The sequence below is a fragment of the Megalops cyprinoides genome, chromosome 1 (genome assembly GCF_013368585.1).
Source record: "Megalops cyprinoides isolate fMegCyp1 chromosome 1, fMegCyp1.pri, whole genome shotgun sequence".
Classification (NCBI taxonomy): domain Eukaryota; kingdom Metazoa; phylum Chordata; class Actinopteri; order Elopiformes; family Megalopidae; genus Megalops; species Megalops cyprinoides.
Genome location: NC_050583.1, coordinates 40,310,726 through 40,382,814, shown reverse-complemented (window position 1 = coordinate 40,382,814; position 72,089 = coordinate 40,310,726). Strand labels below are relative to the sequence as shown.

Here is a 72,089-nt window from a genome sequence, read left to right as displayed (position 1 = left end):
CAAGGATGCTTCCTGAAAGCGCTTGGATTCATTACCATTCTTCCCAGGCTAGCATGTGGAGCTATGATCCATCATTTGGAGCAAACTCTTTCATGACCTCAATTCCCAAAGTCATCTCTATTCCAGACAAACTAGGATGTGTGCCTTCAGACATATGTGAAGGGAAGCACAGGCCTTCAGATCTTGGCAGCTGGCACTGCTAAGAACAGCGTTGGTGCACATCAAATGGCACATTGGATAAATATTAAAACTGAGCTCTTTTTATAGTTTGCACAAATTAACCTAGTTCACCTAAGGATATGTGACACAGATACCTGATACAGGGTATATATGCTTGGAAAGCTCAATGATAAAAGCATCTGCTCCAATGAAAAAAATATGTAAAATTAAAGACATAAAGTGACTATTTCTGAAACCTAATTGTAGATTGACCATTTCAATGTCAAAACTATTATCATGAATGCTGTACTGTAGGAGTTTGCAGATGGATCGCTCCCATTGTACTCATCAAGAAGTAATATCTATTGATGCCTTTGAAAAGGCACTTGTCACTGGGATTGAGGGTCATGTTGTCTCTTTTACCTTCAAAAGTGAATACCAGCATAAATATGTTAAACTTCATTCAGTTCTTCCCACCAGCTAGGAAGCATCTTAGTCCCTGTATGCCACCCCCGTATGCCACTGAGGCACTGTTACATTAAGGTATTTCAGTAAAAACAAAAACAGATAAACATCATCATGACTGAACAAAATGACATTAGCTTGGTAGAATTGGGAAATGGTCCAATGGGCACAACACAGACTGGTGGCACTTGTTTAGTCAGTCAAACCCTCTGGTTTGGTTTTCATTTTCCCTTTCTTGTAGTAACTTGTCATTTACAAAGCTTGAAAGGAGCTGATTTAGGACTCCTCATCCACAGAGCAAGGGCTAAGTGAGAAGGGTAAACATACCACTCAGATGCTCTCCTGCTTATGTGAACCCATGCGTGAGCCTTTCGGTCTTGGTGGTGATGCAATGACTCAAATGATGCATAGAGGGATTGAGTGCCTGGTGACAAACCAGAAATCTGTTACAACAAACGTTTACAACGTAAAATGAGAACAGTTTCATACCCATAGTCATAGTTCCATAGTTTTATACCCATTCCACATTTTTCACTTGCTGGGATGAGAAGGGAACTGCTTGGTATGGATATAGAGGTCAGTTCTGCTGAAAGAAATGATGCAATCCAACAGGTGCAGCTCTGTTGGTCTCTGTGTTTGCAAACACTGTGTTCCCAGGCTGTGCACCTGGTGAAAACAAAATCCATTCTCACAAAACAAACACAGCCTTTATTATTATTCCAGTTCATATCAACAGACAAAATTAATGGCATGATGACACAAGACACAAATGGGATAATCAAAGCTATTGTGAAATTGTATATGAGAGTTACGAAACACCAACTGCTAGGCACATTGACAGCAGTCCCTGGTGAATGGCAGGTTGTGTTATTAGATGCATATGAACACATATGTTTTCTCCATCAGGTCAAGCTAGATTCAGAATAACAGGTCTTAGAAATGTGAACAATTTACACACATAAATTCTATATTTCAGTGTAATTTGTTTTATAATCTCTGAATGAATTCCATGACCTTTTTTTCCCCTCAGTGTAATCTTACCATCTTGAGCTAATTTTAGTCAATGAATCCCGCCCAGCTCTAAGTAGGCACAATATCACTATTAGAAGCTTACGGTAAACAAGCATCCATGAGTGGATGGAAGTAGAGAGGGGATATTAGGGAAAGAGGAACAATGAATGTGGACATGCTCAGAATGCTATACATCAGACCTTGTCTTAGGCTATAACCTCTGTTGGATTAAGACTGATTCCTCTAGGAAGACATACATTCATCTGGGACTGATAAACCCACCTAGGGCCATTGATCCACATTGGCCAAGATCAGTACTAATCACCAAGCCTTACTCTTCAGCAATGCTTGCATTTTGATTCCGACTTCAGCTTTACACTTGCAACACAGCCAAAAGGGACAGTGCACCCGTCACACACAGGCACAGAGAGGAGCACAGAGGGGCTTTTACAGGATAGCTGTTTGAAGCTTGTCTTCATCCACCACTACGTGATTTCTTATTACACAGCTTGTACTCAGCTGATAACACATAACACATGTACAGTAATTAACTTGGCCGCGCTGTAATTAAGGCAAGACCAAAGCTTGTCAAAATACCATTATGCTTAGTCTCCTGCTCCTATGTGGCTTGTTGTTGTGGTGACGAGCTTCAACGCATAGTGGACTCAAATTTGGTGAAAAAGCGAAGTAGTGTGAAGTGCAAGTAAGTGTTTGTTACATCTATGATTGAGATCTGAATGTTAAGCCAGCTGAAGCTTTGTTCAACCAGGGGAGCCTATGAGCTGCCCCAGTCAGACTCTAGCAGTACGCAGAGAGAAGACACGATGACATCAGGTCTGGCAGCAATGAATCCATCTCACCTACACAGAATGAAATAACATTCTGTGAACCAGATCCTCCAACACTGTGTTTGCATATCGCTGATCCATCTGTGGTGTTTTGTAATCATATGAAGAAATTGACAGAAATGACATCAGTATCACTACCACTAAACAAGGTGAGCCATGCAACATTATTATAAATGTCCGTGTTCTGTCATTGCGTTGAAAAGTAACAAAACTGGCCAGTGGGGTTTTTCTCAAGTGTCTGCAGGGAGGTCTGCTGTATGATAATTTGGAATCAAGAGACACGACTATAAGTGAGATATCCTGAAATTATTTTTTTGGGATATCAGTTTTACAGCATTAAACAAGCTTGAGATGAAAACCTCAGAAACTATTTTCTTGTGGTTCTTTATGGCTGTACACAGTGTTAAAGGGAGCTAATATCCTGGTCCAATGCAAGTATGTACATAGATTTTCAGATCTTGTTATTATCGTGCCTGTACAGGGTGAATTGTTGCTCTAAGATAACTAAATCTGACAAAGCACCCATGTAATCTGCTTGGAGAAAAACAGTGTTTTGGTGGTTTCCTTTAATTTCTGTAGTATATTATCTCCAACAGCCTGACAAAGGCCATTATGCTTTAAGTGAGGCAGGGAGAACATCATTTTGGTGTTGTCTCACCAGGAATGAGATTTTGCATAATGGGAATAAAAAGAGCTACAGAAAAAAAAACACCAGTCTTGATGCTCATGCTCCTCACTTCATGATGCCTGAATGGCTTTTATTCAATAGTGGGCCTTTAACAAAGAGATTTCCACAAATTGTCCATCACAGTTAATCAGCTGAAGGATGCTTCCTTGCTTTTTTATTCAATATAGTTTTGGGGAAACTGAGAATAACGCATAGGATTGGGTCATTGAGAAAAAAACACTTTAAAAGGGTGGCTTGAGGTTGTTTTGGATTTTATTAGTTTGAAACATTGTTTTATAAAATTGCGTTTTAAAATTCATTTATACCTGAATAAAATAAGAATAAAAGAAAGGTACTTTCATCTTTTGAATTCAATTAGGTCTATTAGGGTTTTTGATAAGTGTGTAAAGAACTAACATTTTCAGTAATATATTTGAACCACAACCAGAGCAAATAATATGAGTAAAAACATATTTTTCATCAAGCTAAAAATTAAGTGTCAAGCTTACCATGAATATATACTTATATAAACGCATACCAATTAGGCATGTATGAAGACATGATGTCTGCAGAACAGTGAACAATGATTAATAAGATTACTGTACAGCTGTATTTGTGTTCAAATTCATAAATATTCATGAAATATAGATTTTATATAGGTATAACATTTCACTTCCTTCCACTGGTCAGTTGATGTAACCTGTAAATTACATTAGTGTTTTTCTGTAGGTACTTTTCATTTTTTATTCAAACTGAATAAAAATTGAATAAAATGATTTTAAAATTCAAATTTTAAATTGAATTGAATTTTCTGTTGATTTTGAACTTCAGTTCTCAACTTGGAGTCAGTTTAATGAGCTCTGCATCACCGGAGACACAACAAAACAAATATTGCTTAACCAATGATTAGGAAAGTTTTCATGATCATTATTTGGCCTTTATTAAACATTAACCATGGCATTTAAACCAACCCTTTTTACTTTTGATAACACATATGTTAGTATACAATGTGAACCATCCTTAATGAGTGCCCCAATAATGATTAATTGAAGCTTTTTTTTATGGGTTCTTAAATGAATAGATATTAGTTAAATATGCTGCAAATCTGTTCTGAGTCCTGACTAGCTTCTCAGCAGAGACAAGTTGGAGTAAAAATGAAGCATAGCACAACTTATGTTTTCTCAGCACTAGGAAATCATATTGAATATAATGGCTTGCTTCAAATGTGAGTCATAATGTGGTGGTCCTTATTTTCTCATATCTTTTCTGATATCTTCCGGCCAGTTGCATGATAGAAAGATAGAAACGTCATCAACACGCCCACTCACTCGCCATGGATTCTCTGGAACATGACATGCTCTATTCACACATGGACTCAATCCAACATTAGACGGACTTGTACTAGGGAGCTGGCAGAATGAAGTCCATCTCATGCCCAGTCTGACTGATTCGGACATTTGCGTTCTCACATATAGCACCTCCGGGTAATGGCTAGATAAGTTCCGGCTTTCAGTGCATGTCTGAAAGGGGCTTAACTTGTAACAGTACCTGGTGACACTGTCACAGATTGCTAATTTGTGATGAGTGCCTGAGAGTAAAGCAAAATGTGTAGGTTCTTCCACTAACACTAGTGTAGGAATCATTGCATTGCAATATACAACACCTAGAGTATTGAGGTCTGATCATTAAAATCTAACAGCCCAAAGATTTTCAGTTGCAAGGATGTCAAACTACAATAACATAAAAGGATTCAGCAAAAGGATTTGCTGGAGTGTGAGATGCATGACATGGCATGTTCAGATGTAATGAAAAAACTGTGAGAAGAGCTATGAGAAAAGCCTTATAAAATGTATCCTAAGCTCCCTATCTGTAAGCAACTGTACACACACATACAGGAAAATTCTCATGTGCTTCTTTGCACCAGTGTAACCCTCATGTTCTGTGGTCTTTGCAAATATACTTGTTACTGTACCTAGGGCCAAGCTTCAAACCAAGGACTGACTCTCTTGAGCTGTCATCTTGGGACAAAGCGTAAGCCTCACTTAAATTGTGCCCTGGAGATTGCAGAGTAGAGAACATTAACTTGTGGTGATGCCAACCGGGGACTGTCCAGAGGCAGTTCACCCCAGGTTTGGCCAACGCACCATAAGAGTCACATTTAGATTTCTTTAGTGTCCTTTGCTGGCAGATACCACAGAGCTGCAAAGAGGGATGACCCTCTAAAATTTATCAAAGGAGTGACTCACATGGGAAACATGTTTTTTCCATTAGGCAATGAGCACTGTGAGCCGGGTATGTCAGAGTAGATCTTTATTTAGAAGGTTTTAAATGCGGTGGAACATGCTCACAGTTCTAGCCTTTGAGCCTGGTCTTATTCTGGATATTTTCATTATAAGAAGAAATGTGGGTTTAACTCTTTGTACCACCTTGCTGAATATTCCACAGAGCCTCGTCTCCAGCTGTATTTTGATTTATGCAAAAGGTACTGCAGTCGTAGCTAGTGCAAACAGACCTGCTTAAAGACTTCTCCTTTTCATTAATGAACAATCTATTGAATGTGTTAAAGATTAGATGAGAGATAAGGTGGCCAGAGAGACTGCCTAGCAAGGATGAGCAGAGCATTGTCTCATTATCAACTGTAGACAGTTTATGTGGTTGGCCCCAGGCTGACCCATTCAAGGGTAATAGGCTATCTATCTATCATTGTGTCTCTGATTCAAGTGATGGGCACCTAATTAATCAGAACACTGTGTTTTCTTACACTCCCAAAGTTTTGTTGTCCCCTCTTGTATTCCTAACACACACACATACATACATACACACACACACACACACACACACACGCACACAAGCACGCACGCGCACGCGCACACACACACCCACACCCATACCTCTCTGTTTCCATTGTAGCAGCTGAATTGCTTTGGAGTGTGTGTCTTTGTTCCCACAAGGATAATGATGTTTTGGTTATTGCAACACTCACAACCAAGTGTCATTTTCTTAAAACTCACTGAACCAAGAATCAATAGGCCGACATCTGTGATTAAGTGGAAGTGACAGGGCACATTGGAGAGTGAGATATAGAGAAAGAAAGATAGAAGAGAGAAAGAGGCAGAGAGAGCATCAGGTGTAGAGATTATGTCGTGAGGCCTATCTTGAGGCCTAGTATATCCACAAAGCTGTTTTATACTTTACCCCTAGGTCCAAAACAGAAAGACATCAAGCTATTCTTCTTTTTCTGCCAGAAGAATCCAGAACTTGGGTGATTCATTTCCTCAGAGCTGCCGTTTCAACACCCATAAGACAGAAATGAAAAAAAAAAAATCTTGTCTATTGTTTGCTGCCTAAGAAAAGCATTCTGTCTCCTCTTTGGTCAGAGCACTTTTTGTAAACACATAGACAAACAGAAATAAGCACATAATAGTCTGCTCTTAAATGAAAAGCCGTATTGTGCACCCTCCTTCACATCATCTCTTTTCATGAGTGAAAATGACTGTTAAAAATGCATGTGGAATTAATTCAACTGTCTGCACATGCACATAAAGCTCTGACCAGTCATAAAACAAACCTCAAAAGACGTACAGTAGTCTCAGTGTGAATGTGGAAGAATTAACATACAGATCCCACTTGTGAAACAAATTCATATTCTGAGGGAATGCTTTGTAGTACATAAGCAAGTATTCTGTGGGGGACAGTACTGTAAGCATGCATACAGTGCACAAGAAGCAGGGGAAGCAATATTGTGAGCCTCATGTCCGAATAAGGTCTGTATTGCAGTTTCAGAGTTATGAAACAGTTGGGTCAGTCTTGGACAGAGACAAAAATGTGGGGATTAATACTGTCAATTCAGAGTGCAAACTCTGAAACTGGCCTCTTTCCATGACATGCCTTACGGGTACACACTGTAGGTTTATTGCCACTTTTATCATGGGGATTTCTAGTGTTTCAGTTGAGATGTTAAGGTTTGTTGAAAAAAAGATGCATGGCAAAAACAATTTAAAGCATTCCAGCACTGATACTGTTTAATATTGCTGGGTCCTATTTAATGCTAATTCATTAATATAAGTTAATTAGGACTGAATATAAGCAAACCATGCAGCAGATATAAAGTTTGTGTTAGAGGCTTTCTCTTTAGTAGCTTGGAGTGAAACTGCTCTGAAAAATCTTTCCTCTCCCCCAATGTTTAAAATTTATTGCAATGATTAGATCAGTCCATTGGCACACTGATGCACCTGTTATACGCTGACAAGATGGATTATGTTTGAGCTTGAGGAGCACCTCCTGACATCGTCTTGTGTTCAATATCTCTGCAGTGGCTTTCGATATCCTCAGCTGGTGGCCCGTGCTCTTTTCTCAGACACCGCGGGCCATTCGCCTCTCACTCCTGAGGGGAGAAGATGAGGTAACTGCTGTTTGAGACCAGCTGAGGGTCAGCATGGGTCCAGGCCCTCTCCCTCCACAGATGTGGTTACCTGCTGCAGTTTCAACCCACTGTCAACCTCAGTCAATACACTGGGCTTGACCTCTGGTCCTCCCTCCTGCCAGGTTTCCAGGAATCAGTCAGGACAGATGAAACTGATGTCAAGAAAGAAACAAAACAAGCAGGGCTGTTTATTTGAGAATGTATATAGCACCTCACGGACATTTGGGCGAGATGATTTCTAGGCACCCAAAGCAGTCTCAGTATCCACCACAGGACACCTGCAGAAACACTGACAAGACAAATCATAACTGCACGTTTTTTTTCCATTCCTTTTTCCATTTTGTGAAACAGTCTATTAATAGAAATATTATAGGTGTACACATACGCTGATGATGATCATCATCATTATGTTCACGCTGGTGGAGAAACTCACAAACATACTGTACACTGCCTTCAACATATTTAGTCGCATTTATTCATATCCCTGATTAAATTGCAACAAAACTAGACATATTATTATTTTATACATTAAAAAGCATTCCTGAGAGCAATATTATTCATAGAATAAATCACATATTTTACAAACCATAAACATTATGCCAGAAATCATAAGTGTTATGTTTATTCCCATCTTTCAATAATCTTTAAAATAAAATCCAAAAAAATCTATGCCAACATTCTGCTTTTTGGACATTTTTGGAAAGCTCTGAAACTGTATAGCTGCATCTGAAGACTTCCTGTTTCCTAGGGGTATAAAATGAGGTAACACACAAAAGACTTTCATTTAATAGCACGCATTATCTTGGTTAAGGTCACAGAGCTCTCGGAAGACTGCAGGCAGATTGAACTCCACAAGTTAGGAGATGACTGTAAAAGAAATCATAAAAACTTAATCTACCATTTTCAGTTGAAAAAAGACAATAGTGTTATATCTCCAAAACAAAATGGCTTCTCCAGGATTCAAAAGGTCAAAAAGTACCACCCAAAGTTACCTCTGTGAGGCAATCATTGTTGGAAGAAGGAAGAAACCTCTTCAAAAAAAAAAAAAAAGAAAAAGCTAACTAAAGAAGCCTTGATTGCAATCAATTAAAATATACTTAAAATACAGTCATGTATTTTTCCATATTGATTTATATCAGTATTTATAAAAATATTTATTGCTCTAATCTATCATTGTTTTGCATTTATTTATATCAGTATCAGTATGTAAAATATTTATTGTTTGTGGTTTGTAAAAAATAAAGACAACAGTTTTATCTAACTTTCACATTTCTAAGGGTATTTTTTTTCACCTGGCACTCAACTGATAGTTTTTCATATTACAAAGCAATAGACTGTCCCTCTGATGTGGTTTTTACATGTACAATGTAGACAATCTATACAATCAGTTGCTGTAAGAACACCTGAGCTGACACAATTGTTTTTGTAGGGGTACTTGAGTAAACACATTTTTTTCAATGAGAGAATTATTCTACCTCATATAAAAGGGCATATCAAATTCTTCATATCAAGGTCAGGACTCCTCACAATTTCCATTAGACAAATTAGTTCTGCACAAAATGCTATATGACATGTGTGGATGGTTATTACAGATTATGACTAATCTGCCTAAAACTGAGGGTCAAAAATATCCTCAAATATTACATTATGTTACATTATTGTCATTTAGCACATGCTCTCATCCAGAGCAACTTACATATGTTACAATTTTACATTATCCATTTATACAGCTTATTTTACAGAAGCCATTTCTGGGTGAAGTGCCTTGCTAAAGTGAACAACAGCAGTGTCCCAGCAGAAAATTGAACCAACAACCTTACGGTTACACACTCTGCTCCTTACCACTATACTACACTACCACTCTACACGGTAGGGCGCCTGGGGTTTGGGGGAGGCAAATTAATGTTGAGGGGACTACATTGAACTATGTGGAAAAAACTATATAGCACGCTATTGACATAATGGCAAAAGTATGCAAATTTCATGTAAATTTGTATATAACACTAGAAGCTTTTTGGTTAACTACATTTCTTGACCCATGCCTGGTCTCTCTGTTCTTTCTCAACCTTGTTTAGGGAGGCATGACTGTATCCATAATATTTACAATGTAACATAATTGCTTTTGCGTCTTTTATTTTTTTTTTCCCCCCGTGTGTGTTTATCATAATTTACCATAACATCTTTGTAATGAGCTTCCACCCATTACTGCAGACACTAGCTATCTTCACTGGGAGTACAAAGCAAGAAATGACAAACATACTGTAACAATATGGAGAGGACTGATGGCATTCTAAATATTCAAGTTGAAGGATTTTTATCTTCAGTGATTCACACAATACATCTGCATTATTGAGCTTAAACACTGAAAAAATAAGCCTATGAGATCCTAGTACTGGTGATAATGCTGCCCACAGGTCTCTTACACAACAAACCCTTAAAATTATAATATTTGGATATAAACAGCTGTATGCTCTGGAAGTGTGTAAAACATTTGAAGTGTATGGTTGCTTCATTTTTCCCAAGCATGGATGAAATAATAATGGTTTTCACAATCTCTGCTTTCAGACTGGTATGCCAAAAGAAGGACCAGGTATCCAGTGCATCTGATTTTTGACAGTCCCATTCATTAATCTTTGTCCTTCACTGATGGCAACTGACATTACTGACACAGAGATCACAAGTGTCCCTCTTCATGCTACCTTTAATGACATATCAAGTTCCTTATATATGAATCTCTAAATGCTCCTCGATGCCAGCTGTACAGATACAGGCAGGGGTCATTCTGGAGTATGCAGAGTACAGCGTTGTCACAGTGAATGCTTGCACTCGCTGCCAGGCCTGAGACAAGAGTAAATACCCTCTTTGCTGGGATGTTGAATTAAACATGGTATCTATGCAGATGTCAGCCACTTCAGACACTATACCTATAATTAATCACAGTGCAAGCAGTTTAAGGTTTGCGCGGTGCTGGTGTGAAGCCAAGGTTTTCATATGTGGGCAAGACATGACGCTCATAGAAAGAGGGAAGCTAATAAAAGGGCCAGTAAGATTGCCACTCTTGGACCTCTTGTCAGTCATAACTCATAAGAAATCCATTAAGAGGATATTTAATCTGTTTATCTAGCTCACAGTTCAAGTTTTATTCTTTTTCCTTGATTCAATCAACATTTGCCCTGTGACTCACAAATAAATACAAGTATTCCCCATTTTCTACATTTTGGTGAGTTCAGTGATCACCCAAATAATAAAAAATGTGTTTGCAATAAAAAAAACACATACTTTTTTGTAACGGAAAGTATATTGAAGAATACGACTGCAGAGTCCCGATTGGGATTTGAACTTGAAACTCTGAAGTCCACTGCCTACTAGTTTAAACAATACTCTACATGCCTGCCAAAACAACAGTGAAAAAATGTACCACTTGGAGTCTTGGAGTCAGTGGTGTCAATAATCCAGGAGAAAGAGCCAGATGGTCCAAGGCAAGTATTTCAAGGTTGTTTGCAAGTGATTTTCCCCCTCCAGTTGTGTTCCTGTTATCAAGTTATAAATAGAGTGACAATGAGCCCCATCGTTGTGTCATGTCTCCTCTCCGCATGCAAACAAGTGTCACTGGTGTGAGACATCTGGTGTGAATTAAAGCACGCAGTCATCATCTGCAAAGTCCTCACTTCACTGCTTCTCAATGGGCTGGTAGCTATTTTCAATGCCTTGGTTTGTCAGTTCAGCTATTGATATGAAGTAAATTTACACCAGGACTGTGAGTGGCTGGTTAGTGGCTGGTACCACTGGTAATTATGTTTAATGATGGTTGTGGGACAAAGAATCAGATGGAAGGAGTAGTGAGGAATAGTGTCTTTGTTAAGATGGTGGGCAAGGTATGTGGTATGTAAGTAAAATACAGTGTTAACTTTTGCCAGCTGTTTCAGATCTTGATTTTATTACTTTGTTACAGAAAGCTAAAGACCCAGGAGGCCTTTCAATGTTACTAGCAGCTCACAGTACATAATCTGGAGACAGACACTTATTTATTCCACCACTTGGAACATCTTGCTGTTATAAGAACACAAACAAGATAAAAAGCACCTCCCACATGTTAGCCTTTGGCACAAAATAACACAGATGGACATGTCAAAGACGGTACACAAACAGAACAGTCCATTTTATGCAGTACCTCTCTATGGTGCTGTTTGACTCACATGAGAAGAAAATTCAGGGTGCCTGTGAATTTTAATTTGTCATATACACTTAATTTTGACCTTTCGAGGAAACCTTAAACAGATCTCAGACATATTAACAGATCCTTGCAGATGTTCAATAGAGCAGCATACTCAAGTTTCACTAATTAGAAACCTAAGCAGCCTTCAGTTTTTAAGCTTGCTTTCTTGTGGTCTATAAAGCTGTTCATAAGAGTGTGAAAAACAGCATGTTGGCACACATTCATTTCCTTAAATAACAGGTTGTCAATGGTAACCATTCTCCAAGGCTTGTGTGGTCTTAATCACTCATACTCAAAGATAAACTCATTGCACCAAATTTGCATCCTTACTGAAATTATGCCATTACCAGCACTAAGGCTGAGCAATTTGAATGTACTGTATAGTTTTACAAACAGACAGACAACTACGAACAGTAATTAATACACAGATGTCTGCAAAGAAGCTAGATGTTCCAGGAATCCAGTGCTGGCTTAGACTCCCCCTTCAAACCTGTTTGCAAGTGAATATTCTACATGGAATGGTTGTGTGTTTCTGTCCTTTAAAATTAACCTCACAAACTCTTACAAGGACAGAGTTACAGTTCTCAAAGGACCCTGATGATAGTGAGAAAAACTATATCATAAAAATATTATATATTCTGTACTTGTAAAGAACCATGGGACATGGTGGAGTCATTTGCCATTAAGTCTTACGTTCTCAAGCTCTGTGAGAGGGTCTTCTTATACTCTTCCACAACTGTAGGGTGTTCTCTTATCTCATTACTGTGATATGTTAGAATCCATTCTGAAGCGCTGACAATCTGCAATTAGTGGGATTATATCTGGCATTTTTCACTGTCTCATCTCATGGCATGTCATTTAGAGGACCTCTCCATCTGTGACTGACCTTTCAAACCTTGTATGTGAGGACATTCTCATGCACATGCACAGACGAATACACACACACATACACATATGCAAATGCATGCTCATGGAGAAGGGATGTATGTTCTAGGAATGGAATGGTGAAGGTGCAGCTGACTGCATGCTCTCTGTCTCTGTCTTTGTCTGTCTGTCTGCCTCTCTCTCTCGCTCTCTCTCTCTTTCTTTCCTCAGATCTCTCTACAGACCTTCACATCTCAGGGTCTCAGCTTGGTGTGCTCCTTGCTTTTGAGCTTTCTTGTCTCACACCTCCACTAGGGGGAGGGAAGTTATACATTCACACCTGTTCACTTTTCTGTCTGATAGCCAGACAAAAGGGGTAACAGAAACAGCATATGGAATGATTCTTTATTAGTGCTATTAGTGCTATGACTGTGTTTAAGGGTGATAGAGGTATGCACTGTATCAAATTCCACTCTGTTTCACTGGCTGCACTGCACTTGTTTTCTATGAAAAAAAGGGAAATCATGTTTTTTTTTTTCTTCCTGTCACATTGTAACATTCCAACGTATCATTTTTATATTGTGCTCAAATCTGCACCACCACCATATTCAACAAAAGCATTCTTTCCCTCTATGTTGCTCTGAGAATGCCAACACGCTATCCCCTGGATCTCACTGCCCATCCCCACAGCAAGAGAGGATAATCTGAACCGGGCCCCTGGATACTAGCTCTTAGGTGTCCTCACGGGAGGCCACTCTCAGCTTTTACCATCTGTGCAATCCCACATGCCTCTCTGACAGACAGTGGGGTCTCCTCCATGGACAGTAACTGTGTGAGCCACCAGATGACAGCCCCACGGGTGGAAGCTGCCTCTCCAGAGACAGGGACCCTGACAGATGTAGCTGTGTGATCGGCTGTGTGCCGTGTGCCACATGGTCCTCAGCTCCCCAGGATGAAGCCCCAGAACCCAGAGCACCGGCTGACACGGGCACTGAAGACAGGAGGCATGGGAAAATGCTGGTCAATGTAAACAAATGCAGTGGGCTATTGTCTTTTGGCTTTGCCACTTTGGGGGGAAAATTAACATGCTGATATCCAGTTTGAACCCTGACCTTTTTCAATGCTTTTTGCTTGAGTATAGTGACTTGAGCAGCACAAAGGGTGCGTGAAAAAAAAAGCTAAATTCATACTGCACTATGTGCTCCATTATATGTGGCGATAAGGAGTTTGTTACACATTGGAGCAGTTCTTCTAAATATTCCCCCTCCATTTAAAATCAGATGGCACTGCATTTTGGAAATAAGCACATGGTTCTGAATCCATCATTTCCATCATTTAATTTTGTCATTTAGTTTATTCAGTTCCAAAATATTTTTTACCACCAGACAGATATTTGGCCCATATCACAAGCAGTTTCCACTGCCAGTGACTGCTGTGTGATAGCAACTGGCTTTAAATTTGATTGCTGGAGTTAAAAGCGTGTTGACCAGAATTAGGTGGTCAAACAGTGAAAGCAGGAAGGAACCCTTCCTTGTTAATATTCCCCTGGATACTTTGGTGCACCAGTCAAAAATGTTTCTTGATCAGTAATGATCTATGACTGCCTTAAATATTTCTACATGGTAGAACAAGTTTCACAAATAATAATTGAAACAAATGTCAGTAGGAATACATAGTGTTTAAGAAAAGCAGAATGTCTATCTTGGTTAATGTGGTTTGCCTCCAGCTCCCTATTTTATTATTTCATTACGTAAAGTATATTAAATAGGGCAGTCAACACTGTCCTATTACAGTTTGTAATTAATTTCAAATGGATATTATGCTTTTTTATTATTATTATTTACATGATTAATACAAATCATTTATTCTGGCCCTTCCGCAAACCTGTGAAAAAAAACAATTGGCAAGGATTTCTGGCTATAATTATAGTTACACAGATCAAAACTGGATTTCTGAATATCTCTTTTTTGTTATAAAACACTTCCAGCTGGCTTGGTTGATAAAAGAAAAGTAATTTGTAGTTTCTGTAACATCAGTATTACAGAAGTACTTCGAATTTGAGTTTCCACTTATGAGTGAAACACTTTCATGTTAACAGTTAAATTGCTGGCAGCAGACCTTTTGTCAGTCTCTCCACATATGTGGAAATTACCATGTGCCTATGAATCAATCTATGTCTAACACATCGTCTACAGCCATTACTAAGTGGGTTGCAATTGACTACAGGCCACTGGCGAAGATGTTCCAGGGATGTTTGTAGACTGGTTTGCAACTGGGTCAGTGAAAAGAGATAGGAGAAAAGGCGACCTCTTGCACTGTGGATCTAGCTCATCTTCTGAATCTAATGTGTCTTTACAGTGCAAGTATTTCTGTCTCTGTTTTGTTTTTTAAAATTACATTTTTAAAATTTTATTTCCAATCCAAATATTCAGTTTACAAACCATTAGGTTGCTCAGTGCTGGTCAGCTGATACCCTGATCTAAGTGGTTGTGCTAGCTCATGCTGAATTGAAGCCACAGGAAGCAAATAGGGAAATTTTACAGACCTCCAGCCATCTGATGTAATTTGTAATTCCAATATGTGATTAAATTTGTGAATAATCCTGGTTAACTATTGAAATTGCTAGATTAATTGTCATTAAAGTTTTAAACTGTTTGACAGGCCTAATATTATGTTTATAATATTAGCTCATACATGGAAGCATCTCCATCATTGTAGAATCCACAGTGACTTTTTTGTCAGATAGAAGATATTCAGAAGACATTGGTTGCCTGTAGGGGACTGTAGCAGCTTAGACTTTATTTGCTGTAAATACACAGATATAGATGTTAATGTGGCTGGGAGGATAATGTCACGGTGCTCAGAATGTCATTGGTCTGACAGATGCACCAGGCCTCTGGAGCTCCTCATCCTGTGGTAGGCCTCAGCTGCTCAACCTAAAGGGATGGGCATCCCCTCAAAACCTGGTTCTCCCTAAAGTTTGTCTCTCCTAAGATGAGGTTTTCCTCACCACTATTGCCTCTGGCTTGCATGCAGATGACATTGGGTTTTTTTTTTCCTTAAACAGCTTTTGCAATTGATGTGTGTGTTGTACTGCTGTTAACTGTAAGGCTGATGAAACCTGTGAGTACTAAATTACCTTTCCTGCACAAAATGAACTTTGCAATAATTATTTTCTATTACACATCACAGAATACAAAGTCAATTTTGTCAAGTGCACAGTGCTAAATAAAATTTGATGGATTTATTGACTGAGTTTGTGAGCAGGTCCACGTTGGGCATCATGTCCTACATGGGCTCAGCCTCCAATGAAACTGTGCGTATTAAGGGAAAACACCCATGGAAGCAGCAGCAAATGAATTGAAATCACAGACAGATACTTTCCTGTTCAACTCGTTATTTTGCCACACATTGTGTTGTAAACCTACACTTCTTTTTCTTAAAACAATGGGTTGGCAATCAAGTCCCATCTTAGGTTTGAGCATGTGCAGGATTATATTGCATGGATTTGGATATATCAGTAGGATTCCCATAAATCAGCATTTCCCAAACCTCTCCTGTTTAATAACAAACTCTGCTTAATAACAAACGGATCATTTAAATCAGCTGTGTTGGAGCAGGGAGAGATCTAAAACATGCAGGACAAGGGGTACTCCAGGAGAGGTCTGGGAAACGCTGCCATAAATAATGGAGACATGTGGCCTCTCTCTAAAGAAGCAGCACTGCACACAGTAGGATGGAGGTAATAGGGGAATTATAACCATGTTTAACTTGCAACCTGCCTCAGTGGTAGCAGAGTCTTGGGAAAATATTGCGTTAATAGTCAGTTAATGATGAAGAGAGCCCACAAAGATTCCTCACAGCCAGAGTCTGTGCTGTTGTGTTATTGCCATTTATGATGTACAGAATAAAGTAAAACATAGACTTAAATTGTTTTATCATTCTTAGTTGATTCTGGCTCAGTTCAGTGGTCTCTATCTGCACAGCAAATCTAGAACATTGTGGCTATGACCAATTATTGAGGAGGAGAGGTGTTGCCAGGACATTGTTGTAATGCAATCTCCCCTGTGGCAGATTCACTCACAGCTGACAACATGCAGGGAAAAAGATGTGGCAGACTGCCGACATCAGAGCCCAAATGAGCCCAGAGAATCCATCAGACTCATCCAACCCCCCCTTCCCCTCCCATTCCTCCCTCATCTCTTTCTTTCACATGCTTATGAATTTAGATTCACCAATTATTTCCCCCATTTTTACACTTGCCATTTTGTGACATCCCATTAGTGTCCAGTCCAAACCAGCACTTGCCTCCTGGATAAATGAATCAATTTACCCTTGCGATGATTAATTCTGTAGCATTAAGATTACACAAAGCTTATTCATCGCACATAAAGGATTCATGGCAGAGCCATTTATAAATCCAATGAGATTTTAAGCATGGCTACTATGAAAACAAACTGAGGGGAGCGATTCACGCTTAAAATAAAGCAGCAATCTTTAGCAGAAATGTATCTAATGATAACAGAGCAGCCGATTACCAGAAGAGGTGAGGAGACTAATGGGATTTTATCTGACGGGGCGGCCTCTACATCAGGGCTCCAATTAAAGCTGTTTTACCAGGGCAATGTTTTGAAGCACATAAGACATAGGATGACTTCACAAAATAAGTAAGCCTAAATCTTGACACCAATGAGCATTGGAAAGCAACAACCTACGGCCCCTTCTTTGTTTTGAATCTCCAGGGAGATGTCAGCTCCAAAAGAACATGAAAAAGCATTGCAAAATGAACACAGAAAAATCATTCCAAAATCCCAAACCCTGCCTTATTCATTTGCAACATTCAAGACATTGGTTAATTGAAGTTCATCTTTTCAAGCCTGAACTCAAAATTTGAACCCTCACGTTGTCTTGCGCAGCAGGCAACATTGGGGTCTCACTCTCAGCCTATTGCCAGAAAAAGGTGTCTGAATCAGATGCTCTGTTGTGGTTTTGGGTTGAGTGTGTGTGCTCAGTTTCCCAGCGTCAGCAGGAAATGCAGAGTTTTGCAGAATATGTGTTGTGAGATGTGTCATTTTTTTCCCACACCTGGCAAGCTCAAGTAAACACATCTCACAACTATAGCTTGTGCTAAACTCAAAGTCACTTAGGAGCATCCACGCCCAGAGCATCATGTGTCTTCACCAGTGCATACAGAAACTGAAGCACTCCAAAGGTTTGGCCACTCAGAGCAGTTTATCCTTGGTTTGATGTTTCCAAGGACGCAGATGCCCTGCTTAGAACTCTAAGCATAGCAATATGAGGATTTCTCACAGTAAATGAAGCCAGAAAGGTCTGTTCTTTCAGTATAGCCTATACTGTATATATTCAGTATTTTCTATTCAGTCCCTAATTTTGATCAGGAATTTTAAGCAAGCACTGTTTTTTTAATTATTTGGTTACTATAAATAATAAATAATGTTCAATATAAGAGCAAAAAGTAACTTTCACTTGATTCATCGATAAATTAAGAAGTGTGAGATAAAGGTGTGGGAAAAAACAACAGCATTTTGTATACATTTTGTCTTTAAGAGGTCTAGCTGCTCAGCCATTCTGGATGATCTTTGTCCTAAATACTTTCATTTCTGGCAGGTCTGAACATGAGGTGCGGGGCTGGTTATAACCTGCAGGGTTTGACTGGACACTCTAGAGTCAGAGAAAGAACCCTGAGGGATTCCAGTTGCAGAGTGTTGATCTCCTGAACTGTGTCGCACCCCATGGTAATATGTGCGTAATCCACTGTCAAGCTCTGAAGGACAGAACAGCTGTCAACTAATTCCAGGACTCTCCTTTGATTTTTTTTTCACTTGCAAAGAAAGGAGGGCAAGATGCACCACCATTAGCAGAGTTAATGTCAGGCATGAAGGAATTCAAATACAAAGCTGTTGATCTGAAACCTGCTTTCATTATGAGGTATCACAAGCAAACCAGGTGGTAATTTTTTAGTCAGGTCATGGAACAAATGTATCAGTAACGCTGCTGTGAAATAATCAAAATACACAAATGCAAAAACACTTAATAAATTAATTTGTCATGCATCGGTATAATAAAATATGATCAAAACTAATTGGTAACCCTTATATTTACTTTTACATTTACATTTGTTGTACATTGTTGTACATTTGTTGTAACATGTACATTTACATTGTTATATGAAAATGAACTGTTTGTCAGTACAGTTGCACTGCACTGTAACTATGGTGTGATTAATATGTAAGTGTATTTATCTGCAGTCTATTCGGCTGATTCAGACTTGAGCATAACCATAAACCTACCCATAAGTGCTTCTGCGGAGAGTTGTACACCTCTGTTACTGCTAAGCACATTCACACATGGGCTACTTACAGTATGTTCCTATGTGGGAGATGCACATTTGGGGCAGAGTTTACCCAAAATAAGGGTGTGTTCCTCAAAATGACGGTGTGTCTCAATAAGTTGTGCACTGTAGTGGCCATTGTGCATAATAACAACATTGTTGGTAACCAGACAGGCAAAGTTGAGTTAAAATAAATATCAATTCACCCCATTTGATAACCCTGCATAATTAGTCTATCAGTGAAATGTCGATGTCTTTTAAACACAGCATAATCTATGCCTTCTGAAATGTGGAGGCACAAACTGGAAGACACAGCCATTAATGAACTTTCAACTCAGCCGACACAGCTGACACAGATGGATCGGTATCTCCTATCACAATATTTGAAAAATATTACAAATATTACATTCTACTGTCTCCTGTTGACTTGAAATATTATTCTCAAAATGTTTTTTTTTTCTTTATTATTGAAATATTATTATCTCAAAATATTTGAACTTTAATCTGGAAATGCTTACCAAAGAAATCCCCATTTGTCCCTTATACTCTTCTGTAAACCCTGACGCCACCCCTACAGGTTCGTGCAGTGAAAAGATTTCATTTTATCCAGAACGGATTTGACTAGCAAAATGCATCCCTCATTAATACATCTGAAATGCCTTGCAGACACTTGTAAGGTCACACACACACTCATTTGAAATGCTCACACATGAGACACAAAATATTTTTAGGTGGTCAACAGATCAACTAGGCAACCCCCCCCCCCCCCCCCCCCCCCCCCCCCCCCCCCCCCCCACACACACACACACACACACACACACAGACGTGACCATTCTTAGAACTTGATCAGCAGCAGAGTTTCCTAGATTATATCTAATGGAACAATACCTAGAAACACTCCTCAGTGCTTGAAATGTAAGGAATGTAAGTTATATTACAGATTCACTGCACTTGCTTGCAGCAATATAGAACTTGATCATTTATTTATAAGGTAATTACATAGAAAATTGTTTGGCTTAAGTGTGATTGATTTGTTTCCTTAAGTATTTCTCTGTAATAATTATTTTGTGTGAGTGCCATGTTTTTCAAACAAGCCATTTTAGCAGCATATAATTTTATGCAGCATATAATTCTGATGTGTCTGTTTCATAATAAGAATTTTAATACAACTACAATAGGAAACATAAATAATTTAAGAAAATTAATCTCATTACTTCATATTTTTAGATCTTAAACCATTATGACAGAATGTGATTTTATTTGGCAATGTACAATACATGGTTCAAGTTCCTTTGAGTTGATTATGTTCAGATGCAAACACTCTCCATCAAATAATTTTTGTACTACACATAGGCACAACATTATTGCCCTTGTCTATAATGAGATTTCTGTTTTAATAAGAGGATAATGACACATTGCATATCACATTTCCTTTTGATTGTAATGTCAGTCAAAGAGGCCATTTTGCTGTCATGATGAATTATATAATTAACATCAGGGACATCTAAAAAAAAGACTTCACTGTATGGATATGTTTAGTTTTTGTGTGTGTGTTTGTGCGACAGAGAGAGAGAGAGAGAGAGAGGGAGAGAGAGAGAGAGACATAGATCTCCTGTCATGACTACTAGGTAGAGACTTAAGATAGGAGGAAAACTGACTTGAGATTAATTAGGTGTCCAGTACAAAATATGCCAATACAGTGATACATGGATTTCCTGTTAGCATGGAATAGTAATTGATACTTCTAACACTCCTCACAGTGTGCACCACTGAGGGAATGAAAGTCATTCAAGGCATGTGCCTCTTTAGCCATTTTCCCTCCTTCTCTTCACTAGTCTCCATCACACCCTGATCGCTCAAATCAAGTGACAATTTCTGAGCTTCTGAGAAATATACAGTGTATACATAATCGATTACCAGTATTGTGGTTTATGTTTTATTATTGATGAATTGTACTTAAAAGGTGACCTTCAGTTGACAGTTGCGGGAAAGGGCCAGTGCCATGTGAAAAAGTAAGGAATATATATGAGTGAACCTTTTTGCTGTGCACATTATATTACATTACATTACAGTTCTTTAGCAGATTCTCTTATCCACAGAAACCTCCAGCACAAAATAAGAGAAGTGTATCCATTTATTTGTTTGCGGACATAACAAAACATATCGAACATAAAAGAAGGGTAGAAAAAGTTAGGAAATGTCTGACTCAAATTGCCTTTTTGATCAGTGTAATTTTTCTGGTGTACCATGCTCACAGATATCTTACTTACAAACCAACTGTGCAATTATAGTGGCTTCCTGGACATGAAACATAAACTCACACAATTTGTGAAATGGTCTTTCTCTTCATATGCATGTCTGTAGCATTAAGAAGCGCTGAGAAATCCACTAACATTGATACAGACAATTTGAAAGAGCCTCATACCTGGTATTAACAGAAAAGTGGCTCATCTGTGAGGAGCAAGATTTCATTGAGCTTCATGTGTGAGACATTAATCACAAATATTAGATGTCCTTTATAGAACACAAACACTTATCCCTGAATGGTGTGGAGAGCCCCACAGCAGCACAGCACTTCATCCAATGGATGAGGCTTATGAGATATTAACTGTATTTATCCATAATCTTGTTGACTAAACACATTACTGAATGAACCCAAAATGACACACAGCCTTCTTCATTGTAAAAAGAATGATTTGTGAAGTAGAAATGTCAAGGCAAACGGATGGCTTAACAATGCTGACATTTTAAAGAGAAGGCTTTGTGACTGTACACTTGGTATCTCGACCAGACTCCTGATCAATAGATGAGACAGTGCCAATGTTCCACTGTGCAGGAGTGATTATATCTGAGGAGAGATTCATGATTTTGAAGATAATTGACCTAATTGATATAATATAACCTCTCGTCACTACCCAGGTAAAGCTAACATTTCAGTGGCTGCTATAATAACACCTTGGTGTAACAGTGATGCTGAAGACCATAGCATAATATATCACAGTTTGTCACAATTACCACCTTACACAAAGCGGGAGCAGGTATTATGGAAAACTCAGTTGCATGGAGGCGCGCTCCTTGTATCAATCACAGTACGGTGTTGACTGAGAAAGTCCATCTGATATAACAAATTTAAAGCAGCTTCAAATGATATAGACTCATAGGCTTCATGTTGGCTTTCTGCTAAGTGATTAGACAGACATCTTCACTCAGCTTTGATCCTCTCCACTCTCAGTTGTGAGTACTTGGGAATGATGAACAATATGCTGTCATTATTGTGCTGGGCTGGCAGACAGAGTGGAAGCAGACGACAGTGGCCTTGCTGACAACTACAGAATGGTCTCCTCACCATTATGGCATGATCATTATGGGGAATTAATGTTTCCATGTAGAGGGTTTGGAGAGCCTGATGTGTGTCTCCTAGGTGGGTGTCCATATTGTCTACAGCTTATTGTACTGAAGATGTGTGGTTTGAATCTTGAGAGGCATATTAACGTTGCTGATTATAGGTCAGTGATCGAATCACCTGGTGTTCTGAAATACTGCTTCTTGTAAGATCTACATTTGAGAGACTCCTACTTTCAGTATGGAGGACTGGGGTCCCTGAAGTCATAATCAGCAAGCTCACTTGTTATAGCATGTACAGTAAGGCAGGGTGAGCTGACACAGGATGAATGAGACATATAATCAAGGGCACAGTTCAGTGGTACATCAAAAACCATCATAGAAAGTTGTCATTCAGAAGCTGAGGTGGGTGTTGGAAAGGTGAGATGACTGGGTCGATTGAACTTTCCAGCCTGTAATGTTTGATCATCTTGCCTGTGAAACTGAAGCTGAACATGGGGTGCCGTACAGTACCAGCAATGAACTGGTGAAATTCCTCTGCATCCTTTGTATTTACCTCATGAAAAAATCCTACCAAGTACGAACTAATTTCACTAACAAAACATTAAACAAATGCTTGTATGTCAGTTTAGTTTTGAAATTGATAATTGATCCAAATTTGAAACCACATGCTGTTTAGCCTAAAATCAGCTCTTTTTTGCCACTTGGTCACAATCATTGATCAAATTGAGTGAATTGCTGTAAGCAGGCTATCATAAGCAGGGTCATCCAGGCCTGAAGACAGTTATTTCACCAGGCTCAAGCTTTCATAATTGGAGTTAGCTTCAATAGCAACTTCAAATCTTCCTTCCCATCACCCATGAAATGAGATGTAATAGCAGGACTCATGTAAGGGAAGCTGCCCTTACAGATTAGAAGCATCCCTGCTTATATAATGGAATTTACAGTATGGGTTTGTTTTCAGCGTACTTTCAGATAACAGCTTAATTTATGATAAATGTACTAGGAAAATGCAAAATTTCCTGCTTTTGCACTTATTACAATCTATAAGAACAAAAATGTGTGGCTGCATTTCATACACATTAAAACAATGCCATTGGCTCCAGCAGTTCTCATCGATTGTACTTCAGTGTTGCATTTGAGAAACTAGCATTAAACACTGACCTTAAAAGAAAAATAATCTGTTTTAAATCTGCTTTGATGATGAAGAGGTGAATGGCTTACTTGCCAAAGTTTGGAACTAAATCTTGGTCTCCTACTCAACAGCAGACTGAAATGAATACCTCACTAAAAGTTTAGAATGTATAGCCACGGCAGTTCTCCTAGAGATGTTACCTCACTTGGTAAATGTGGTCACATCTCAGTTCCCAGAAGGTTTTGTGTACTTGCAGTTCCAAGTTCCTGTGAAAGCAGATCACTGAAGCAGACGAAATTCTGTGCACATGCTGGGAACACCCTACCCGTGTCATTAGGAAGATGCACACAGTGTGCCTAAGCCTTCTTAATTTATAGAAAAAGTCTGTTCACTGCAGAACCTCAGGGGCTTGAGTTACAGTAAAGATGCAAGTAGGCTTTGAATTAATGTATACATTTATGACTATTAAAGTGTTGAATATATTTTATATACACAGTATATATGTTCTCTCTATATATTTTTCTCTATACATATCTGATCTACCTTAGATTACATCTACCATAACCCATGCATTTCCAGGAAGACATCACATGAACCAGAACACCCCATAGTCAAATTTACTTTTCTTTGAGGTACATCAAGCCTGAGAAACAGCAGGACGCAAAGAATAAGATTTTGAAAATGTCAAGCAATGTTAACTAGTTTCGGCAAAATACTGAGATATTTAACAGTGCAATAATGATTAATAACAGGGAATGGCAGTGTGGCCTACTGGTTATGGAACCTGATGGTTGCCAATTCAAATGCCAGCGCATGGAGCGCTGCTTTTGTAGCCTCCAGCAATGTACTTAGCTGGAATCACTTGATTAAAAAAATTGTAGCCATGTAAAAGCCACGTGGTTATAAATACATTTTAAGCTATGTCACTTGCTGTGGATAAGGTAAAGATAAAAACAGACATTAGTTTCTTAACCAAGCACAGATTTGTCAACATCTGATCTGAATTTTATGTGAGTAATGAAGTGTACACTATTTCATCAGTCATGGGTCCTCCACCTTGATTATGGTCTCACATACACTTAATGGACCTGTTAATCGATCTCAATTCAATCTTCTTGTCATTCACAAGCATCTGTCTCGTGTCCATTGTCTACCCGCAGTTTTGGAATTGGTGTGTGACAGCACACCGCTGTTATGAGCGAGATGCATGCCAACACATCAAGGGGGAACACAATGAAGATAAACAGTATTTATTTAGACTGAGCTACAGATGTGTTGACAGTGCAAGAATCACATTGAGAAAGTGAGAAGCAGCTGTACTTAAATTAAACTATTAATTAACCTATTCCCAAATACCCAAAAACATTGTTACATCTCCATAGTTCCACTCTGGTCAGGGAGTTGGGTACAGGCAGCAACATTGTTAAGGCGAGTCAGGGTAAGAAGGTGCTGGCAGGCATAGCTCCTTTATTGGTAATTGTTCATCTCCACTTGTGTCCTTGCATTTGTCATGAAAAAAATGTTCTGAAGCCTAGCACAGTTTATTTACTTATTCATGCCCCCATTTTCATCATGAATTTTGGAATTGCTAAGTCAACTCACCTTGACACCTCATGCACTAACAGGATCTGCTGAAATGAGGCATGTGCATTTCCTCCAGTACACTCCTGAGGTCCACAGCATGGTTATTTTTAACCTTGACATAATGTTATAGGAATTTAACTTTTCCTGTCAAGGACATTTCCCCCTAACATCTACCATCCCATAAAATTGTAATTGTAATTCTAATTCTAATTCAGGCTAATTCAGGACAGTGACCCCATAATCGGAACAATTCAACGTCATTTAATTCTGCCTAATCAAATAGTCATATAGCTGCACACAATACATTTCAACACTCATTTGATGCACATGTGTGGCCTTCTTGCATCATGTTATTTTAACTAGAGCCTCCCAAATTCAGTAACTAACATGCCTAGATGCTGGTCAAAAAGTCCTTGGGCACAGGCTCTTTCCCCATCAGTGCGTCATTAGGCACCCGCTCTAAGTAAAGATGCACTTCTTTTCCCGGGGAACCAGGTTCTGCCAGGAACTAAAAAGGCCAAATTTGCACAGCAACAAGAAAGCAATAGTTCCAGGTCCTACAGAAATCCAGACATGCAATAATCCTCTCACAGAGCTTGCTTGCAGTTGACTAGCACAGAGATCTCCACGGTCAGAGTGCCTCTGACAGACTTCTCTGTTCTTCCCTCTAAACACTGACAGGGTTATTTTTAATGCTGCAGCCAGAGTATGGAGGAGGAAGGATCTCTAGAACATTCTGTGTTTTCAGTGTGTATCCTACTTGTATTTCTCTAACAGTACTAGCAGTCTCCAGGTACAGAGCCCATGAGGTTCCTTTGAGCGGGCTGCTCCATTAGTCAGGACAGAACTGATTTATAGGTTGTCTTACTGCAGAATTTAAATGAACTGCTGGGGAACAGAGTTTGAGGGTGTTTTTTTACTTAGGCCGTATCTCTCTCTCTAATTTGATTTTTCTCTCTCAGGACAAATTAGGGCACTCCTGGTGAGTGTCACGTCAAACGATTGCCTCACACGGGGCTTCTGAGGGCAATCATAGACTCCTTTTTTAAAAATGGGATTTGTTCTTATTCATTTGTGTAATAAAACAAACTCTAAGATCCTTTAAGAGATATACTCCATTTAGAAAAAGATGAATCAATGTTACCTAAGAGGGAGCAGCATCATTGGTTAGCTCAGACAGTAAAGTCATACATAACCATTACTTTAGTTGAAAAATGAAAATAAAGTGCCACGGCGAATACAATGAATTTTTTTGTAATCCATTAGAAACCATAGGACATGTAGTTTGTACATAATCTTTTCACAGTTACAACATTTTCCTATTTCTGGCCTTTTGCAGTGAGCTGTAATTATTTGCATTTATACGTTTAGCTTACAACATACATAATAGGAATGTTTAAGGTAAATAACAGAAGGGAGGGAATGTAGTTTTGTTCTGGTGTGACTGATTCATAAGGAAGATGTAATGTCATGAACATTCAATTCATATAGCTCCAGATTAAATCAAACAAGAAACTGCACATATAAATAAATAAGTAGACAAAGAATGCATTGTATGCCCCTAGGAGCTGGAGGGTTGGGGTTGGGTTGAAGTGGCTAAATACATCTGCAGGCAAATCATAGAAAAAGCTGAAGTTAAGAGACCTGTTGTGGCTGCATCTCAGCATGAAAGTGGAAAATTATGGAAAAAAGGAAGAAAAATAAGGAGCAAATGAAGTTGTCATGCAATTTTCTTTCCTATTTTTTTTCTCTGAGAGCCAGTGCATCGGCTGTGCTAGCCAATTACTGGGTGTCTTTCCACTTGAGTGTAGTGCTCAGAAAATGCTTAATTACCTTGATTCACAGCCTGATGTCTGGTCACCCTCCAGCTGAAAGCAAATACATGGAGACCTCCTTATGTCTCTGTCTTCCTGCATGTTCCTGTGACCCACTGTGTAGTTATGTACCTTTCCCTGTGGAGGAACCATGATTTATAATTCACATATATGAATGCTGATGTACCTGAAAGGCCATGTTACAGTAATTCATGATATATGATGTTCGCCCACTGGATGTGAATCATACGTGAGTTATGGGGAATAACTCTTTTTGCTCTTTCACAATGGTCCAAATGTGATAGGCAAAGTTCCCTGACTGCAATGTACTGAGGGACAATGACCCAACCCACTTTTATTCAAACTTCTTTTGCAAATGCTCACCATACTTCAGGATAGAATTCAGAGCAAATAACTAGACTCACTGTAATGGCATGTCTTTCATGACAATCACTCATCATTGTTAGCTACATCTTTAGGTGACTTCTGCCCCTGAAAGTTAGCAAAGTAAGTGTTGCCTGTAGTGAAAGGTTCCTGGAGACTATGTTTGACATGGTTGGCTGTCCTTGCTGCACCCAGGCCTCTGATAATCCACTTCTACACACCCACTGTCCACAGTGGAGCCCACCTCAGATCCTGTGGTGTTTATTGACAGAATTCTGGGTACTGTTCCGCAATGTCTCCCCAGGCTCCAGTGGAGCCCAACTCCTCACTGATATCTGCCTTTGAAATCCTATCAGGAAAATCATCAATCAAAAAAGGAAGGATGGACGTTAAGATGCATCACGGGGCATTGGAGTGCTGCCATACATATGCTTGGAGAACGCTGAATTCCTCTTTAATGCTAGATGTCATTTCTGCTGTGTTCACCTTTCTTAGCGATACAATATTTAGCTTGTTTTTTTTTTATTTTTTCTTCCAATAAGTAAGAAACTAAGAAAAACAGTTGAAAAAAGTTGAAAATGCTTCTCCAGATATCACTCCATAATGTACCACATAGCTAAAATAAGCAAAGTGAAAGTCCATGAATATTAAATACACTTGACAGTTCCTTAGAGTGTGATGTGGCCAACTGTATTATGGCAGACTTTTATGAGTGTCCTTTCTGACCTCTCCATCCCACTGCATTCCCCTCTGAGGTGTGAGGAATGGTCAGCATTCTCCCCTGTATGCACAAAGGCCATCTGAGCATCAGGGCCTCCTTCAGAGTGTATAACCACCAAAAAACAAAGGAAAAACCAAAAGATTTGATTTATTCCATTCAGTCCAAGTTGCAGTAACTCAATCAGTATCAAGAGGTAGAGAAACATCTTCCATCTGGTTTGAGACAAGGAATGGATGATTGTGGTAGGTTCACTATGATTTACCATCACCAAATACCAATACCAACAGAAATAATATAAAATCAGTTCAGCAGGACAAAGACAGCCATATATGTTTTGACCACCCTCCTCCTGGCACCCTCTGCCCACCCACACATAAACACACCCCGAAGAAAACCATCCTGAAAACTCTCAATTCTTAACTTCGCTCTAAATTCCTGTATTCTGAGAGACAGCCACTTTCAAAGGAACAGGTAGTTTATTAAAAAAGGGGCACTAGGGCAAAACAAGACCTAGAATGATGAGACATATTGCAAACAATGTTGAAAGGAGGAACAGATGACTTTTTTATTTCATACTTCATTCTTTGAGGTTTTTTTTATTCAGTTCAATCTCCTTGTGTTTTCCGAAGAAAAACAACAGCAAAAAGCATGTGGCATCACAAAGGATCACTGCATATTTATTTTTCTTTTTTCGAATGGTTACTTCTGCTTTGATAATTTGTTTAAAGATGTGTGGAAATTGCACATTCTAAAGTACATGATACCAGATCAGTTCACTAAGATCATGTCCCAGAGTGTGTAACTGTTCGATCAATACCAACTGCAAGAAACGGTGGAGTGGAACATTTTCACTGGGTCCATTGTTCTGAGTTGCTCGCCATCTAATTCCCCTTTAGGTCTATAAATGCAACCAGTAGACATGTCTGGTTACAATGACTCATGTATTTATGACTGTCATATTTCTTTGCTTTAATTCAAGTGTGTGGGTGATTGCTCTTCACTCGACTTTACTGTAAACAAAAAACAGGAGATAAAGTACAAAACAACATTGAAAACAGGAAGCAGGAAGTTAACAATCAACTAGAATACTTGAAACAGAATTCTGAAATAACATAGGCTGAAATATGCTAATGGTACAATAGAAATCCATTTTAAATGGAAACTGTACATTTCAGCAAACTTGTCTGGCCCATTTAGTGAAACTTGAGCCTTGATTTTGATAACAGTAGAAGCTTGGTTTGCTATCAGAATACATTAGAGACTCCAAAATACAAGAACAAAAATTACAGGGTGGCCTGAAACCAGGTTACAGTGACCAAAAGTGCTGTCACTCAAGGTAAGTCTCTGAGTGAATCTTAATTATGTCACAGGAAAACATTTGTGTAAAAGTGATTACAGTAATTGGATTACTTCTTCCTGCTCTGTTGAGAGCATGTGAAATAATCTGCAAGACTATTTTTTCTACATGCTTTCATCTTTGCAATATTGTGCACTTCCTTCCCTCTTTTCTCTCGCAGACTTGATTTGTGTTGCCTCCAACAGGCACGTATCAAACAACCCGCTAGTGCTGAGTGATATCTTAATTGATCTGAACAGTGTGAAGAGGATGTGGTAAATGAAACTATAGAAAAGAATGGAAGGACCAAAGCTTATACACAAATAAAGGCCAGAAATCGTGGGCTCTGCCGCTGTTCACTATCCACTGTTCCTGAGACATGAGGACTGATACTGACTTTGATATTGAAAGTGGGATTGGAATTGGATCTTGCCACTGGCTGGTCTTGAAAATAAGATTTAAACGATGGGATCAAAATTGGAATGGGCAAAGTGGGATTGCACTTATGTTGGAGTGTAAACCAAACAGTGGTGTCTGAAATTGGCATAAAGAGACAGAAATGACACCAGCTCTGATTAAAGAGATCCCACATGGGACAGCTGCCCAGGATTGTACAGCTGGAACATGTGAGCCGCACAGCTCATCAAAGATGGACAGCGCTCCTAAAACGGGACACCCTGGGCAGGCATGGATATGGGAATTCTCCTCAGGGCAGAGCGCAATAAACAGAGGTGGGACTTTGGACGGACTGCTTCTGGTGTTGAAAGCAGAGCTCTGATTACGGCCACAGGGGATGCGGCGAAACCGTGCAGATGACTCTATTAAGTGGGTCAGTAGTTAGGCGACTGAGATATTCCCATTTCATGAGGGCACCACATTTACTTAACCTTCTTATTAGGAAAGACAAAAAGCAGCAGACAAGCTATAGATATGAAACTGCATACTGCATAATTTCGCCTTGGAAACACTTGAGAAGGTGAATCTAGGTCCCAGACGGCCCGCACCAATACAGCTTTGCAAAAACCAAAATACAATATAAAATTTAATGTATAGTGCAGTAATAACACACACGCACACATATATATCTATATCTATATCTATATATATATATCTCCACTGTTGGAAAGAAAATCCATACCTCTATTGGGGTGCATTTGGAAACCAAGTTACTGTACTGTTACTGCTGACTCAAACCTCGCTCTTCTCTGTGTTCGCTTGCATTATACAGCTGCCTCAGCGAAATAAACGGAGGAAGTCCAGAGCAAACAGTCCTACACAGACATTAATTATCCTGGTGTTCGGGCAGTGCTCCTCGCAATGGGAGCCTGGGCACATTAAGCAATCAAGCGTTTTGTTTTCTCCTCCTTTATTACAAAGCATGCAGACGTCCTTGCGTGAGCTCTGCTGAGCTGCTATTGTGCCGGACAGCATGCATGCACCGGGGTGAGCCGAGGTCTGGACCTCTTTGTCACCTCGGGGCCATTGTCCCCACTCACACCGGGCCACCTGTGTGACTCCCTGTCCTCATCTCTGCTCAGGGTGCCTTGCACCTTGCCAAATGACTACAGCGGCTCCTTATTCCTCCAGTCCCCGCAAGCAGATTTATTTTCAGGAATGCCAGGAGGGAGTCAAAAAAGGAAAATAAAAAAGACATTGGGGCATTGAAATAATGTTTTGTTTTTGGCTTATCTGACCCCATCTACTTTGAAAGAGTCCAAAGCCCCCCCCCCCCTAATTTCCCTGTTTATACCTTTGCTCAGTGCTCTTCTCTCACCTGTGAAGCTATTCCTTACAATCCTGTATTGATGCTGCCTTCCTTTAGACATCTTTCTTGGTTGCCATAGCAAAAAAAAAAAAAACAGACATGGAAAACACAGATGCCGAGTACTTGTGAGAGATCTTCTGGATACCCGCGTACAATATCGCACAGTATTTTGAAAGCACAATAGTTCCCTCTCCTCTGTGTTGTTCTTTATTAACAATTTAGAGGGTGCCCTGCTGAACAGTCAAGCTGGCTCACGCCAGCACAGTGTGGCCTCACTGGAGATTAAAAGACTCGGCTGTGCCAGCAATTCAAAAGGTGACTAAGGCCCTGGAGACAGAAAGTGCAATAACTAGAGAAGAAGGAGCTAAAAAAACACAGAGAAAAGCTGCTGATACATTCTCCCTCTAGTTGATCAGCCCTAACAATAACTCAGTGTTCTGCTCCTGTGACACTGCTGAAGAGAAGATGGAAAAATGAAGAGGCAGCTGCAAAAACCTAGTGGAGGTCTTGCTCTCTATAGAGCAGCTCCAGGCTGGACAGGACCTTTGAAATTTCAAGCTTCTTGTGCACTCCATTAAGTGGTTGACCTCTGGATCTTCAATGCTGGTTTTTACTTTCGGGTAACCCCTAGCAATTCTGTAGGTTCTGCGTTCCTGCAATTACTTTGTTTGCTCCTGGGGATTGCCTGGCACTCACGTGTCATCATCAGCTGTGTGCTCCCTCATTACCAAGCCTCACTAAAACACAACAGTTTTGGGTAGGACCCAAAAGCACCAACGGATTCCACCACCTCTGTGTGGGTCCTTCATTTTCATGGATAGTCCTTCAACAGGAATGTAGCACACAGTTTTGAAAAATGTCTTCCCTTGTGATGTCTCAACCACGAAGCATGCTGCAGAAGCACAGGCTTTCCAAAGCTTGGGAGCTGAACTACTGAAAATGGAATGCGTTTCCCCCCTCAAGCCCCTTGTAGTCACAACATGTAGTCTCTTCCTTGGTGAGGCTGTGAAAATGCAACTCTGGCAGTTTCACACTCACAGATTCCTCGAATGACGACCTGGCAAGCTGCCAAACCCAGGTCAACACTGCTGAAGTCTCATGCTGCTGAACTAAGACAGCAATGAGGCAGATTTCAGCACCGACTCAGGTAGACAGCTCCTTGGGCCAGGGGTGCAGAAGAGGATGAGAGAGCTGGAGCTTGGTGGTGTCTAAAGGCTGTGGAACAGACACGTCTGACAGCCGGAATTAATTACAGACAACTCAGACAAAGGACTTTATGCCCTTGTTGGAGGAGATCTTCACACAGAGAGCAAATTTGTAGGTGATTTTCAAATCACCCCTTTAGAAGTTAAAATCCACCATTTAATAATCGTCTTGTTTGGTGGCTTTGCTTTCTTAAGCATTCTTTGGAGATTAGCTCAGAGGTGAAATGAAATACTTGAAATCCTTGATCAGGATGTAGTTTTTTCACTTTCATTAAGAGTTACAGTATTGTGTGTGTGTGTGTGTGTCTGTGTCTGTGTGGAGTTTTACAGAAAGTAAGAAAGGAAGGGAATAGAGGGTCAGAGGCCCTGATTGATCACCAGAAGTAATTAAGATTCATAGAATCACACATTTTTATGCAGAATTTCTGTAGACAAAATATGCCAGAATGTGCCTCTATTGATTCAGGCAAGGAGAGGACAGAACTGAGGATGAAGGTGATATTGGAAGCCTTTTTTAAATTAATTGATGCAAAATTTTAACCTACTTAGAAACTAGAAAAAAAAGTCTTTTTGAATGTGTATTTTTATTACAAATATAGTCAAACCCACAATCCTTCAGTCAGCCCAGATCTCTCCACCCTCCTCCCTACTGCAGTCGGCAACACCAACTCACTGCACATTTCAGATGCATATAGGACTGCACCTTGTCAGGGCAGGGTAAGGGCATGAGGGCTCTGCTAATTAAACCACAGAATCAGTTGATGTAATTTCTCCCACTGTACAGAGTGGGATGATGGTGAGGAATCCGAGGTTGCAACAGAGCTTGCAGAAGCCTATCTCTCATTCATTATGGTAGAGCCAATCTCCACCACTGAAGTCAGTTCCATTGTAAGGACACTCAGAAATCAGGGGGCAGGAAAGGTCAATGCCTTGCACCCCCTAACAGAGCATGGAGTTGGGAGAGCCTTCTGTTCTCCTTGTGAGGGTAGCGCCTGTGGGAGGGACGAAAATGAATGGACATGTGGCATCAACCCATTGCCTTGTTACAGGCGTCCACAGTACTGCAAGCATCTGGATCTGTCACTAGAACATTTTCATGGAGAAAAAGCAGGGGTGCAAACATGGCATTGCATCTCACTATCACTCGTCTATCACGTAACATTGTGACAGTTAGCAGCATGGTGTCTATTTGGAACATTCCACCTCCAAAACTAACAGTAATTAACAGCTACGATAGACACTAGGCTTTGCTAAATTAACATGCAACCATCAAAAAAGCTGCCAAATCACGTCTATTTTAATCACACATCTTATTTAAATTTTCAAGTTTCTGTGCTTACGAAGGCTTTCTCATGGAGTACAGCACAATCAGGATATGCTACAAGGCTGAGCTACAGCAGGGACAGCCTTCTTCACTACATGTTGTTTACTGGGATTTCTTCCTGGTTGAGAAAGACCTTGCAATTTTAAGTGTCCCATAATGTGCGGTTGTGGAAGTTGTTTAAGTGTTTGAAATTGAGCTCTGGGTGCCGGCTTTGCACAGAACTGAATGGCACATTTTCTGATGCTTACTTAAAAACAGCCAATCCCTGTAATGCAAGCCATCACCTTGTAAAAGAAATCAATGGCAATGAAAATATGACACAAATACCTATTGATCCCCCCGACCCCCAGCCACCAGCCCTGACCACATGAGGCTGAGCCCCTTTCAATTTTTTGTTTGTCCTCTCAGGCTGTCATTGATTTTCCTATGGCTCCATGATGAAGAGATTTGAGTTACAGTAAACATCAAACTGTAATTTTACAGGCAGGAAAAGGGTGGAGACAGTCTAACAAGTAGCAGTAAGGGACATGAGTGGACTGCTTAAGAGTTGGGGAAAACTAACTGGTTTTACTGTGCAAATGCATCAATGGCAGACTTTCTGGGGGGGCTTAAAATGGGCAATGACCAATGGTCATTAGAGAGATTATTCCCTCTGTGCTTCTTCATGATTCTGATTTCCACTTACCATTCAGGTTATTGAGGTTGGCACTGCAGCACAGTGGTAAGGAGCAGGGCTCCTAACTGAAAGGTTGTTGGTTCAATTCCCCCCTGCGGCACTGCTGCTGTACCCTTGGACAAGATACTTAACCCAGAATTTCCTCAGTAAGAATTATAAACTATGTAAGTCACTGGATAAGACCATCTGCTAAATGACAATACTATAATGCAATGAGTGAAGAAGTTTCAGGTATGTTTTGAAACATTTGGTTTCAATAATGAAGGGGAAAGAATATTCATTGTAACATATACAGATTCCGATGTCTTCTTATTGTAGAAAGATCTGGGCCTGACAAGTATACACAAGACAAGAGAAAACACAAAGTCTTTGGGAAGGCAGGGGGTGGGTGGGGCTTTGAGCTTTGGGAGGAGGGGAACTGCTGTTTGTGACTTAGTATTTTGATGTAATAAGTGACATTTTCAGCAAGATTCTATGTCCCAAGTGACAAATGCATAGAAGGATGTGTGACCATATCTTCAATGGCTGGATCCATGTTTGTCTATGCAGTCAAATGCAAAGGGATTGCTTCAACGTGTGGCACTGAGAATCCTAATTCGGTAATATGCCTCTGAGAATCTCGTCTGCGTCTGGATTGCGTACATTAGATCCAGCATCACACTTCAATGGAAACAAGAGGGAGGGTACAAATACATCTTTCCAGGCAAAATTTTCCAGTGTGAGTGAGTAACAGGGGGTGAGGGAGGGGGCCTTTGAGGAACACGCCAACGTTCTTCCTTGTGAGATAGGGACATGAGCGTAAGAAGAGAAATAGGGTAAAGTCCCATGAGCCTCTACCTTCTTTTGCACATAGAGGCATTCCCCATTGGCAAGAAGCACAGGGCAGCAATATTCAGTCGTGTGCGGAATGAGGGCAGCTGATGGTCTGAGGGATTCTCTCAAAGCAGCCCTGCACATCTCACCCCCCCTCCCCCCCAGCCTCTTTTTGCACCAAAACTTAAAGGGGGAAGGAAACAGAAACAGAACAGTGGACTCTTGCTTTGCATGAACGGAGGTCTGCATTTTTTGTGGATAACATGTTACATGGATGACATATACCTTTATGCCTCTACAATGAAGGGACGAATAAAACACGAACAGCCTTGTCCCGCTTACCAAATCTAAAACTGAAGAATGTTGTGGATGTGAAGCGACTTCCTTTGAAGTACACCGATAAACAAACCTGCATGCCCTCAGATTTCACATGTTCACCTTTTGACGATAAACAACTTTTATGCTGTGCTTGAACCTTAAATAAACAAATTCACATGCAGCACAGTGGAGACAAACAGCAACAGCACTAGACAAGTTACCACAAAGACACTAACATGGAGATGTTTATTCCCCTCAGTGTGCAAAGTTTTGCAGGAAGCCAAGTCAGTCTAGGAAAAAGTCTCCCCCCCCCCCCCCCCCCCCCCCCAAAATGCATTCGGACTGAGCACTCAGCAGGACACGGTGTCAATAGGTTTTCTTTTTCCAGAAGCAGTGTTAATTTAATAAAAAACAAGAAATCAATAGTGCCATTGGACAAAAAAGAGAGGCAAATAAGTGACAATGGCAGTAAGCGGAGGGTGGGGGGGGGGGGGGGGGGTACTAGCAAGGGACAAAGCTAAAGAACAAATGAAACACAATGACATGCTATACAAAGAGAGATAAATTTAAAAAAGAAGATTCAATGCCAAAGGGAAATGCACAGTGAAAGCAAGGAGAGCGCCTACCCTTTAATCTAAGGTTAGTGAGGTTAAGGTGAAGGGAAGACTGAATGAATATATACACATGAGTGGAGACTGAGTCAGTGTGTTAGAGAAAGTGCACTGTCTTTCAAGGACTAAGCCTCTGGGACATACTGTACACACTGCTGGTGAAATGGTACGAGCTTCTAAATGAATTAGTTCTTCACAAGGTATGGAAGGACAAAGCAAGCTGCCCAGCACTGAAATACACAGCATGACAAACTCGCCACAAATACAACACTGGTGAAGGATATAACTCCAGAAGCAGACAGCTGTATTCTGCTAAACAGGGACCACCCCTTTTATTTATTAAAGCCTGTATTCGAGACTATATATACTTTGTGAGCAATAAGGACCTTGAGGATGTTTGTTTTAAGATCATTTCCATAGCTTAATAGTCACAGGGGCAAGAATAAGCCTCTGTTTGACAGGAAAAATTGTTCTCACACGTGTAAAGTTTTTTTGTAACACAGTGCAACTGCATCAATTAGAAATATGAAAAGTAGAAATCTGTAAAGTTTTTTTCTGACTATGTCTATACTCTGTGAATCTCATTGCATGTCATGTGGAACAAAATATCTTAACTCAGTGTAAGTGAATGTAATGATGTTATGCTGTTGATCAGCCCCAATGAGTTAACACAGAATGGCTGCTATGCAGTGGTATACTATTGCTTAGCACTCCTTCCCCCTTTTGTCATTCTCTCTCTCTCTCTTTTACCCTGTAGCGAAGGGCGAGAGCAGTCACCCCACCCGGTCTCAAACCCGGGTCTACAGGGTACCAAACATGCGACTTTGACCGCGACGCCAAAGAGCCAGGCTCGTTGGTATGGCATTCAGAGCGCATACTCAACTGTAGTGACGGCACTCCGTCACACTGCCCTCCCCTTCGGGAAGCGCGCCCATGCGCTTCACACACCATGGTGTCCCTCACGCATTCTCTTGCCATACTTCTCCCATCCCAGGGTGCCCCACTCACCAGTGCTTCACCCATCTCTGGGGTCCCTCACACCGTGCTTCACCCATCTCTGGGGTCCTTCACACCGGGGTCAACCTAACCTGGGGGTCCCTCATACGGCTTACACACCAGGCACGCCTCCGATGGCCTCGCAGCCAGCCATCCCACTCCTGACACCATTTGTAGTGAAGGGCGAGAGCAGTCACCCCACCCGGACTCGAACCAGAGCCAGGCTCGTTGGTATGGCAGTCAGAGCGCATACTCAACCGTAGTGACGGCACTCCGTCACATTCCCTTATTGCAATATAAATGTTATGCTTTAGGATGGCATGGTGTGCAGATGTTGCACATTTTCACTGATTCACCCCATATTCTATCCCCACAGTGTCAGCTGATATAACAAATTGTACAAGGTAGTGTATTTCCACAGAGTGTGCACAGCATGGCAGCCTAAAGACCATTTTATGGATCCATTCAGGGGTGGGGTGGTTGATTCCTATATTCCACATTATATCCTTGTTGGTGCCCCTTTCTATCAATCAGTTAGCCATGAGGGATGTAGTTTGAGCACAAAATATCTTCAGGATGCTGCTCAGCACAGTGCATCCCCCTGTAAAAGACACATAGATCTGTGCTGGGAGGTTGTGAAAAAGCTGTGTTCAGTACCCAGGTAAAGGAAATGGCCCAAGTAATTCAAATTAACATTGCCCTGATTGTGCAGTATCTGGTCCTTACAGCTATACTGTGCACCAAACTGTACATTCACAATACCTTCAGCAACAAAAGGACTTTTTGCATCACAATTTTGCCCAACAGGTTTATTTTAGGTTTCAAGTATCAAGGGCTAATTAAGACCTAATTAACTGGTGAATAACTACCCAACAGCACATTAATGTATGGTTACTAATCACTTATTATGAATTTGTCAAGGTTACATATAATTAATGCAATATTTCAAGTTAAGGGGTTGTTAGTGATAACATCCATATTGGTGAAAATTTTTCCTAATATATATAGTTTACATATAATCTACATACATAGATAATACATATAAGTCTTGTCTGTCCATCATAGACTTATTAATGTCTTATTATGGTCTTAATAAGTAACGTATAAATGACAAATAAATGGCTACTGAAGTGGTCTATTATTCAAGTGTTTCTTTATCTTTGTCAACTGAAGAAAAGAGGATCCTCTGTAGAAATTATAATCAACATGCATAGATAATACATATAAGTCTGTCTATGTATTATAGACTTATTAATGCCTTATTATGGTATTAATAAGTAACTTATAAATGACAAATAAAGGGCTACTGGAGTGGTCTATTATTCTTCAAGTGTTTCATGATGTTTGTCAACTGAAGAAAAGAGGACCCTCTGTAGAAATTGAACCATGTAACAATGTTGTTACAGTTTCTGACATCAATGTGAGTACAAGTTTTAAAAGTGAAAAGTTATGGTATGATCATACCATACCATATGGTTCCATTCCATAGCTACTGTTGTATGATATAGTTGTGTAGCATAATACAATAAGTAAACCCCTATTATTTATGCTAATGTTTGTTTACATTACATTAATGTAATACAACACTTCTCTAGAATATTGGATTGTATGGTGTTTTGGTGCACTTCTTAGTAAATTATAAGTGAGGGATCATAGACCACTTTATCACAGGGAGCACAAGGTGTTTTGTTAGTGACTTGTTTTCCCTTTATTTTTGACCAATGATGAAAGAGCATTAGTCTGCGCTGTTTCTCGAGCATAATCATTTACTCTATTTACGCACTGGTGCCAATTATTCTGTGAATTATTTGATTTATTGTTAATCAAGGAGGACAAAGGGGAACAGCTTGAAAGTAATGATAGAAAGGTAATGTTTTAGCCTCCCCTGTTTCCAGCTCACCAGCTGCCACTGGTATATACATATACATATATGTGTGTGTGTTTTACATTCATAGTCATTTCAAGAAATTCAATGGTCACATAATATCTTCATATTTTTCATTTTCATTTTGCCACTACACTGCAGCCTCATCGCATGCAATGATTTGTGAACAGAACTTGTTTGCAAGTAAATGTTATTTGTGGCCATGAATCTTTTTTTTTATAATAAATGGAGAGATATCAACCAAAAGAAAAAAAATTCCATCGATTTCCTGTACCTGTAAGCAGAGGAACTGAAAGTAACTGTAACTGAAAGTAACTGAAATTAAAGGACAGTAGACTTTATCTGTATACTTTTTAAGCATATACTTATTAAAATGAATTCATAATAAATGAAAGAAAATATCCTTACTATTTGTAAAACATGGTTCAATAATGAGTGATTTACAATAGTAATATGCCCACTTCAAAGGTCCTCCATTGCATTAAGCTTAGTATTAAATCATGAGCTAATATACTGCTCTAGATAATACAATAGGCTCTACTTCTTATTATGAAAAAACAAATCCCATATGATGCAGCATATGTTTGAAAGTTCTTTTCACATACCTGAAAAATAAGACAACTGCGCCCTGCACTTCATCTCTTTCAAGATGAAGAAAAAGACAGGAAATCCCTAGAATAAATATGACAGAAACCAGAGGATGGAATAAAAGAGAAGGTTGTGGAGGAAGGGTGGAGGAAGTGCAGTGTGGTTTAAAGTAATGTGATGTGATTAGAAACCTCCCTCTCAGTCCTCCCCTTGTCACAGAGGGAGGCAGGAGTGTCTTCATCTCCATGCATTTTCATGCCAGCGCTCTACTGGAGGGAGGGCTCCACAGCTGCCGTATAAAAAGGCAGCCCGCGAATCAATCAACACAAAACCGGCTCAGTGATTCCTAGGGTTCTCTCCCTTTCTCTCTCTCTCTTCCTCTCACTCACTCATTGACTCTCCCTCTCTCTCTGTCCATATCCTCTCTCTCTCCTTCTGGTGAGTGCCTCCTCCCACTCCCGTCTCCCATTCGGAGCGTGTGTGAGCAGTGAGGGTGTGTATGTGGGTCTCTCTCCCTCCCTCACACACTCGCCGTCTCTCCTGGGATCCTCGCGTCCCCTTCACCGGCAGCAGGCTCCCCCCACACAGCAGTCACCATTTCCGCCCCCGGGAGACCCACGCTGGCAGCGCAGCCCCTTCCCCGGCTCAGCATCGGGAGGAAGACCCTGGTGGCGGCCGCCGTGGGGGTCATGCTCGTCCTGGTGCTGGTCGTCCTCATCCCTGTGCTGGTGAGCTCCGTGGGCACCGATGCCAGCCACTATGAGATGCTGGGCACCTGCCGCATGGTGTGCGACCCCTACCTGAACAAGGGCACCACCACCAGCGCCAGCAGCATCCGGGCTGAGGCCGAGGCCCTGAGCGACCACAGCGTCGTGCCCCCACCGTCCACCCTGGTGCACGGCCCCCAGGGGAAGCCCGGGCGGCCGGGAAAGCCCGGACCCCCCGGGCCACCTGGGGAGCCTGGGCCTCCGGGACCCATGGGCCCTCCTGGAGAAAAGGGGGACACTGGGAGGACTGGGATACTAGGCCTGGGGGGAAATGGAGCTATCAGCACGGCCACTTACACCACCATCCCCCGGGTGGCTTTTTATGCTGGACTTAAGAACCCACACGAGGGTTACGAGATTCTCAAGTTCGATGATGTGGTCACCAACCTGGGCAACAACTATGACGGAACCTCGGGCAAGTTCATCTGCAACATCCCAGGCACTTACTTCTTCATCTACCACGTGTTGATGAGGGGCGGCGATGGCACCAGCATGTGGGCAGACCTCTGCAAGAACGGCCAGGTGGGTGGCACCTCCCTCCTCTATCTGTCTGTGTGCGGCCTTGCCAGAGCAATGTCACCCACCTTTCCTTTGAGCGGGGTTGTTGGTGGAGGTTACCTAGGGTTGGGTAATTAAATTGCACAACTGCTCTGGAGCATCAAGGCTCTTCCTTTGAATAAGAGACCTTGTGGAGACACCGGAACATCCGCAGTGCATTTGAAAAAAACCCGGAGCTGACAGTTGAACTTCGCACAGCTGCGCTAACAAATATGCCCTGAAAGGATGCTGTGTAATCTGCTCAATGCGTCCCCCAGCCCTTAATGTGCACTGACATTGCACGTGTCCATAGGAAATGGACACGAATAAGAGCAAGGGATAATTTCAAAGTGAAAAGAGGTAGCCACAACTTAATGGGTTTGCGTGTAATTAAGATGCATCTCTGCCAGTTTTACTCCATGGAGGCCAGTATAAAGTTTTGTGCCACTTTGTTCTGAATTCAGGTTTGAAATCTTTAGCAGCGGCTGTGTGCATCAGCATATGTGTGGAAGAGTCACTGATTCATATTTAGACTGCAGCTGAGTTACAGAAATGCATATCAAATGTCCTATATGCATGATTATAGCATGCAAATGGTTAGGAGAAATGCTCACTGCCAAAATGTAGTGCAAGCAACATTTGAAAAATGTATATTATTACAATTAAGAATGGGAACAGAGCACACTTCAATAAACCTGTTGCTCTCACAGTGTGAACATGGAACAGGTACATAGCATAGGCAGGTCCTAAGATTATGATTACTCTTTGTGCTCCTCTCTGCTGAAATGTGTGCATCCCCAACAAAACCGCCCCATGCTCTTACACTGTATAATTTAAATAATCCTTCAGAAATGTACAACGAAATGTACTATTATTACTGTGTTTTGTTGTTGTTGTTGACTTTTTAAGCAAAAGACAACGGGATGTACAAGATTTTTCATTTCCCAGACTGTAGAAATTTCCGGAGTTTTAAAAATAGCTGGAGCTCTCCGTCGATATGCCCCGATCTTTCTATTTGGAGCAACTTGTAGAAAATTAGCCGTGGCGGTCAAAGTCAAATTACGAACGCGTCTAGTTCTTTTTTCCCTTCTGTTACCTTACCATTAACTGGGGCGGGAGAAATATAGATCCACACATACAGAAGCAGCTGCAATTCCACTGATCCAACGGCGGAGCAAACAATCAATACAAGGCTAAACATAACCAATTATTAAGAAAAGTGACGGGACCTCTATGATCAAACCGTCACCTTCACAGGTTTACTTTGACTGAGGTACAGAGAAGGGGGATTTCCCTACAGTTTGTTCAGTAACTACGCTCATGCAGAGCGTGTGAGATGTGTTTTAGCTGAGGTAAACGTGCTTGGTGTAACAATAAAAATGCACGAGTAAGCCTAGGTTTGAGTTTTGCCGAGTTAAATCAGTTAAAGAAAGCACACACCGTTCGTAGGATTTAAAGCGATTACGTTACTTAATAAATGAACAACTCAAATGATCTGGAGTTTTTTTTTTTTTAAACTGCGTGGGATACACCTAAAATAGTTTTCCGTCGCAAGGCTCGCAACGGGACAGGAGAATGCAACCAAACAGTACAATTAGGTTAAGAAACAAATGCATAAGATATTTCGATGCGCTATAGACAAGCAATTCTGATGTAATAAGTAATACAGACATTGTTTACGCTTGACGAATTAGTCGAGGACGTAGTGAAAAGACTGTATTTTGTCGCTCTCGTACTACTGTAATATGTACTCAAATGTGCCAGATAACATGGTCCATGTTTCTTAAAAATACACACTTAACCGGATGTCACTATTTAGAGAGCATACATATTTGAGTTGACATAGCAAGTGAATAATTGCAGACAAATACCCTAACCTGCAATGCCATGGCGTAATACTAACATGACAGCAGTCGGGCATATTCATAGTTTATTTTAGTCGTTTAAAGCGGGGGTGTTGTTTGCACAACAACGCACCAGAAAGCAAGAAGTCGCATTCTAGTCTTCATAAGCAAGGACTGGAGGCTATCGGTATAGAGTTTCTCTGTGTTAGAACAAATAATATTCTGACAATACAAATAATATTATAACGCCTGTTTTACGATGTTTGGATGCAATTATTCTTTATCTGATATTTTAACTTGTCTTACTTTTGTAATTATTTTTGATATTTTAATAAACAATTATGCTTTATATTGAAATTGCATACCTTTGAATTGCTTTAAACGGTTTCGAGCATCAGCGTATCATACACATCTAATTTCATTCAGAAGAACTGTACTTCACCTACCTACCATTGTGTCAACATTGCAATTTACATTTATAGGCCTTCATGCGTAGCCTATTTAGTGTAATATATTCAACACATATTGTGTTCGACAAAGATTGTCCACGTAGAAAAACAGGCGACATACCTTACTATTTCGGATTTGTAGTGTTACAACGAATAAATGAACAAGGTAAACCCAGTCAGAAAGTTTCTACGTGCGTACATGCATTGTTGGAAGAACTTTAATATGTAACCATGACGTCCTGACAATTAAGCATAATCTAAAGTATTTAAATGCTTCCATAGATTTATTAGTTGTAGCATTTTTTTCAATGTGATTAATATTTTCATTTCCCCCATATCCCAGTAAGTCTAATTTTGTTTGTTTGTTTGTGTTCTTGTGAGAAACAGATTTTACCATGAGAGGTGCATGGCTCAAAAAAGTTAAATATAAAAACATAAACCTTATTTCTGCAGAAGAGTGAAACCAATAACTTAAATGCTGCATGGAATGTATGAATTCCACAATGTATAAAAATACTTATTAAATCTAAAAATGATGAAGATGAACATGTTTATCTCATTTTTCTCATTAAGTCATTAAACTGTTGTGAGTATAATGTCAACACTTGTGTGTTAAGACTTAGTAAAATTGAAAGAATAACACCAGACAAAATCTGGAATCTCACACCAACTCTGTGAGAGATTTTCCTCAACAATCCATGATCAACCTTTCTTTGCTCTAAACAGTTGCTCATGGGGCACAACCTTTTTATGAAGTGGATTTCTCCAGTTCTTCCCTGCAGTGAGCTCACTCGCCTTGTCTGCCTGCAGTCATAATCTATGGCTTACCCTTTTTAACAGAGCCTTAAAACCACCTGCAACACACCATATGTAGATTTGATTGCAGTTAGTATATTTTAAAACAATATCACTAGGCTACTATGTGAAACCAGGTTCCTGTCTCCCCAAGAACGTCATATACTGCATGTTTCTCCAACACTAGTAGGACAATCAATGTCATATAGGCACTATTGTGATGTGAAGTATATGCCTATAAATCTTTATATATTTATAAATTGAAATGTGTATTTAGGGATGTGGAAGCATTTGGGATGTATTTACAATAGTCGCATGAAACAGAGTAGGTGTTAAACTGTTTCATTTATTGCCAAATTTTGGAAGTCTTTTTTCAGATTACACAGACACAGGAGTTGATATATTATCAGATAATTCACTTTTTATTTTTCTACCTGTGCAGAATATTGATGTAAAAAGCTGATTCCCCAGGCATGCACAGCAATAAACGACAAAGATCAAATACTTTCAGCTGAAAAACACGTTCCAAAGTGCTTTCAGTATCTATGGCCAGACACTATTATCTGTCAATCAAAACTATTTTGTACAAAGACAGTGTTGTTGCCTAAGAAACGGGACTGCTATGAGGCAGACAGTATCACTGTGAAATAAATACACACAATTACAATGGCACTTTTGCTGGCACAACACCATTTAATGTATTTTATGACAGTTTGCTGAATTGTCACTTTGATAACCTTAAAATGTGGCTTATAAATTAAAAAAAAAAGAAAATCACAGATTGCCAAAGTTATTAAAGAGTCACTGGTAATGTCAAAACGTTAGCTTACTGATGAAATACTGAGAATACACTATATAGACAAAAGTATTTGGACGCCTGACCATTACATTGTAATGACATTGTATTCAAATAAATATACTTTAATATGGAGTCGGTCCCCCATTTGCAGCTATAACAGCTTCCACTCTTCTTGGAAGGCTTTCCACGAGATTTTGGAGTGTTTCTGTGGGAATTTGTGCCCATTCATTCTGTAGAGCATTTGTGAGGTCAGGCACTGATGTTGGACAAGAAGGCCTGGCTCGCAATCTCCATTCCAGTTCATCCCAAAGGTGCTCGATGGGGTTGAGGTCAGGGCTCTGTGCGGGCCAGTCATGTTCTTCCACACCAAACTCATCAAACCATGTCTTTATAGTCATGTAGCCTTGCTTTGTGCACTGGGGCACAGTCATGTTGGAATAGAAAAGGGCCTTCCCCAACCTGTTGCCACAAAGTTGGAAGCATAGCATTGTCCAAAATGTCTTGGTATGCTGAAGCATTAAGATTGCCCCTCACTGGAGATAAGGGGCCTAGCCCAAACCCTGAAAAACAGGTGTGGCCAAATACTTTTGTCCATATAGTGTATGTACAGTCCTATGCACTTTTACATAAGAGAATGATACAGGCCCTCTCTGGGGCATTATGGAAGACATTATTGTAATTATCTCAGCTGGCTATAACCAGGCCACAGCTTGGTGTGTGTGTATGTCAAACTGTATGATTATGTTTGGAGGTTTTGCAGAGTAGTTAGGGGGCCTGCCACCTGACTTGAAGGTTTTATATGATTGTAATACCACTCTTGTACCCTCCACCATGGAATCTAAATTGCCCTGCATAAAATGTAGGGATATAATTTAGCAATGTGTTTAAAATGCATGATAAGCCTCTCTGTGAAAAGGATTCTGCTAAGTGCATTGATAATGGAATTTGTCTCTGAGGTATTAAGGTCAAGAAAAAACTTTGTACAATAATTTGAAAACTTTTGGACGCTTTTTTCAGTTAGCTTGTTTGCACTATCCTAGCTGTCAAGCTTGTTTTGCACACAGACTTATAAAGAATAAGATATATGACAGGCCCCTTCGTAATAACATTTATGTGAAGTATAAAAGTGTTGACTTAATATAGATGAAGCCAAACATATGTTACTATAAAATGCCTTCTGTTCATGCTTCATTATGTTCCCAAAGGAGGCCAATGAGACACTTAAATCAGATACACTCAACATGTCTCTGGAGGGAAGCCTAGTGTTTATCACGCTATATCTTTAATTACAAAGCACGTAGAAACAGTGAATAAGCGCCATCAAGAGATGGCTTGCGGTCATGACTTTTAAGGGAGTGCCTGAATCTGAGAGGTGAGGCAGGTGAAACTTGTATCTCAGCCTTGTGGTGTGTCTCAGTGTCTCCCCTCTATAATTGTAAGCATCAGTTATAAATGTTTTGGGACCTGCTGTGTGTCAGTGATGAAGTGCGTACAAAAGCCATTGCACTTTAAACAGGGCAAAGCATTCATCTTGCGAGTGAAGAATAGGAAATGGTGCTGGGATTTTGGGACCAGCATATATACAAGTCTGCCTTTTCATCATCTTCACAGCCTCTGCACTCTACGTCTCCAGTCTCCACTTTCACTGTGGGGTGTGTTCATTCCCGCCTCCACCCAGGTGCCTTTGAAGTTCTTGCAAGTCGCCACACTGGCAAATGGGTTTATAGTCAGACATTGAGTTTGACTGACAAAATAAGGCACTCTGGCCAAATACACTGATGTGTTTCAAGAACTAAAGGATTTCTAAGGATTTCCCTGGTCAAGAGGTGTGCTCTCTTCTGTCTCTCTCATTGTCCGTCTTCTTTTTCTCCAGCAGCCCTCTCTCTTTGTTTCTCTTTTTATCACTCTTTCACTCTTTCTTTCTTCCCATTCCTCTTTTCCTGTGCCCCATTGCCATTTCTGTCTTGCTTACCATGTCTCTCCCTTCATTTCTCTCTCTGTCAGTCTCACCCCCTCTTTCTCTCTCCATTTTTTATCTCCCTTTCTCTCCCTGCATATCGTGTTGCCACAGGTTCTTAAAATCATCTTCATTTTACTCTCTTGCCTGCCAAACATTCAGTTGCCTGTCCCTGTCGTATGTGTCCTCCTTGCCTCTCTGAGTTTGACAAGAGCACAATAAAGTTAAAGCCATTTCCATGTGCCCAAGAGAGAAAAGTTCTCTAGCCATAGAGTCTCTTTAAACATTATTAAAAACCTTGAACTGGATCCAGAATATGTTTGTGTTCCTCCTGTGCCTTTTTAAAAATAGTATTATCAATCTGAGAGCCGTTTCAAACTTAATTAAAACCAATGACTTCAGCACCACTGTCTCCAAGGACCCGGGGTGAATAATTACACTATCTCCGTCTTTAATAAGCTCTGCCATCCTCCCCTAATCATGGGACACACACGCATCATCCATGGCAATTACCTCTCCCCTGCTCCATAGTCTTTCTCTCTCTCTGTCCTTCGCCTGTGTTTGCCTCTGCAGTGAGACCATACATTGGGAACCCTTTCACATGCTTCACAAATATACGTGTTTTATCCTTCGTTCCAATGTGATGAAGCTTGGACCAGCTTTGCTGTGGCTTGTATTGCTATCATTACATTTTATGCAGTCATTCAAGAGCAGTGCAGATATCTGTTCTGAGTAAACAAATTAAAGAGATTACAACCCTGTTCACACTGATTCATGTTGTATGTGGTAGTGTAAAATTATGCAAAGGATTTTTTTTCTTGGTTCCTGCATATTTTATGGGCGTCTTAAACAAAAGTTGTCTTTTAAGAATTTGCAGATGGCGAACTTATATTTTTAGCACTAGCATCAAGGGGCTTGTGAATTTGGCCAATATTTTCCATGGACCCAACAAAATGACAGCTCCAGACCATGGAAAATAGTTAAGAATGAATTGATACCCAAGGTTGCCTTGAATTCCCAATATACAGCAGGTTCTTACTCTCTGCCCTCAGAGGAATACAATGTGAACTGAAGTATATCAACAGGAGCAGAGAGCATTCATTGGGAAGGTGACTGCTGTGAGAGAAACGCTCTGTCACACACGATCCCTCAATGGCCGTAATTCACCTAAACTTGACCAGCCTTTCAACACTGCCTGCCAGTGCACCACAAAAGCTATAAGTGCCATTCACTCAAATTCTTGGCAAGCTGGCCTTATGTAGGATCTTGCTCCTTGACCCAGTGTGTAATTAGACATTGGACTTGACACTTCATCAAGTGGAATGTAACAAGCTTCAGTATTTAGGTATAGCAGTGCTATTAAGCCTGAAAGCCGTTATTTTCTGAGAAAAACTAAAGGGCAGGAGGTATCTTCCAAGTCGAACATCTTTAATTCATGTATTGGATAAGATTGTATCTATTCATCCTACTGTTATTTTTTTAGCCCGTCAAATACATATAACAATGTAAGCAACACCTAAAATGTGTCACAGCAGTTGCTCATGCTGGACAGCAGATGTCTTGGTCAACGAAAGCACAATGTATATGGACTAAAATAATCAGGGAACGGGGTATTTGTCTGACTCAAGCATGTAGTTGAGGTTGACTCATGAGAGTTATTCATTATAAGGAAACCACACACAAGAGTGAATATTGCCTGTGGGGATGTTCTTATGTGAACGTCTTGACGTTTGGATAACTTCTAATTCAACCCTCCCTTCCCCAACTGCCCAGCCCCATGCCTTTCACAGAGAATATCAAGCTGTATAAGAATCACCAACAGTCAAAGAATATTCTTTTAGGAAATGTAGTGAAGTTGCTTGCACCCTCACCACAGTGACTATAGGGTACTACTTAATGTGACTTATTTTTTCAAAGGAAGGATGTTGGATATGAACACAATGAAAGAGTTTAGTCCCGGGACTAGGGTTTAGAGTTTAGTCCCTGACCTTGGAATCGACTTTGATTTTGATCCGTTGCTAAGTGATTGACTATTCTGCTGTTTTTATTGTACCATATGATGGAAGGACACATTCTTATTCATCATTATTATCATTTGGTTAACCCCCATTATGCCTGCCATTTTTTTAAGATTTGGTACAGTGACTCATTTTTCACTGAACAGTAGTCTCCTAGCCTTCGCATTTCTCCAGGCATTTCTGGTGACTCTCATGTTTTGACACAAATCAGTCTATTTAGAAATAGAGTATAAATAAATGTCATGTGTCATTCTTTGCCAGCATGTGTTAATTTATTAATATGTTAGACAGGAATACAGTACCTGAATTGACTCACTGAGTGCAAAAGGGGCAGAGTGAATGATATTGGTTTCCTTTGTACACCAGAGAAGCGAAACACAATTTATAATGCCTTTATTGGAGTATCTTTTATTCCAGCCGCAAATGAAAATGCCTTGTGACAACACCAGATACTGTCATTGGAAAACAGGGTGGAAAAGCATGTTGCTAATGTAACACCCCAGCTAACACTGCACGTCTTTTATTTGTCTCTTGAAAGAAATCACTTCTTTAGTCTTTTCTTGCCTTTTCTTGCTCGCCATTTATTACACTATTGAACCAATGGTCCAAGCCAAGCTAAATTACAGCAGCACCCAATGCTCTCTAAACCAATCACAAAACAAGCAGTGTAGTCAATTGATTTTCTCACCTATTTATGCTAATGAGACAGGTGACATGTCAGTTGTTACTTTCCATTAGTTGTCATTAGTCATTAGTTGTTTTTTTTTTTTTTTTTTTTTTGTAATTAGAGCATTATCACAAATGAAATACATTTAGAGAAAAAAGAACCAGAGACAACATTAAACAATCATTTGAAAATCACTGTATGAACAGTACCATCAAGCATCTGCAATGTTCAACAGAAAGATTTCTTTTTAGCAGATCTGCTGTTTTTCCATTCTGCAACATAGCCAAAACACAGGACAGAATGGAAATGAAAAAAATGCACCTGTTTCTGCTTGGCACTGTTCACCTCCCATCTCTTTCTAGCACTGCCACTAAATCATTGTCACTGTTTAAGATACATTGACAATGACTTGAACCGTTTAATTGAAATGGCTGCGAAGCATTCTGTGACAGTCCCTTTGCCGAGAGCGCTATGTGTAACATAGTTTCATTTGATTCAATGATTTAAATCCTTTTGTTAGGAAACTTCCGCCTCACATCTACCCGACAGGCTTTCATTGTCTTTATGCCATTCATAAATTCATAAACATGCCTGCCATAAGAGTCCCCACTGAATTGATGATCAGTAAGTGGGGCTGTGAAGTGAGATATGCATGACAGAACAAAATCACTATCTGAGCCGTCAACGTTTTGCCAGACTTCAGAGGTGCTGCTGATTCTGGGACACATTTTCAACAGGAGAGAAGTAGAGCACATTCCCTCTGTGTTCTGGATTCGTGAGTAATCTGACAGATGTGACGTTCATTAACATCTCTGGAAAATGACGTCGGATGGCGGGGAGATGAGAGGTTACAGCCCGAACAGAATGACGGTATGTGGAAATATTAAACCTCCAGTGAAAAAGGTTTAGCTGGCTTTTAGCAGCAGTGTACAGTCTGAAATCTGTTTTGCTGGATTCTACAAAACATGCTGAGTTCTGCTAGATTTGAAATAATTATTTACGTTAATAATTATTAACGTAATACATTGTATAACACTGCAATGTTAAGTGTGGTTCTTTATGATAACACTACTATTGCTGCTGCTGATACTACTATTACAAATGCTACCTTACCTGCTGCAGCTGCTCATAATAATAATAGAAATAATATGTGTAACACATTCTCAGTGTGTACTTATGACATGACAAAATATCTGTGGTTAAATGAAACTAATTTTATTGGCCATTTTTCTATAAAATCCAAGCATATGTAAAGTGTTTAAATAGTGCAGTACATCTAAAGTGATACATTGAGATATTAGTACAGTTCTGTTTGATTTTAAGATGTCTGTTTTGCTTAGGGGCTTATCCATGCCCTGGTGAAACCTGGGTTGCTCATAAAGATCATGTTGTGTAGTCTTCTTTATAAAATGGTAAAAACCTCCTCAGGATATAGTACAGAGACAAAAAAAAAAAAAACATAAATACCTGCGATTGCTATACATCAAACGTGCACAGTACTTGTTTGATTGTAATAACACCACTGAGAACTGCAATCACATCACTCTGGGTAAGTGTACTCTGGCATTTTCCAACTGTAAATGGTCCTGTTTTCTGCAGTCTATGACTAGTTTGTCAGCTTCAGCCCTTCCAAGGTGACGACACATCTCCTCTGGTGGAATAAAATGCAGAGACGATGTATCCGTGGACCATGACAGTAGTGTTGTTTTGACATATCATGTGGTGAGGTGTGAACTGGCAGAACACTTGGTAACGTTTCCTCAATACTAGTGCTTAACATCAGAATGGAAGTGCTTATAAGTGATGTTTTGCTCATTTCTCCTCTGTTCGCAGTAAAGCCAGACTCCTCCAGACAGGTACAATGTATGGAGCTCACTTTGATTGGCTTATTTCATTCCCACACATCAAATGTACATAGCTATAACTGTAATTATAACAGGTGGGTATATCCTTCACTGAGGAAGGCCTTAAACTAGTCTGTTTTCCAGTACCAAAATTATCTATTTGGCAATACACATACAGTATGAGACTATTGTGGCCACTCAAAAAATACAATTGAATGCTATGATTTGTAAATAATAAAAGATGACATATGAGTGTAAGAAAACTATTCATATGCAGAACAGGAAATGAAGCCTTCAGTGTTCTGTGCAGGAAATACATCCTGTACACACACTAAGGCAACGTTTTTTGAAAACACACACACACACACACACACACACACACACACACACACACAGACTTACAGCTAAGTCCCTGCACAAACCAACACCTTATAATAAGAGATCAGTGTGCTTATGAGTATAGTTCATATTAATATTCACCCTAAGGCAGGAGTTTCAGCTAAGAATAGCAGGCTTTGTTTGCACATCGATATTATGCTGCCAAGATTTAATCAGAAGGGTACACAAAGAGGGCCAACACCACAGCAGGGCAGGCAACCCTTAAAGTCTCATTCAGTGTTTCTCTCCACTTCCACCCTTGCAATTCCCACTTGTTATTATTCGGAGCCATCTGGGATTCTGAGATTATCCATATCCATACAGTTTATTGGCTTTGTCAGAATGTGGAGGTAAAAAAAAAGAAATGTTACTGGCTATTTGGGCAGCAAATAAAGCCTATATCAGGTCTGTGAGTTTCTTCAGTACCACAGTTAGGCCCTCCGCAAATGTCCCTCAGAATTGTTATCCCGCAGTTGGAGCTTTACAGTAGAATGCTCACCGCAAAACTATACGTAATGGAAGTATGGTTGTATTTATCCAGTTAAACTGAACTTGATGAGATGGACAGTCTTGTAGAGCCAGATTGAGAACAACAAGAACATTTTATGAAATTAAATTATGTGTGTGTGTGTGTGTGTGCGTGTGTGTGTGTGCATGTGTCTGTGTGTGTGTGTGTGTGTGTGTGTGTGTGCGTGTGTGTGTGTGTGTGTGTGTGGGTTCGATTAGCCTTGCTGGAGCTCTGCACCTGCCTTACTACTTTCAAAGATTCATAACAATTAAAGGTTGACCCATTATTTTGCACGCTCTCATGCCCCTCCTGTAGCACAACCAGGTCTCTCATTCAAGTATTACATTTACAATTTGTCAGTTAGCAGGCAGTGTCATCCAGTATGACTTAAACCAGCAAGGTCCAAAAGCTAGTTAGGGGGCACTTGACTTTAACCAATGTGTGTTTTACCTGCAGTCACATGCTCTGCCATTGAGCTATGCCCCCTTTTGTTTTAAACTGATCAAGCATAGCTTCAATAACCAGCACTACATGTTCCCTATTGCATAGAGTGATTGCCATGAACTTTCCTGATATGTAGTATCAAATATCATAGATTATAGGATCTGAACATGATAAGAGCAGTCTTCCTTCACTTACCTGTCATAAATTAACTTGGATGAATGCTCCTTTCAAATTGAGACTTAAGATTTCAAGAACTGGTACGCATTTGAATGGAGACGGAGAGATCGAGGAGGTTGACTGTCTGCACCGATATCTGTCTATCCAGTGATATGCTTCTTGGAGTTGAAGCCAGAAGCAATGAATAGCTTAGCTGCAGAAGCAGGAAAATAATCTAGGTGAATTTTTAAAAGTTGTGGCTGCATACAATCTTTATCTTCAATACACACAAGCTGTGCCTTACAATTTTGGTTTTAATTTAGTAGGGAACTGTACTACAGAAAGCTAAGATGCAAGAACTTTAGCAAGATGTCTTAAAAAAAGTTCTTTTTTGTAGGTTTGTACTATGTTTTAGTGACATTTAATATTAATGTGATTTCATGAAGCTCCATGAAATGTTGAATAATGGGTTAATTTCAATTGTACAGTTTTTGTGTGTGAAAGATAGAGAAGTGGTGTAACAGTAGGTTGCAAGAGGTGAAAAGAGTGCGATTGAAATGCATGTGATGGTCAGATAGAGATGTGTTCACCATCTGGCTCCATGATGTAAATCTGAGTAATGAGGGAGCCCAGGGAAAAGCAGGCTTTCTGTGAATAATGGGCCACCCAAGACAGGACATATGCGTGTCACTCTTGTCCAGCCAGCAGGCCCACGCAGGACCATGGACTCACAGGGCAAGATGTATCAAGAATGCCAAATAAAAATGGCAATACAAAAATGCATATATCTATCTAAACTTGCCACAGATATGTATACTGTATGAATGGGCAGATACAGAAATACATGTTATCTCAACAGGTATAAATTACACCCACATCAGATGATTCTTTAAGAGCAACAAAAGAACTACAGTGTATGTCATTCTGTTTTTTGGATCCAAAGTAAGTGAAAAGAACTTAGTTCGTGTGTAATTGCTGTGGTCATACAACATACACATGTACTAAGAGGTTTTACCTGTCTCAGCCCATACTGCCCTTGAACTTGCATTTGATCAGGTCCTACTGTGAATCTCCAAAAAGTCATCCAGGAAGACTGAAGGCTAATTTCTCCCTGTCTGTCTCTGTGTGAGCTTGCATTCATCTTAGCATAGCTTTCCTCTCCTCAATATTCTGAGCAGTAGCCCTGATCTCCTGAACTATTGATCCACTTCTGTCTCCAATGGCAAGGCGGATATGCCTTTCTGCTTTTGCCCATGTAGGAGGAATTGGTGTGTGTGTGTGTGTGTGTGTGTGTGTGTGTGTGTGTACATGCACAGGTGTTGTTATTGATTCAAAATTGATGTGGAAGTTGTGTTCTTGTTATTGTTGCTTTGCTGTGGTCATTGAAGTGTAATCACATTGCCATTTTCAATCGAATTGCCTATAGTCATTTAAACAGCACATAGAGAGGCAGATAGATGCTTCACCCTGGCGTGCTAAATAAAAAAAGGGAAATAAGAAAGTCACATCATTTGCTGATCTTCTTAAGCCTTTCAAAAAGCTATTCAAAGTGTCCAATAATAGAATATTTAGCAAATATTTAAAGATAATATAGATAATAAAAATAATAATAATAATTACATAATATAATATAAAAGATAATAATTCTACAGAGAAAGATCCAGAACAGATAAAACTTGGTTATGTCCCATAGGGTCAAACAGTTTAGACTAATTTGGTTTGCTCTGAAACACAAAGCTTTTAAATGCAGACAAATGTTTTTTCATCACATGACATTAGTCTGTTAAAAGCATGTCTTTCTCTTTCATTCTATGAAATGGCTGCAACAGTGCATTGTTGCAACTGTTTTGTTGTTTGTCTTTATGTGGTAAGAAGCATAGCATATCAGTAAATTGTCCTCGAAGAAATTTGCTGACCTCTTTTTCAATTGAGAAGTTAAGTGTCCTCTTTCAGCTGGCAAGCGTTCACGACTTTCCTTGAACGCATAATTGAGATTTCATGTGCAACTCAAGGCACTTTCAATAATATCTGAATGGAATTGATGGCAGGCACTACAGAGGGATATGCCTCAGTGAACATAATGCTCGTCCAAATTGTTGCGTTCTGTTTCCCAACCAGAGGGGAAACGTCCAGAGTCCCCAGTAATGAAATACATAAACGGTGAGCTAATCTCCAGAAAATTGTCTCACACAGAAGTCCCACCAGCATCAGGACCTCAGATGTGTTGCTACGTCTATTGTGTGTGCCCCGGTTAAATGGGCAATTAATTACTCAATTTATCCCTGCCACCTGTTCGGCCAGCTTTCAGGCAGATTTAAGAACCAGGAACTGGGTCCATGCCCGTGCATTTCCTGGGAGGCCAAATATAAAAGGATGGTGCTAACATCTAACATTTTGCATATACTCTTTATTCTGTATTAGTTAATCCTGAATTTACGAGAGACAAAATACCACAGCGAGTGAGTGCTGTTAATAATGTACTGCACTTCTTTAAGGAAGATTATTTAAAAAATATAGTCAGTTCAAATCCTCCCATTGCCTTGAGAATGAAACATTTTGCTGAGCAAAAATAATAACTGAGGAACTCCATAAATGTAGCTTGCTCAAGGAACATAGAAGCAATTGAAATATATGACACAATATGTTTTAAAGAGCACATCATAACATATCTTCAAACATGAAACAATATTCACAAGATTTGTATTTTTCAATATCTGAAAGCGTATGGATAGAAATTAATTATACATATGTAATTTATAGGTATATTTTCTATTTGGCTCACATGTTTTACATTTACTCACTTGTTTTGCAATGTACATTAAATGACCATTAACAGTTATATTTGCAGAACAATTGCTTAACTATGTTCTGTGTTGCCTAAATGTATGTTGCTGTTGCTGGGCTTAATATTTAGTGTAGGGTTGGGGTTATGAAATAGGCTAATATAAAAACATTACAAAAACCACACTTTAGAAACACTGGGTATATACACAGTAATTTACAGTACCGCTCATTAACATAAACTGCAAGTGGATAGATAAAAATCAGTTGGAAGGGTTACATTATTTTTCTGATCTGATGTCCTTCAAAAAAAGCTGCTCAACTGAAATTATGAGGCAATGTGTTTGCACTTACAAAGTATTGCATAAAAATCTGAATCTCGTGTCATGCACATCCTCAGATCCTGCTCAGGTGATGTGAACATATCTTCTTATCGTTTGTTACCTCCAGCAACTCAGAGTACAGTTTTTGTGGCAGCGCAGTACCCTTTAAGTAACTTCCAGATGGTGAGAGCTCTGGGTAGTTAATTCTTAGCTTACCTTTCCTGTTCGAGTATAGTATTAGTATAATTTTCACTTCCAGACACAAACAAAGAATTATGATTTGTACCCGATCAGAAACATGGCTGGTGTGTTGCTGTAGTGCTTTTTCCTTAGAAGTGAGGCACAAGCTACAGCCTATATACTCTGTCTCCACACTTCGTCCCATGCCCTTCTCCCAGTGCAGCACTGACACGATCCAGAAAGAGCGATTAATTTGCCGGGTCAGAGGACAATCGGAAACATGGTTGATAACGAGCTGAGCTATAGCCTTCCCAAACACATTGATTGACAGCTAAGGAAGAAGAGCTCTTACCCCAGGGGATACTACACTGCTGGGACAAGGTAGATTTTGAGGCAGGGGATGTTCTGTTGGGGGAGGGTAAAAGGTGTGTATAGGTCAATATAGAGGACGTGAAAAAAGATGAGGTGCTTTGCATAGGTAATATGCTAGAACCTTGTTACTTAGGCAGATTTTTACATTCTTTGTATATTTTTATTTCCTAAAAGATTAATTGCATTGGTTCTATTCATAATGTTGTACCTTCAGTGTTGATATGCACTTAATTTTGACATGTGGTGTCTGCAGCTGTATTGCAGATATTCAGCTAACCTTCTTGAAATCTTTCATGTATATACACTAACTGCCTTAGAAGTTATCATGCATAAGATACTCACATGTACTAGAGGAAATAATGTTACAATGTCCCAAGGCATTTTCAGGCTCCTGGTCCTACAGTTAAGCTTGGCATTCAGATGAGATCTGAACTCTTGTGCTGCAGAGAAATGTCAATATACATATTTAAGCCCCATCAGGTGATAGCATGATGTGGTAGCTGAACATATCAACATCATCTTTTGTTATTTTCCAAAGCAGAAAAAACCATTACACATGAAAATACTCACATGAAAGATATACTCTTCACCTACACTGATAATGAAAGTTTTATCTTTGTTCATCGTTACAGTTTATTTCAAGTATGCATTTGCTTTTTAAATTATAATGATATGAGCTCTAGCTTTGTGTATCCGTGATTTTTTTCAAATCCTTTTTAATAATGAGAATGATAAAAGTGTCCTCAACATCAAACACATTGTTTATTCCTTAAGGCTATTTTGTTCATACTGAGGAAGGGTATATATGATAGGAGTGTGAAAAGAATAGACAAATCATTTAACCTTAGTGAAAAGAAAAAACCATGTTTTGGGAAATTTGGAGTAAATACAAAGATGCACATCTACAGCCAAATTCAAATTGTATTGACGCACACTAGTCTCCCCAAAACAACTGCTCTGACTATTTTGTGCTCCTGCAAAACCAACAAAATGCATAAAATCTGGCTCCCGGTTTTACATTGCAATGGAAAACTAATCGTGAGACAGATCGTGATACAGAACTGAATCGTACTTTTCTAAAGCTGCAAGCCAGGGTTATAGTTTTGAACAGGGGCTATAAATAGATTTTTTTTTCCACAAAAAGGGCAATGTTAAGTATGGGAATAAGTCAAATATTCATCATGTATTAATACTGTATGAATATTTGTACATTTCAATAGACCTCCACCTGAAGTACACTATAAATATTCAGTGTTGCAGCATACACTGTGCAATAGTTCAGAAATGACAGGACTCAGAAACCAGCAAGGAGAAAACATACTGAAAGTCTATATGGAGCTCCAATCACAGGACAAATTTGTATTTAAACAACACACTAAAATGACCCATACAAAAAACACAAAATAACTGTTGGCTTTTTCATTTATTTTGCCACTTCTTGCTTTTTCTGTCTGTATGTGTGTGTGTGTGTGTGTGTGTGTGTGTACAGTTGAAAATTAAATTATAGTCAAAGCAGACAAAGAGATGAGTCTGGTGATGGAACATATAATTTCCAACAGCTTTACTGAGTTCATATATAGCTGTATGGTTATGTTTTGAGGATATACTGAGCAGGAATGGAGTGGAGCACTATTTCACCACATTTAGTAGGTCAACAAGTTCATATTTACAGAAATAGAAACCCTTCATTCTGTAGCACTGAATGGCAGCTTATCAAAAACAAGCCTGTTGGTTTGACAATAAGGTGCAACACCTTATGGCACTAGCTGAGTCCTTTCATCTAATATGGAGACAATGCAACATAAATTGTTAAGGAACTCAAACAGGTACAGTTGTGTAATCTCACAGGTGTATGATTTGCATTGAACAGCAGTCCAACAATATTCTAGCTATTGCATGAAAATTGATTTTTGGACCCGTTATAATCTTCAGATTGGATCTGAACAGGGTGATCTAACTGACCGCTTCACCCCTTTCTCTGCAGGTGAGGGCCAGTGCCATCGCCCAAGATGCAGACCAGAATTACGACTACGCAAGCAACAGTGTCATTCTCCACCTGGATGCAGGCGATGAGGTCTACATCAAGCTGGATGGGGGCAAGGCCCATGGAGGCAACAACAACAAGTACAGCACCTTCTCTGGGTTCATCATCTATGCTGACTAAAAAGAAGTAACGGAAGGCTTCCTGACCAGAGCGCTTTTTCAGATTCTGTCTCTCTCTCTCTCTTTCTCTCTCTCTCCCTCTCTCTCTCTCTCTCTCTCCCTCTCTCTCTCTCTGTTTTTCTTGATATCTTCTTTCTGAAAATTGACTCTTTTTGTCCTGAGGGTGCAGAGGAAGCTGTGAGTGGCACCCACTCTACGTGCTGGTGTTTTTACCCAGTCAGATATGCTGACATTTTTGTTTTGAAACTACTTTGCTGGATTGAAAAAAGCCGACCTTGTATCTCTTGCAGAAAGGACATGGGCCTCCCAATCCAATCTTGATCGACTTGCCAGAGATTCCTGCCTTGCTGTCCTATACCCCCTTCTTAGCATATCAGTATTTTCCTTTGTTCCAAAATGTAAAATAAGGATGTGCAAAAATCATTGCAGTCATTGCTTTGTGAATCCCTTCTTTAGAATCTTATGAGAAATTGCCTTTGAAGGCATAGGCATGCTTTGTGAGTGAGAAGTAGATGAAGGGGCACCACATTGCTGAAAACAGACGATGTTGGCATGTTGACATACGAAAGCCTCAGATCATGAAAAAACTGGTATTTAAATGTTCTTTCAAATGGCTGTTCTGATTTTCACACTGAGCACATTGCCACTTGGTGGTTGCATTTGTCCTTGATGTTTTCTTTGAGTGCAATGCCTGCCATAAGCACATGGGGCCAAACATGTGGTTAAATGTTGTTTATGCAGGTTGTTTCTAACAGGAGAACATAGTAGTCCACTTGTTCAGCACTAAAAAACATACCTCTTCTGTCAGCACTCCCTACCTTCTGTCCCTGTCTCATCTGCCTGTTGTTGATGGATTACTGTATCAGTTTGATGGGAAACTCCATGTATGTCATGTAATATAATTTTATCTAGCAATCCTCAGCATTATGTCTTGCGCTACTGTAATTTGTATCAGGCTTCAGTGTGGTAATGGCACATGAAATTGGTGGTAAACTTAATCTTTCATCTGTTATTAAAACTCTCAGTTGACTGTTTAATAGCCATCATTCTCAAACCATATGCCAAACAGGGCAAAGGTCTTCAACCAGTTATCCTAAGCCACAGAGAAAAGTTTCATGTTGTTCATTTACTCAATGGGTAGTCATTGAAACTCATGCCTTATCGTAATACTCACTTAACCTCCTAACTGATATCCAATTTGAGCTCCTTAGCGAGAACATTGAGCTGTAGACCTGTGTTGATTAAAGGCCACAGACTCCACTATAGTTAAGTTGATCAATGACACATGTTAAGGGTACATTTAGGGGTACAGGACGTTGCATTATTGAGATTGTTGAAAAATGTCAGCATGGATGTGCATGTGCCATTACTACCCCTGTCATTTTATAAGAGATCCTTTGCTTCAAACAATCAAATACATCTTCATCAGCCAATGAGATTGCAGTGAGTGGGGAAAGGAGCCTTACTGAATGCAGAAACAGATTAAGACAGCTTGTAAATGAAATATGTTATGTTTGTCTATTTTTTTGGAATTGTTGAATAAATTCAAATAATAAATGGGATTTTTGGAGTTATTTTGCTCATACAAATTATTTTGCTACATATGCATATTTAAATGGTGATCATGCCAATCAATCAGTTAACTATGAATAGATATATATAGATATAATAGAAATGGGAAGATACTAAAAGAATCCAGGTGGGATTCAATGGGACTGCTTCATTTGCTGTATATGTACACTAGTGTGCATGATTTGGCATTTGTCTTGTTTTTATTTTTATGAGGGTATTATCAAAAAAGATCATTATTTGTCACTGGAGATAAATCTAGAATATTTGAAATAAAAAAAAAAATTCATACTTCAATGGTGCACATTTTCCTGCCCCCCAGAAAAAAAAAAAACAAAATGCTGGTTGTTTCCTTGTTTGCTTGCTTTTCTGATGATATGTGTCTGTCGCTTGGGTGGAACAACGCAGACGATACCCCTCTAAACATCTGTATGTGGGGAAGGCTGAAACGAAAAGGTGTGAGATGAGATAAAGCCATCTCCATTTCAATAGACACAATCAAAAGGGAGCTAGAAGTATAAGTTCTGTTAAATGCCAGATGACTTTGAGCGGTAATTGACAGTCTCCCTCAATCAAAGTGGAGATCTCCATCTATGGCACAGCTATTTAGCTGAGGCAGATTGTAAAGTGTGATGCTGGGATTGACCGGGGGGGGGGGGGCAGGGGGACTGAACATGGGGGCTTGTTTCCACCGATGAATGAAATCCTATCAGAGATTGCCCTGCATTGAAAGGAATTAGACCAACACTGTAGTAATCAGAGGGATGGGGAGATGAAATAGGAAGAATGGTGCATCCTCCTTACTGCACTCTGGAAGATACGAGTTGTTATGGAGCCAGTTGCTTCAGACTGGTCGCCTGTGGTGACACAGAACATCTCAGGTCTTGGGGCAGTCCTCAATACAAAGGTTGCATTTTGCAACAAGATAGAATAAACCATGCAGTGCTTTTCAGTAAACATTAGATTTTCTATATAATTTGTATTGCACAGTAGGCATGATGAATTATACGAATTAAGTGGACAAAGTTCCATGCAACACATGCAGCGACTAAACCGCATCTATCTGTCCGTATGTAGAAGATCATTCAGAGTGCCAGACATTTGCATGGATGAACGGAATACATAGCTGGGGAACTACCATTCTGAGGCCCCATCCAGTAACAATGTGAGCGGTGGTCCTGGGGATGGATTGTAATGTGCTAAATTCACGTTGCTGAGGTTGATCAAGCGACAAAGTGCAAAGCACAACACAGCAGTGCACAAAGCAGTGGACTCTCTTCTCCCAGTTCAATTCGTCTCAAAGTCAATTACTTTTTGGAGATTGTCAGTTTCCCTTTCTCTGTCCCCCTTTCCCCCTCTAGCCTTTAACCTATTCTGACAAACAGAGGGGGAGGCAGCTACGGCAAGTGCATTTTCTCACCGACTTCCAGACAAAAGTAATATTGTTGCTGTCTGGGCCTGCTTTATCGTGTCCTTCATTTGTCAGACTGGGATCATCCAAAAGAGAGGAGTCTTTGTTCACACTCTGGACAACCGGAGATCCTTGACTAGTGTGCGTTTTCCATTCAATCAACCAGCGAGGACGCCTAGCCTGAACCATATGAGCGGACACAGTGCACAGGACATCATAATGCCCTCCTGTTCTTATCACATCACCAATCCACAAGATCCTCATCAGGTTTGTCTCATAGGTTAGCATTTTTGCTACGGTTTAGAAAATCAAAATTCCTTGCGTCTGATATGAGAAATTATGTGCTGCATTTATGTGTAGTCTTAAAAGATTCACATGAAGGATTTTTGAATGACTTCGTTTTAACTCTGGCTGTAACAAAGCTATCTGTACACATAAACACACCCTCTGTAAAACTTACCTTGCCACAATATGCTTTAATCCACCACAAGCAGCTACCCATAGCTGATGATACCTCAGGTGCAGCTACCTGGAGGACTTTGAACTGTATTCATGCTCTATAACTATCTGAATGTTAAGCATAGAAGCAAATCAGTTTTATTTTTATTCAGTGGCAAATAATTGAGCAAAACCTAGCACTTGGTCTATTTTCAATAATAATGATAATAATAATTTAACTGTTCACACACCATATACATTTTCCTCTTCCATGTCAAAAACACAAAGCCATTTGATTTCTATACTCAAGAAAAAAAGATAGTTTCACACCATATGGTGCATTTCGTTCACTTTGACAGGTATGTAGTAGCATAGCATCTCATGCAAAGTTATGGCTCAAGAGAAAAGGCTGAAAATCCTTGGATAAACATCAGATGCACTGCTTTCTTTCAGTAGCTATATTTGTTCATAACCTTTAAAGCTTTAATTTCCATGACATTCAATGTAATATCACAAACTTCAATGCTGTTTAAACTGGGATCAAGCTTGAATCCCCTTGTATAGTTCATGTTATCATAAAAATGTTTTGAAGGACTACATAGTTTTTGTTATCTTTTTTTCTGGGAGTTTAAGGGACACAAGTAATTGGTTACAATTGGTGTTGAAAACGCGATTTTCCAAGGTATACTGATGTTATTGTGACAAGATTTTGTTGATTAACAAAAGACCTTGCAAGTTCTACTAAGCCATTGTTGCTGTCAGTGAGATGCTATTGAATCAGTACTAAACTGATTTTCAATCTGCTTCATGGTGTGAAGTTTAGGAAAGAAAAATTCGGTAAATGCCACCGTAATTTGTCAGAGACATCTTTAAAGGAAATGGTAACCCTAGAGACTGTGCTTGGTCATGATTAAAAAAGGAGAAATATATATTGTGTGTTATCCCAAAGCAACCAGCAATTCAAACTTTAACCCAAAGCAAATTACTCCTGCAAGTCACTTTAGAGTTAACGGCATGACTTTTAATGTTTCATTGCCCATACCCTGGGAGAAAGAAAACTGAGGACATGGACAACAAAGTCCTGCTAGCTGTTTGACTTTGGCACTCATCAGTCTCCCCAAAACATCAGACAGGTTTCTTCCCACACAGGCCAACATCCGAACCTTCATCTTCACTGCCTCGAACTCAGTGGTGGGCAGGAAACCTGCCAGTGGGGAATTTCAGTCTCTTTGCTCCCCTCAACTCTAAACCATGTCCATTTCTCTAGAAACACATTGAACGCTATAAACAAGCATCAAGGAAGATGTGTGAATGGCCTGTAGGGTCAATCAGTGGTACATTTTGATAGAGAAATGACTGGGGACTGAATAATGACTGTGGTCAAGTGTTTTTGTTTTTGGGTTTGTGTGAGAGAGCACATGAACTGGAAATAGGTATTCTATTTCATGGCAGCTTGGCTCCACCATTTCTATTCCTGTCTGCGCTATGTGGTTTCATTTGGAACAGGCCAACAAAAATAACCTGGGAAGTGATGATACAGGTTGGTTAGAGATAAACTTGCATATCATTGCCTGTGATATGACAACATGAACGGAGCAGACACTGTTTGGGGCGTACAACTAATTTACTGGCCTAATAGTGACCTATACTTTCAGACAAGGTACTTTAGTGGAGCCGATTACACAGTCATACAGGAACCAGGTAAGTGAATGGTGAACAGTACCATTTCAACAGCTGCATGCTGTTGCAATTTGGAATGCAATTTTTAAATCATTTTCATTTGTTTTTGTAAATATTGGTGTCAAGGAACATATATTTGTTACGCTTCCTTTACATAGCAGCCTTGTTTATACAAGGTCTGTGCTTCACAAACAAGGGTAGCAAAATGTCAGATAGAATTCAGAATGTTCTGACTGCTGAAATGGTTTCCTAGGTGAGGCTAAATACAAAATAAATGTCTTTAAATGCCTGTTAAATGTGTTTTTCCACAAATGAAACTGACATTAGTTGTCATTCTCATCCTTCCATCGCTGTAAGGTCTGTAGATGAGGAGAGCTGGATTCAGGACTAGTTCATGGGTTTCTCTCGTGTATTTAGTGAATGATTTGCATGGCCTGCTTTGATCCAATGAATTTAGGGTTTACATTTGAATAAGATAAAAGTTATGGACAAATACTGATTGAATCCATGGATAACTGATGCAAATGTATGATGGGGCTTCTGATATGAAATCCAAGCTAAATAGGCTACTGTACAAAGTGAAGAAAATGGTTCCTATTGTGGCTGCTGTTATGCTTACCTCAGTTCTGTTTTTGTAAAGAAATAAGAGATATCCCATAAGAACTGTTTAGTACTGCATTTTCTGTGGTTTGCACTTTTTATTCAACAGCAGATCTGCTGAATAGTACAATAACATGTTGACAATTATAACTGAGGATGTGAGATGTCAAGACCACCTTATATTTGAGCCAGTATGATATTAGCATGAATTGAATTATTTTTCAAATATAGGGTGATGTCTTTGAGAAGAAAAGCATATGATGGCTGGTTTCAAGCAAAAGGCTCCAGACATATCCGTGGCCCTTTACAGAGAAGGGTTTGTGATAATGTTTAGTCTACTAACATATTACATTTATATAATGTACATTGTACATTATATACCAGTCTGTATGAAGGTCAAAATGACATGAAACAAAAGAGGGCTCACAACTCACCCCAATTTTTAACTTAAATTTAACTGCAACCCCTACCCTCTGACCCTTTGCCCCTCCCCTTCAAATTTCTTAAAGGTCTAACGCCACCAAACGTTTTTTAACAAGTGGTTTTTGAATAAACCCATTTTGTGTGGGGAAACGACAGATCACTATGTTATATTTTGTTCAGCACATTCAGCTTCATTGGCCAAGACATTCATATCCAGTGAGTACATGGCCATTTGCTATAGTCTAAGATTAACTGAAGTGAAAGAGTTTATGATTAACAAAACTTTTTAGACATTTTACCCGACATTCTAACATTTTAACTCAGCTGTTCTATTGACAAATTTTCAGTTAGTTGAAAGCAGCATGCAATACAATAAAACGGAGTATGCCTTTATCCAACTGCAATTAAAGGGAGATTTGTGAAACGGAAGTATGTCCATGTCAGGAATCACAAGAAACCCAACTGTCATTGATGTTACAACAGTACCTGCTGCAACACGCCATTGGTTATGCCTCTGGTTATGGTCTGGCCCTGTGATCTCTGAGGCAGACACACTTGTTTTCCCTTCTTGTGACTCTGATGTAAACTTAATTTGTCACAGAGAGGAGCGCACTGAGATGAGTCCACCGGGCAAAATGCATCTAATTGCAAATGTGTGACTGTCGCTCCGGTGGATCTCAACAGGGGCAGCCATGTGTGAACAGGGGCCATTAAACTGATGTATAATTGCCCACATCTCGTTAGGAGGGATCAGGGGTGAAACCAGCCCCTGACACCCCTCCCACACACTTTCCCACCGCCTAAACATTCTGATAGACCTGATTTGCTGGACAAAAATTGTTGACACGTGTTAGTATGTGACACTGCTGAGCCCCACAGTGACATTAGAGGAAATATTCTGATTTCTGATAGCTGCCATCACAATCCCTGCCAAATGGCACTGTGAAGTGACACTGTGGTTCTTCATCACTGAAGAGGCCCACGTATTAATCAATCAACTAGAACTTTTTTTGTTGAACATTGTGTATTGCTGTGGATACTTTGTGTGACAGCACTTCCTCTGGTGAGGGAGGTCACCCCGAATGTGACGCACATAGACTATGTTTCACCACATCATTACAGCATTGGAGCTGGCAGCCATGGCCACGCTCTTACAGAGATACAATGACTTCACTTCTTTCAGTGGAGGGGGATTTCAGGCTTTTTTTGTTTTTTTGTTATTTGTAAGTCTCTCAAAGGAGCCCAATCCATTTCACCATCAGGAACATTTAATCAATTACATCGTATTACAGCACATCAAGTTGCATAACGAGCCACAATGTTGACAGCAGTAGAGCCATCAAGTCTGCGTCACTAAAGATTGTACAGCAGTGCTGTACATGCTGGGTGAATTATGAAACAGTTTTGGTATGAAGGTAATATGATGGCAAAGTAACTTTATGTGTCTAATTCAATATACTATTGAGCTGTGTATTTGCTAGCCCTTGTGTCCACTGAAAGAGACATTTTGGGATGGGCTCTAGAGACTTACAAAATTGTGCCTTGTTCATGGGAGTCCAGAGATAGCAGGGGCTGGGGAAAGAATGGATATCTGTGATTAACAAAACCAGACAAGTGTCACGTGGCAAGTGCTATTTATATCATACAGAGCCAGAAGGTCTGGCATACAGTACCAAAAGAACAGAGGTGTAGGGGAACAACCTCAGAGGGGAAATGCATTAAAAATCCATTGGGTCAGGTATTGTACTCTGTCTTATACTCTCTCCCATACATGCATGCACACTAAATATCCACTTCATACACATGGACTGTCACTGTGTGAAGTGCTGCAAGCCTAATACACTAGAGCAGGGGCTTGCTGCAGCAGCTAAACTATGCATAATTGCAGCTATACATAGGAGATTGACCATAATGGGCTACTTCATTGTCTGTTGCTGTTTGCAAGCTAATAATTATGAGAAAAATAAATTGGCCAAAAAAGAAAGGAGTGGTACAGTTCCTCCATTGGCAATATCTTTATGCCTACATAAAACATTGTGACCTCTGCAAACATTGACCATCCTCTACTGGGGAGCGGGGGAATATAACAATGTAACTTTGGAATGACTCAAATAAGCAGGGCATTGACGTCAAGACTGCTGTCCAGCGGAGATGTTCAGGTGATGCTATGTGACTAACAAAGGTGTCCGGTGCAGGCCAAGATCCAGGGGTGCAGATTGCATCTATTCAGCCTGACTCAAAGGAAGCGCCTGTGCAGCGCTCCAGATGGAGGTACAAAGCTGGACCCCGTCGTCTGCCGTGGGGCCTCACTGGAGCTGGAGCCTCCCCAGCCACAGAGGCTCTGCCTCTGCCAGCGACATGAATTATGCAGTTTGTTTTTCGGGAACGCAGAGAACAAGGTGAGGCAGCACCAAGGGAGGCAATGGGGGAACAAAGCTGGCACCAACAGAACCCTTCCTAGCACAGTGCAAGTGTACAGATGTCTTATTTGTTATAGCTCTTCAGGAACAAGGGCACACAGAGTAATCTGTGCTGGAATTGTAGAGACATTTATTGGATTATAGGAGCATGGCAAGCGTGAACCTGGGATTCCAAGGATAATTTCTTTTATTTACTCACTTGCTCATTTAGTTACTCACTCACATCCAAGTAGCAGTGTGGATGTACACATACCACCACTGATCAAAGGCCTGCTGAAGTGCTTAACAGCACTTACACTAGTTTAAACAGTCTTTTTCTGTCTCTTTTTTTCTATATTTATGTTTTGCTCTCTCCCCCGCTGAACTCAGAGTCCTAATGCATATGGAAGAGTGACCACAAAGAACACAGAGTCCCCCCCCGGCATTAAAGCACAGAGAGCGGAAGGCACGGCGCGGCGGTGCAGTCGGGGATGGCGCAGTCGGCGCTGACAGCGTGTCCTGTCAGGGTGCATTACAGAGAGCCGGCCCTCAGCCTCTCTAGGTGTCTGTATCTGCCATCAATTACACATGAGTCTCCTCACGCATGGCTGCTGCCCCGCCACAACCACTCCCCCTCCAGAGACCAGGAGACGGAAGGTGATACTCAGAAAAGGGCGGGAGGAACAGGTTCCTCTGCCATGCGTAGACGAGGATGGCAAAAAGCATTAAAAACTTCAAAAATAAGAAAGAACAACTTTGCCAGTGATTCTTGTTTGGGATACAGCAATTGAGTGAGACCTGACTGACGCCTGATGGCAGTGGGAGCCATCTTGGGAGATGGCTAAGGGTTGGGGGGCGGGGGTGACATGCGCTGTGCCCTCATGAGAACCAGGCAGCTCCCGTGATGTTGTATGTTGCTGCATGCTTTTCAGATATGTCTCCACTTCTGTGTCTCCACTGTTAATTCAGTTCTTGCTTGATGCAAATATGGAACTTAAGCCTGGTGCTGGTAGTCTTGGAATAGTCAACTGAAAAAGGGCATACACTGAGGTGCCATTTAAACTGGGGTTTATGCCAGGTGGAAAAACCAGAGCAAATGTGGAAAGGACATTCTCTGCTCTCGCTCAAAGGTCAGTCAAAGAGCGGGAATGAGGGGGTCACAGTTGCCATTGTTAAAAATGTCACCATGTCCTGGTTGCCATGGCAGCAGGCAGAGTTCTGCAATGTTAGGAGAATCTGGCTTCACTGTTACATTGAGTTCTCCTCACATACAAAACATCTAACAGTTATTGAACTGAGCAATGCAATAATCGAAAATACCAGAACTCATCGTGCATCTCCTGTGGGTTTGCAACAGTTCATTAAGTACATATGCTTCTAGAATCAAACTGCATGATTTCACCGTGTGCATCAACTGCAGGGAAACTGTCAGCCTGCCAGTGCCCACGGGTTTTACAACTGATCGGCTGAGTTAATAAAATCTGTCCAGCACACACTGGCACGCTATCTCCAGTCTCCTCCACAACTTTAATGAGCTTGATGAAGCACGGTTAACACTGACACACTGCAGTGGTGGTACACATATTTCTAGGGTGACTTTCATGAGGAAAGGTGGCCTCGGGGCATTTGACAGATGGCCATCTGAAAGAGGTTAATCTTTATTTGGTATCTGCGTGGCCATGCATCTTCATTGTGCTGCTGTTGTCGGGGCGGCAATTCACTGTGAAAGGAAGCGAGGTCATTGAGACCACACTATCAGACCCGTGATGCCTCTGAGGGACCCCCTGACCTCAGCTACCCCAATAACAGCTTGGCAGGAAATCAGAAGCGATGGGCACAGTTATGAGCTCCTCCTGAGGTAGTGCAAGTGCTCAATGCTGAATTTTAGAAAAGGGGGGCTGTTGCCTTGAGTTTCACCCTCAATCACTCACTGATTTAATCTGAAAAGTGAGATTTTTCTGGATCGTTGAGAATAACTTAATAATGAGCCAGGTTTGTTCCTGGTCTCAGTTTATTGTGGTTTGTCGGTGCAGCTTGTGAACTGATTAGCTCAAACTTAACCTAAAGGCTTTCACAGACCTAACTGAAAAATATGAGCATTTCTTTTTCTCATATCGAATATCTATGATGCTTTTCTGTGAATGTTTAAATGCATGCTATCGAAAACACCTTTTGTATTTTGTGAAATTATCAGATGGCTTGACTCCATATAGTAAAGACAACAAAGTGACAAATCAATTGGTAGTTGTGAAATAAAATAATGCCTCGAAAAACAGAAGATGACACAAAACAATTACATGAATATGTTAGCAATGCATAGATTAAAAATGCCCATGCTTCAGTTGCCGGCTGGCTGCTCCTCCCCTCTCGCCTGGGAGTCAGTGCTGTCCAGTACAGCCGCCACCAATGAGAGATGACAGGCACATCATCGGGCTTCATTACCGTCGCGTGTCACTCCCACCCACGCCGCCCATAGACACGACACCGTCGCACCACCACATTGCAACTAGGGCATCCCCTGTCATGCAGCCACCGCCAAAGCACCCCGCACAACAGCGTCTCTCAAGCTGACATTACACCGGGCCCACTGGGACAATCCCAAAGTCTCATTGCACCCCCTCTACGTCCATACCTGACAGCAGTAGGCCACTCCTGCTTGAACCTTGAGTGCTGATCCCTGGCAGGGGAGTGTTGCAACAGCTATTTACATCAGGAACAAGGTCTGCCAAGAGCAGGAAAACCTAGCTAATATGCAAAATGAGACTTTTTCCTGTCAAGGAAATAAAATCCATCCCTGTTCAGATATTGGATGAGTATGGGAAGACAGGACGTGAACATATCTGTGCATCAGGTCCATGGTGGCAGAAAGTATCAGTTAAGGTACATACATTTGGAGTGGTCCCATTTACAATCCAGAAAACCAGAGAATGACAAGGGTTATGCAGTTCAGCAGCTCGGGGTACTTGTGTTTAGCACTTCTCATCATGAATGGAACAACACTGACAAACCCGTGAGGGGAATATATCTGTAAAAAAGAGCAATACACTTGAAAAGGGAATCCTTAAGTTACCTCACTGAAAGCTCTACAGTGTCCATATTCACACCCTTCGCCTGAGGGGATAAAAATGCAAATGTCTACTTGGTGTTGTGCACAAGCCCAGAATGGTCTCAGATAGTATGACTATCAGTTTAAAGGTCCAATCACATTGAGAGTGAGAACTATGAACCATAACAATAAATATCTATTGCTCCTTAGCTGACACACCACAGAATGATCTGTCATGACAAACATGTTGATCACAATTAAAAATAATCTCTAACAGTTCCTCTTTACATTTTTAACAATAAAGTTATTGCATATGGAAATATTGGAAATATTCTTTGTAAAAGTCAGTTACTGTACACAGCAGTTATCGTTTTGGTATGGCCATCTCCATTCATTTGAACATATTTTTACTGTTACAGTTATTGTTAATTGTTGATATATCTTTCAGTGTGAATGGTGCTTACGGATGAACATGAACCATGAAGGTAGCAACTCAAGAGACACAGACTTGCTCGCCATCTCTTGAATGGGTCAGGTGACTGCCACGGGCCTCCCACAGAATGTGATGGTAGATACAAACATTACAAAACTGAACTCAAAGTCAATATAATACAAACATATATCAAAAGATAAGCTTTAAATACTTTCTTTACATAAGGTTTTACACACAGTTTATGATTGCTTGCTCATTACATACACAGAGTGAGTTATGGAAAGACAAGCCTCCTTCTCCATCAGTAAGTGGAATATTTTCTGTTCCTTACAAAAGTCAGTCCAACTCCTTAAAATTTTTAAAATGGGATTTATGACTTGGGCACTGCTTGAAATTTAATGGAAAGCAATTCATCATTGATAAGCCATAGCCTGATATGATAACAGCATACCACACTACTGGTAAATCAATATGTTTGATTGAAGTCCTCACTCTGAGCGAAACAACAGCTGAGTTCGCTGAGCATCCCATCAATGCCACCACAACCACAGCGTTAATGGGGCCATTACTAAAGGATTACCGTGGTATAAATCCCCATTTCAGCTGTACACAAACCTTGTGACTCATGCCCATATCGGCGTGTAGGCATTGGACTTGCCAGAGACCAATAATCCATCTGCAGCCTGGATTCCACACGCTCAGTGCACAGACTTCAAAAACAGCCATGCACTTCTACAAATCCATAAAGGGCAAAGTATGACTTTGACAAAGGCCAGATTTAGCATCCAAATATTTAATTTGACCACTTCAAGTTAAGCTGGAGACGCGACTGTCAGCGCTTGCTCTGCATGCCCAATGTGTTTGGTTTAATCAGAAAACAAGGCGCGTCAGAAGGAAAAGCTGCGCAGTGAAGGACTTGGATAATCCCCGAAGCCCAGGGCATCTGCGCGGTGACATGTGAGACGTGCACAGCCTCATTCCCCCGCAAAACGCAGAGTGGCCCAGACAAGGACAGCTCGTGGGGGAAAGGGGGAAGGGGTTGCCTGATGGGGTACAGGCCTAACATGCGTTGACAAGGGAGGAATCGGGATGATCGCTGACTCAGCGTCCACTTCTTGGTAAAGCACTGTTTTTCCCCTTTGCATCCTTAACGCAAAGGGACAACCAGCAGAGGCCTGGAATCAGTGTGGCAGTGGCGTGTGACATTGGAACAAAGGACGAGAATCCCTCAGCCCTCCGGAGGTGCACGACAGCGTTGCCTCTGAGCTGAGCAAAGGATGGCCTGGGCATACACAGCAATCCCAGAATTCCATCAGAACAAACACCAAGGATTTCTGGAGGGTCCATCTTATTGCAGAAGATGTTGAAGCTCAATCAAAGGTGTGGATATTGAGGGAGATATTGTTGTCACTGTGAGAATGAAAAGAACACCAGTTCATTGCAATGTTTTATCAATGTCAATATTGTTGTAATAGATTTGGGTGCAAGCCTGATTATCTTTGTCTATATCATTGCATACATGTAGTTTCATACAGATAGCCTGTTTAATTATGCACTTTTGAATTTATCAACGTTATTTAAGCATAATGCATTGCCTAATCGTTGA

General features: G+C 40.3%; 1 protein-coding gene across 1 annotated transcript; it reads left to right on the top strand.

Annotated features, from left to right (window-relative positions):
- The first annotated feature begins 39,996 nt into the window (after nucleotides 1-39,996).
- LOC118780415 (C1q-related factor-like) lies at nucleotides 39,997-59,967 on the top strand. The gene is made up of 2 exons (XM_036532882.1): nucleotides 39,997-40,791; nucleotides 58,306-59,967. Exons 1-2 carry the CDS (start codon nucleotides 40,192-40,194, stop codon nucleotides 58,483-58,485), a joined length of 780 nt encoding a protein of 259 aa, XP_036388775.1. The 5' UTR covers nucleotides 39,997-40,191; the 3' UTR covers nucleotides 58,486-59,967.
- The last annotated feature ends 12,122 nt before the right edge of the window (nucleotides 59,968-72,089 follow it).

Excerpts from the sequence above, each read along its gene's own strand:
- LOC118780415 (XM_036532882.1), top strand. The coding sequence starts at position 40,192 with ATGCTCGTCCTGGTGCTGGTCGTCCTCATCCCTGTGCTGGTGAGCTCC. Across the intron at positions 40,792-58,305 it reads ACCTCTGCAAGAACGGCCAG|GTGAGGGCCAGTGCCATCGC; the intron begins GTGGGTGGCACC and ends CTTTCTCTGCAG.